At 37.4% G+C, this 72,089-nt stretch overlaps 1 protein-coding gene across 1 annotated transcript; it reads right to left on the reverse strand.

The window, feature by feature from the left end:
- Positions 1-30,828: 30,828 nt before the first annotated feature.
- On the reverse strand, positions 30,829-31,911 carry FUT9 (fucosyltransferase 9). Its single transcript, XM_065679139.1, has one exon. It carries the CDS (start codon positions 31,906-31,908, stop codon positions 30,829-30,831), a length of 1,080 nt encoding a protein of 359 aa, XP_065535211.1. The 5' UTR covers positions 31,909-31,911.
- Positions 31,912-72,089: the final 40,178 nt, after the last annotated feature.

Here is a 72,089-nt window from a genome sequence, read left to right on the forward strand (position 1 = left end):
GGATTTACAGTAGAACAAAGAGCAGAACTGAGGGTAGGCTGGTGCATCTGTATTTGTATGTCTAAGGGAAGGAATTTATGAAATGGTGTACAGTATGAACTAGCATATTCACATACTGATAATGAACTACAGATGTGGAGCTCTTGCTGCTTTTAAATTTTTTGCTGGTTATCACAGAGCAGCTCAGTTGCTTACCTTTGAATACTAGAAAAAATTGTAAGCATATATCCCATCTTCAAATTATCAGATAAAAGAGAAATCAGATTAAATGTATAGGTTAGGATGGCTCAAAAATGAAGACAGACATATTTTGGTCTTCTTGATTGATTAAATCCATACTTGTCAAGGTGAAACAATCTGATATGATCTGTTGTTAGTACATTAAAATAACCATTCTTATATGGAGTTGATGTGAGGTGCTGAAAACACTTGCTGGAACCCAGCCTTATAAAAAAGTGAGCAGCAGAAAGTGATGTTCTTTTTCCAAACTCTTAAACAGGCTTTTGTTTGGCAGTAACACACAACACTTTTTCCCTGCAAGTTTTGTGCCTATAGCCTCTAATACTCACTAAGGATAGCCTCTAATACTCACTAAGGCATCTATGGAAACTGGCAGGACTTCCAGGTAGAGCTGGACTTTAAGGACAATTGCTATTACTATCTTTGAAAACCAAGACACTTAACCAGTTCCACATTTCTCAATGTTAATATTAAAGTTGAAAAACTGGTTACAGTGTTTTTTAATTCTTCAGATCAAGAATGATATTCCCAGTTTTTCTTGGTTTCTATTTTCTCATCTAAGCTTCCTGAACATAGAAACTGCAGGTCATAAAAATACCATCTGCTGGGACAAAGAGACAGCCTACATAATTTCTGGGAAGATGGTTCAGCTACTGCCAGTACTGCAACTTTGCCTTACACTGTGCAATGTGTTGCAATTAAGGGTATGTGCTTGAAAATGCTACATAGCCTTCTGGTGGCTTTTACACAGACAGGATAAGACTCAGCATTTACATAAAATGCAGAGTTTTTTCACTTAAAGTGGTTTTGGAGACTTCGCTTTCTGGAGCTGAAAGATGTTGTAATTACATTCATAATCTGTTCTTGACACCGATTTTGTGCACCCTTATTTTGACACTTAAAAATGTAAACAAATGCACAAAACCAGAATTAAATCCAGAGGAAGGTAATATTCAAACTGGGGAAAATACGTATGCAGTGACACTCAGGATGATATTGTTGCCAAAGATTGTGCTTTCATTTGTAACAGCAGCATCACACATGTATTAACCTAATAATAGTATTAAAGATTTTATTGGCAGAGCACTTTGACCCTCAAAGCTTTGTCCTTGTGGGACATACTGCTCCACAGGAGGAAAATGTAAAACACTTTTATGGCATAGCAGAAGGAGTTATCATGACACTTTACCTTTTGCCTCAAAATACTTCATAAACAGTAACAGACACTGTAAATATCACTACCCTTATTTCTACAGATGAGGAGAATATAATTTTCTTTCACAGTGTCATGAGTCATTCTGAACAATTTCAGGACTGCTCAGTTTCAATTTCTGTGCTCTTAACAAAAGCAACATAGTGATGAACAAACTACTATTATAGCCTCTCAAACATAATTATTCCAAGCTACAGTCTATTTACATTGGGAAATATGAGATATGTGTATACAAAAAACCTGTGAAGGCAGGTTAACACACCTACTATGTGACATCCATCCACGTGTAAAACTGAGAGAGAATGAATTAGAGGTTTAAATTATTTGTTCTTTATCAGAAGCTTAACATTTCATACTCGTGATGTTAGTTATTCAATCCAGATGTTTAGTCAATTATAATTAAAAATAATGAGTCATATGAAGCATATAACATTTTAAATCAAGTGTCAATAACATGATTACTGCCCTAATAAAAATGCACAGTTGATATCACAAATCAGAAAAAACTGATTCTTACAAAAAAGCTTAATAGCTTGCTTTATTATTTATTAACACATATATTCATGATCTTTAACCTCATTAACTTTCCAGAAAATGTCCAATGTATCCTTCACTTCAATACAATCTTTTATTCTATAAAGGTGAAAAAACAGTAACAAGGAATATCTTTACGCAATCGTATTGTACAGAAATTATTTCATGTTTTCTAATAATGAATTGTGCAAGCACTATGAATTGAACAGCAAATATTAGTAAATTTAGTATTAGATGAAATCTCTGAGCTAGCCAAACACATAATTCAAAAAGTCCGATAAGATACAATATCTGTTACTAATTATTATTATTTTTTTCATCTCAGGGCAAATTACAATAATGTAAAGTTAATCTTGGAAATGCTGATGAATTTACTTGCATTATTCCAGGCCACTTTTGTGCTGTTATTCATAGGGTAATTTCCAAAAGTTGACTTAAGGCTGGGTTGGAAGTGGGGATACGCTTCATTATCTGGATTTATTAAGATTAAACTACATTCTTTTTGGAACTGTGGTTTATTTCAGAAGCTTTACTGCAATAACAAGACGAATGTGTATTTTGAGTGGAAATACAAATGGCTGAAAATGCCTGTCATACCAGTTGAGCATAGTTAAATATTTTCCTATGTAGGTGTAGCTCTTCATAAGCAGGAGAGGCTGAGGGTGATTTAATTTAGCCACTGGCATTCATGAAAGGTTCACTTTAAAATGCCAGATCTCTGATGGCAGTTCTGGCTTCATTCTGGGCCTCAATTCTCTTTTAACAAAGTCCCAATACCCATTATGGGTGGGTAAGGAGGCTGTGCTGTAGATAATGAAGTCAAAGTTTTAGCAACATGATTGTTGGGATCCCACATTCAAGTCACTCTGTTTTTTTCATACACCAGACAAAAAAAAAAAAAAAAACCAAACAAAAAAAGGAAACGTTTTTTAGGAGTTCTAAGATTTATGGGTGCTATTTTTATAGTTATCTTCACATTAAAGTCATCCAAAGTAATAATTCAGAAAGAAAAAAAAAAAAAAAAAAGAAAATTATCAAAAATAGTACTTACAGTCCTAGATATCTAATAACCTTGTATGCTTAATCAATGAAGTTTTAATATATATTCTTTTAAAAGTATTCCTACGTGTGTATGTTAGAGAGCGAGGTAAGCAAAAGAGCAAGGAAATATGATACATTCCAACCAGTGAAGGATTCTCTGAATATTTAGATCTAGAAGTTATTTTAAATGTGTTTCTCCTTTCTTCCTGCTAGTCCAATACAGACTCTTTCTTTTGAGTAGAAATCTTTAAAGGTAAAGTTCTATTATAAAATTCCGTTTCAGTTTTGAACCATATCACAAATATATTCATGTGTTTAATACTGCATCAGGTTGTTTTTAAGAGAGGTTTTTGTATCTCTATAGAAGCTTCATAAGAGCCATTATTAATGCATAGCAAGTTACAAGAAAATCTGCAGAAGCTTTTCAGTCTTTAAGTCTGGATATATCATAGTGGAATAGAAATACCTTGTAAGAACACAGGATTTACATGTTAGTCTACAGTAGAATATAGGAGCTGACATAGCTGACCAGTAATCTGTCTACCCAAACCACTTGCCTATGCCAATGGAGTCCAGAGCCATGAGGTCTGTGAAGATGCTAAATAAATCTGTGCCACATTTTGGAAATTCTCCTGTCTCCTGAAATATCTCCTGCAAAACCACTGCAAGAATGCTCCTGTAGGCAAGAAATATGGATGAATGCAAATGTGGACATCAGCCTGGTAATGTAGAGACAGCCATTGTACTCAGATTCAATACATACTAAGTAGACGCCAATTTTGGTTTTGTTTTTGTGGGGAAACTTGTCTGCAATACAAATTCTGCATCTGCATGTGTAAGGCTCCATATGACAGCTATAGCCCTAAACTTGAGCCTCGGGTAGGATTTTAAAATATGAGTAAAACCCTGCAGCCTGACATCCTGGTTTATGGTGTTAGACTATAAATATCTCTATGTACAATTTTACAGACTTACTTTTAGTTTTACAGACACTTGTTCCACCTGTGCTTTAAGCCAACAGGATACTACCTAGGTTTAAACAGAAGGCAGCATATTTGGAGTAATATAGTAAGCCTTGCTCAGAGCAAAGTGCTGCTTAATGAAGCCATGTGGTTTCTGGATGAGACCTCACTTGCATCCAGCCAGTTCTAAGTACAAGGAGAACAGGCTCAAGACTGTCTGCAAAAAATTTGCCTGAAATGAGGCACTGAACATGTGGGTAATGGCTAGCTCCCCAGTTTTGAGAGAAAGGATAAGACCAAACTACTTGAAAAACAGTAACATTAGGCCAGTATCTTCCCATAATTGTGGAGTGCTTGCATGTAGGTCCACTGCTGCATTCTACTGTGTGAATATAGCACAGATTTATTTGAGGTTAATGAACAGGCTTTGGTTCAACACACATAATTTTTTAATTATTTTTAAAGTTTTTAGACATTCCTATTATTTTAATGTGGATGGTCTTTTTGGGCAAAAATATGGAATCAATACATGCCTGTATTGTGTACCTGTGCAATGCATCCCTGTATTTATTTGTACTTCTCTGTGCTTATATTTGTTCTGATTCATAGACGCTCCAGGATTAAAATAATAAATTATTAAAATAACAGTGGGAAAGTTAACATAGACACTGGAGGCAGAAGGCAGAATGCTTTCAAGTGTGTCAGGTGAAGGTAAAGCTAACTCCCTGATGTAAATTCTGATGAATTTACATCCATTGCTTGTTTTCCAGTACTCATACTTGTCCTGGGTTCAGCTGTAACAGTTATTTTTCTCCTTCCTCGTAGCTGGTGCAGTGCTGTGTTTTCAATTTGAGTCTGAGAACAATGCTGATAATATGCCAGTGTTTTAGTTGTTGCTCAGTAGCGCTTACCGTGATCAAAGACTGTCTATCATGCTCTCCCAGTGAGGAGGGGCACAGGAAGCTGGGAGGAAGCAGAGACAGGACACCTGGCCCAAACTAGCCAAAGGGGTATTCCATACCACAGCACGTCATGCCCGGTATATAAACTGGGGGGAGTCACCCAGAAGGGCATATTGCTGCTTGAGTAGGGCTGGGTATTGGTTGGCGGGTGGTGAGTGTATTGTGCCTCACTTGTGTTTATTGTGTTTTTTTCCACTGTTAGTTGTATATTCTCTTCCCTTGTTATTTGCCTTATCAGTTATTATCATTATTAGTAGTAGTACTTTTGTGCTATACTTTAGTAACTGGACTGCTCTTATCTCAACCTGTTTACATTCTATAGATTCTCCTTCCCATCTTGCCTGGAGGGAGTGAATGGCTGTGTGGTGCTGAGTTACCAGCTGAGTTTAAACCACAACAATACTTGCATCATTCATAAGATATTCTCTTACTGCAGGCAGTAATCTTGTGGGAAGAAATCCTGAAATCCTTATGCTTTAGCCAAGCAGAACTGTCAGACAGATCAATTATTCCTGAGTGGATTCACAGCAGGAAAACATGCTTGTTATCTGTTGTTTTCCACAAATTCCATGTGATATTAATATGCAGAATGCAGATTAGGTCTTGCTGTGCAGAGAAGTGCAGCAGAGGGGCATGACTCTGATGCCCAAGGCCTCATCTCGTCATGCCTCTCGCCTCTCCACACTGCGTGAGTGTAGGGCAGCTTATGGAAGGCGAAGGGAAAGTCTCTGTGACTAAAGTGATGATTTGGTTGTTTTCTCGCAAAGCAAGGCAACCACTAAGGATTGAATTCTTATTCTCTGGGTCTCAAGATTCAAGCTGCTGTGCTTCTGGGGTAGTACAGCTACATGCTGCTGGCTATTCAGGGCTCAACATAAATTGACAGTCTCACCCTTAAAAAATGCTGGATTTTCTTAACATGAGAAAAAATACCCTTGGAGTGACACATTTCAAAGTGCTGTAAATAGCTCAGCTCTTTTAAACTTGGTGGAATTTGACTGCTAACATCATTTCAGGATTTTGATAATATTTTGGCAGAAATGAGCCTTGAAGTTCAGCCATAGTGAGTTCATTTTTACTGTTATTTTTGCTCTAGGTTGCACAGCAGGGAGAAATGAAATGAGTGTGAAATCTTGTTAGCTATCTGAAGACCATGTATTTTCTTAACGAATGTTGCAGTCCTCTTGGAACCATGAAATATGCAATATTGTATGTTGATTCTAAAAAAAATTGTGTGGAATTTCAACTTTATATAGACATTGAAGCTTCCTTTATTTAGTAGATTCTCATGTGCAATCTACCAATGTGATATTAATCATTCAGCAGCTGCTACAAGAAAGAGCTCTTATAAGGCCTGGCTTAGTCTTGCATTGAAGAAATTACTTAGTGACTACAGGCACTTGATACTATCCAGTAAGGAATTCTGTATTTTAGCTTATTCCTTTTTATGATGACTATGTTCTTTAGTGTAAACCTGTCATTGCTTGTAAGCAGCCTATCTATACTACAGCTGTAAAACACAAGGATGGGGGAGGAAGAATTATAAGTGCAGCCTACAAGAAATCCTTTGAGAAAACCTCCAAATAGTAGCAAATGTTAATGAAGAATAGCAGTAAAATATTCAGCTGAGTTTCACAAATGAAGATGGGTATTTCATAAGTGTCCCAAAAGACCTACAAAATGTCAAAGCTTATACGCCATTAAGTATCAGGCTGCTTAGATTCTGAATTCAGAATTGGTGTGGTTTAATTTTTGCATTATCATTAACAGAATTACGCAATACATTGAGGTTTCACAGAACCTTTTAAAAAGCAAGATGCCATGAAATGTGGTTGGGGAATAAGAGACAGGCTGTGCCAGAGTATCTCCACTGCTCCCACTTACTAAAATAATTGATACTTCATTATATGGATACTGTGGGATCTGGGACAGGTTTGCAGCTCCTAAGAGCAAATGCACAGCCAAGCCACAGCCTCACCCCCTGTTGGAAAAGAAGGCAGGCAGAAACGACCCCTAGAGCTCCCTGACCCTGGTTTCCATGAAATGAAAGTTTGTACTACTGAGTGGAAGAAGACCCTGGTGTACTTCCCACGTAATCCAGTTTGGACAATGAAGGGTCAAGGCTGAGAAAAGTGCTACAAAATATACCTCAACTGTGAGCTAGGTGGCCAGGGAGACAACTTTTCTGTAAGTCCAATTAAATTCTTTGCTGAATGTACCTAACACTTAACCTAGTCTACTCAGTACTTGAAGAAATAGAAGAGTTTGGCTTTATAATCTATAAATTGCTAGGTTTATAAGAAACCACCAGCTATAAATGATGCATGGGAAAGAAAACTTACATAAAAAGAGGATTAAAATAAAAAGCTGTCAGGGACCATTAAATTTAGGCATTGCTACTGTTGTATGGATATTGCAATTAAGCATCTTATTAACTTTGAAACATTAATTGGTCCCAGATTAAATGAACTAACTACTTTGCATTTGTTGTCATAGTCCCTTGTCTTTGTGGAACTAAGGACTGTTTCTGCAGGTGTTGAGAATTTTATTGCAATGGCAAATAGAAGTTAGATGCATATAAAGATTTTTTTATATGGGTTTGGGGGATTTCTACATTTTGTATTGTTCAAGATAAATCTTTATATGTGCTTGGACAATAAAGGTCTCTTAAATACTGACTAGTGTGATACATGCATCCCACAAAGCAAGCTGGTGTGTTTTGGAAATGCAGGTGAAGAATTTGGATATGTTCAAATAAACTGCTACATTTTTTAATTCTAACTGTTGAACTCTGCTTGGGCTGTGTGAAAGTGAAGAATTGATTTTTCTGCTTCGGTGGCTAAACTGAAGCATTAAATGTTAGGAGGAAAAAAGGCAGAAGAAGGAAAAGAAGATGCATGTGGGTTTAACTGAAATAAGCATATTTTTGTGTTTCTCACTGAAAAAAAGGTCAATGCAAAGTCTGTATTTGATGCCAAATGAGAGATTGAGTTTCCTGGCTGGGTCATATTTGACAAAAAAGAAATCAGTGAAAATGTCAGGTAAGAATTAGGTACCTGGTAGAAGCTCTGCTTGGTGTGGAGGCATTCCTTTTACTGAGTACAGTAATGTTCTGTTGTTCCTATTCTCATGCTGGCTTCCTTCACTGAGTGGGGAGAATGGGGAAAATAAGCATCTCATACTTGAGTAGGCAACTTCCTCACTGCCTGACAGTTCCTCCTCCTTTTCCTTCTCTTTCCCACTGTTTGGTCTTGAAATTCTCCATCACAGAAATCCCTCACAGAGCAAAGTATTGTATGAAAATCAGACAGAAACCCTCAGGTACCCTGATACAGAGGACACACCATTTCAGAAAAAGGACAGAAGAGAGGATTTAAGGACAAAGGGATAAATATTTTTCAGGGAATGGAGGCATTAGCTGACGGGAGGCCTGACTGAGAGAAATCTGCGAATGACTTGGGTTTTGGTAAGCAGAAAGGTTACATGAGAATATGCACTTCAGGGATGGCATCCTGCCTCACTCTTGTGGCCATCGTATCCGGGCACAACCTGAACAGCAGTACATCTGGACCTGTCACTCAGAAGCCAGAAACTTCACACTAACTCTAATTCAGACTCGCCTGCTGATGATTGTACTATCCAATGTGGCTGCAACAGAGAGGAGGTGCCTCAGCGCAGCTTTGGCAGGTGTTTATGTCTCTCTGGTGTCTTTACCTGAAGAGAAAACTGCTGCATTATATAGAAATGATCTTCCCCTGTTGGGCAGCCCATGTATTGTTCCAACACACAGCTTTCCAATTAGCTGTGCTGGTGTTTTCAGAATTGAGTGCTATTTCACTCTATGTCTCCCTGGAATTTCCTACCAGTGTTTGAAAGGAACATGTGCAAAGAAAATCTGAATGCTTTCTGTGGCTTGGATTTTCATCACACACCCCATTGTGCAGGGATTAATCTTTGAAGTGAAATCCTGTGTAGATCTATTTAGACTTAACTACAATGTATTTAACATTATAATATATATAAGCTGGGGAACTATGTTATGCGATGCTGTTTAGACCATACATTCATTTCTTGTAATATGTACATTGTTAAATTCAATAATATTTGGTGCTTGAGGGTAGATAGGATTAGCTGCAGGCTCTGTTTTTGCAAGCAGGAAGCAGCTACTTAGGATGTGTACGTGTGGGTACTGAAAGTGAAATAAGAAGCAGCAACTGGTAATGACAGTTGTTCACACTGAACCAGAAAATAATATTAAATGCGGCCTTGCTGAGTTTTCCGTTTGACTTAGCCTTTTCTTTTCAATACTTGTGTCTTGCCATGGCCTTGTGTGTCTTGCCATAGTGTTGGTGGAGACTTGATGGTCTCTGCATGACCATACCAGGAGCCCCTGTAAAGAGGGGTTTTGTTACTCATAGTGACTCTGTATTCTTTCTGTAGAGCTCAGAATTCCTGAGCCTTCAGTACAGCTTATTGCAAACTGCACCTTTCTCACCCCCACAGGCACTCATGTAGCACAGTGATGGAGAGATTTATTTGCACATGCTAGCAAGGATTCCATCTTGTGAACTGTTGGATATCTATATCTCATTTCAAAGTCAATCAAAGCTGAGGGCCTTCAGGCTTCTCCAAGACCAATAGATAGAAACCACAATGTCTTCCAGGAAAGGAAAAGAAACTCTGTCTTAGACCTAATCCTACTTGTTTCTAGGTTTAGTAATTTTTTTGAAAAACATTGGTGCTGTTTCTGTAATTTCTAACAATCCATTTGTAACTACTCCTATTAACAATATCAAATTTTGAAATTAAATGGGGCCATGAAAAGACACTCCACTTTAAACTGAAAGCTAGGAATAAAGTCAGGCCAATTCAAGACTGTGAATGTCATTGTCAAGGCTACCCTAACTGTTAAGGTGATTCAGATGTTGAACCAGCTTAAACCTAGGAGCATCACGTGAAATTCTAACACACTGACTAATTTGTTACATTTGCTCTTCATTCGCAACACTGCAAAGCCAGGCTGTTTTTAGAACTCCAATGTTTTATTCATAAATCCATTTTTAAAACAATAATAAATTTTAAATGCTGCTAAAGCAAAAAAATATTTAAGTTGGAAGCAGACATAACTACTTCCTTTCAACCAAGAAGTTAAATAGGGTTTGTAGTATTATTTACTTCAACAGTTAGAATTATATTTTCCTGTATACAGACTTTGCCCAATTATTAAGATAAAGAGAAAACACAAAGAAAAAATAAAAGTCAAGTACCCATCAGACAGCATCAGGAATAAGTGCGAAGCTACATGGCTACAGCTAAAGTTAAGTGCGATGAGGCAACTGTGCTAAAAATCTAGTTGGTTCCTAACTACTCATGTACTCATTCCAGCTGGGAGGCCACTCTTCCCTATATGTTTCCAAATTACTTCCTTCTTTTCTTTTTTCCCTAAGCCAAATCACATTTTGTAGTGATATTTTCAGCCAGCTCTGTGGCTGGCTATTGAGGCGAGAGGCAGTCAAATTCACATCAGCTAACATAATTGAGGATGTGCTAGAATAGTTAGCTTCTTACTGAGCAATAGCATAGGAAAGTTATAACAATTTCATAAAATGTGATCTTTTCGGGGTTTCTCAGATCTCTGCAGCTGTTGAATGTTTACGTTCTAGCTTATGAGCTAGATATCTTTTTTTTTTTTAAGATCTTTGATATTCATAATAGTTGATGTTTATCCCTAGAAATTTTGTGTACGGAACAAATGGAGGGAATAGCATAAGAGGTACTGACCCTATATTATTTATGCCCTTAAAAGAAATGGAAATAGCTTAATAAAAATGCAAGCGTTCTATTTGGACAGCACAATACAAAGCAGTAAAAGTTTTGTTGTTTTTTTTTTTCCTCTTTAAGCATTTCTTTCTTTTACTTATTTTTATTTCTCTGACTGAACTGGTAATTTGGAAATAGCAAATTTTGTGGATTGTGAATGTCAGTTTCTAAGAAAAGTCTTGGTTGTTTTACACTTCCCTGCCAGATGCTTCTGTTTGAACCTGTCTGACTTCTGTAACTTTTAATCGTTTTCACTCCTGTCTTTTATCCAATAAATTCCAATTGCCCAGTGTTTGTTCTTCCTTCTTATAGTTCTACACCAGCAATGAAAATAGCATGAACTGTCCCATTCCCTGCTTTGCTGCTATGACACTGCAATTTCTGTGTTCCCAGTCCAAATCTATGACTTTTTTCTGGGTAAAACGCAGGGAGCTGGTGCTGAGCTGTGGTGCTTCAGGAATAGGTGTCTTCTCTCTAACTATAGCTGTTCATCATAACCCTACGAGCTTGAGGGAGGATGTGGTAGGCAGAAGAGTTCCCTTGCCACATGGTGGGACATGAAAGAGAACTCTGTGTTACTTTACACAGTTGCAGACATTCAGTCTTATTCACATTTCTGCTACAAGTACACTTTTGAAAATTACATAGGCTTTGGGTTTAGGCCCATGAGCTTCCTCAGCTGTATTGAATCCTTTCCTGGACCAAATAGACAAGTGATGTGTGACAATTCTTTTTCACCCCTCCAACCACACAGAGTTACTAAATTCATATTTCCATCACCTGGACTGAATCAGGGCCAGAATATTTATCACCTTATAAGACAATAGGATCCTTTGATGAATGTGCATGATGAACACAGCATCCAGTCCAGCTCACCATATTATCAGACAGATAACTTCAAAGAGAAAGTCGATGTAGGTTTCCAATTTTAGCTGCTTTTGAATTTTATCAGTGAAAATCTGCTGAATTTAATAGCATAGCAATAAATAGCAATGTAACCAAAGAGAAACACCAGATTGCATTAAATCTTTTGTCTGTCCTACCTGCTAAATTTTGTGAAGCAGCCTGTTACTCTCACACTGTGATGTAATGCATGTTTACTTGTCAAGTCTTCACCCCATCAAGTGATACAGAAACACAGCATAAAGAATGGGATTTTTAGTCTGTGAGGAGAGTTCAGGTTGGGTCCCTCAGCCTTTTTCTGATGCTGTTAAGATAACTTCGTTAATGATCTGCATAACGGAATACGAATAAGCTTATTAAACTTTTATATAATGCCAAGATGAATGATTTGAAAGCACTTTGGAAGAATCAGAAAGATCAGAATTCAAAAGTTTTTGATGACTTGAAGAAATAATATAAAACTGAGGAGGCAAAATTCACTGAACAAGTGTATGGTTCAACATTTAGGAAGACAAAATCAAAGGTGTAAGTACAAAATGAATAATAACAGTTGTCAGAGATATGGCACTGAAGGCTGTGAGAGTTGTAGGAGATCACAAATGAAACATGAATCCCTGCTGGGATGTTATAACAAAAAGAAAAAAAAAAGTGTATCTCATTCTGTGATGTATTAGCAATGGTGTATAAAGGAACCAATTACTTCCTCTATTAAGTGCTGGTGAAAAACTGGAACTTGGGCAATACATTTAAAGAAGGATCTGTAAAAATAATAGAGAAAACTGAAATGAAAGAAAAAAACACTTCTGAAGGAGTTGATCTTTTTTAATCTAAAGAAGAGAACAGATGGGGCATGGCAGCAGTCTGTGGCTACTAAAATGTCAATGTAAGGATATTCTCCATAGTTATCAGTGGCAAGAGAAAGGTTACTTTGCAGCGAGGAAAATTCAAGGCAACTACTCAAGGGAAAAATGGGTTTATTCCCACTCTGGTGTATAGGAACGTGCTTCTTGGATGGTTTCTAGCATTCTATTTTGCTGAGATGGTGTTGTTCAAATCAGTTTACTTCCAGATACCACATTCAGTTCTTAACTTCCCTCCCTGACAAAAATGCTGTTGATTCTATAACAAAATCTGTGAAACCAGTCAGTCTTTAAGAATAGTGTCTGTTTTATTTAGTTACTGTGAAAAATGTTTTAGAAGAGATGAATATAGATTGTCCTAACTTAAGAGACAATACAAGTACAAAGAGAAATACATGGAAGAATATTTATTCTACTCATAATTTACTATGGGATTTTACCAAAATCTTCCTTCGAAAATATTTAAAGAATAAAACAGATGGGCAGAAATTTATTCTTGCTATGTGTCTACTAAATTATAATTTATGCCTACCAGGTGATGAGCTTTGTCCAACAAGAGACCCATACCTCTGCACATTCATTTTTACTCATAGATTATATGCTTAATAGAGAAATAGGTGGGTATCCTTCGAAAAATCAACACAGAAGGAAAAAATATCAGCCAAAAAATCAATTAAGACCAAAGGATGCTTTGAAATAATTTTAGAACAAAATTTAGTGAAAATAGCTTTGTATCATTTTGGAACCAAAAATCTGTTTTCTTCAGCAGACTTTATTTTTATCCTTTGCCAGATAATCTAGCATGTCATAGCCGTATGCACTGCTAGTGGTGATCCTTAGTGAATAAACCAGCTATTCACCTAAAAAGCTGCTTGGCCACATTAACTTGGATAAAGAATTGTGTCAGAAAGAATTGCCAGTGGGTTCAGAGGCGTAGTACACCTAGAAACTGGACTTCCTGGAATACACAAAAAAGACCAAGTAGCGTATTTTCCTTGATGAATTTGAGAGAAATTTAAAAGTAAGCAAATAGAATTACAATAATTAATTAGCTCCCAGTCTTGCCTGCAGTTGTATAAATCAGGTTTAATATTATAATCATGTGGCAGTCGAGGTTCATTCAGGAGAAAAGGTAAGTGAACACACCACATCCCTACACTCAGCATCACCTCAAAGCTTCTGAGTAGCATGGGCACAATTGAATGTTGCCATGCCAAGAATGAAATAGGAGGGCCTTGTCATGATATTGAGGTATCTGCCAGAAAATGGAATAAGAAAGATGGGATCTGAGTCAGATTTAAAAAAATAGGTTAAATAAAAATCTCAAAATATGTAGCTTTCATTCACTATGCTAGATATCAGACAGCATCATCTTGCTGGCATCAGACTGATTCAGTACCGCTTGGGATACTGGACGCAAACTCAGCATAACCTGACTTTTTCATAGCAGCCGGTGTTCTTCTAGACAGCTGTAACCAAATCTCATATTTATGTGTTGTTGTGTTGAGATGCATATTTCTTTTACCAAGTTTTGATGATGAAACCATAACCCATTACAACTTTATAGAAGAATGTTGTGCCAATGAAGAATTTTGGATGGAGGATCTTATTTTTTTGTACTGTACTGAAAATTAGAACATAAGGAAATAGTAGTGGGGTTCATAAACACAATAGAAATGCATTTTTTTGTGTGGGCAACTTTTAGATGGTAAATTTTAGATCTACTAGGTTTCACATTCTTTACTCAAAATCACACACACACAAAAAAAAGAAAAAAAAAAAACTAGCCGAAACAATGCATTTAAAACTATTACAATACTATTGTATTTTGTATATTTCAGGATTTTTGTCTAAAAGGTACATCTTTACCTAGCGATTGAATTAATTTCCTAACTTCCTTTTTAAAAGTGAAGTGCAATATGTGAAATAATAGGTGAATTTGGAAGGGCTCTGAACTTCCATTCAGTTAATTTGCAAACATTGCAAGTATTAATTTGATTCATTAAAATCCTTTCATGTGGGGCCTCTGACCTGCCACAGTGCATCCTTCTCCTTTGCTTCTATAAATATATTCAGTCCCTACTAGATTAATTAAAAAATGTGCCCCCAGGTTCAAGAAATTTCGACAGATGCTTATCAAAAGAGCAGAATTTCTTCTGCTTGCACTTTTTTTTTTCTCTTGCCTATCAGTTCCAGCTCTATGCAGCTCATAATTTGAAATATGAACAGAATCTTGCCTTCTATTTCAATTATATGGACACTATCCTTTTTAGGGAGGAAAATTTTCTATCCTTGAACAGATACTGTGTGCTGGGATATAATGAATGAATTCTTTAATCAAGATCTGCCTATTCTCCAAATATCTGAACAAGGCTGAATTCATTTTCACATGGTTGAACTCTGCAGGAGGACTTTTATAGTAATCAAGGTAAGGAAGGTCATCAAACCACACAAAATTTAGATACAAATTAGGTTCTCATTTTATGTAATAGCAGTTGTACAATTTTGTTTTCATTATGAGAAATTGCCACAAAATAGGATAAATTCACATTAAATACAGGAGTGTAAATTCTCAGAATGCTGCCAAATTGATCATTCACTGAACTGTAAGAGCAAAAGATTTTTCCTAAATGAGTTTATAGCTCTTTCAGCATAACATGATTACTATCCCCACAGAATATGACAATGCCTTTTGCAGCTGTTGGGATGTGATGCTGTTATAGTTCATGAGAAAACATGGTTCAAGAATTTAATTAAGTACATATCATTTATTAAATCTGTGCTTTAACTGCATTTTACTAGTGAAATAAGTCCATGACCATTCCCTAAGACTAGCCAGTGTCCACGCTAGTCAAGTCTATCCTCCAGAACAGAACAGTCTCAGACTAGCTGCCTATCAGCATGACTCCTGAAATGTGCTAGGGAGGTTACCGGGAGTGCAGCAGCTGCCCTGAGGCATACGTTGTATCAGGGTTCACTCTAACGATGTGATAATATGCTCTAACAATGTAATACATCAGATTACAAAGTCTGGGGCATGACAGTAAAGGTGACCATACGTATCTAATTCTGACTGTATCTACATTTGAAGATTTGGCCCATAGTAAGGCAGATTTCAGAGAGATTTGATAGTGCCCACGTCACCTTAAAGGGCAGGCAAGGAAGGCATATCGGTGGGTCTGAAAGCTGTGGGAAAGCATGCACACAAGCAAATCTTCTGATCATGAGAGGACTGAGGGATTTTTCACTCACCTGTAGCTCCCAGAGGCTAATGCTGGCTCTGGAATTATATTTTACAAAAGAACATGGTAGCAAACAGTCTACTTGTGATTCCACATAGAATGGCCTGATGCTGACAGTGGTAGTGAGACAGCTCTATCCACACACTTCTGCCTCTGAGGTGTGCAGTTGACTTGTGCCTTCCTGGCAGCACGTTTAGCACTTCCGTGAGTTAATGCAGGTACAGTCAGATAAGCTTTCAATTAACTCACACAAGACTTCCTTTGAAAGAAACAATGCCATTAGACAATCTGCCATCTGCTGCCTTATCCAAGGCTGACTGAAAGTTGTGTGCCACTGTGATTGCTGAAGAGTGCACACAGCCTGATAAGTATCTAAGGAATATATCTGAGAAGCTGGCCAGTGAATGTGGTGCTGCCATTGGTCTCCAGGAATTAAAAGCTCTGACACCTGCCGGTCAGTTTTCAAATGCCGTCATGGAAAGCTCACCACGGCACTCCTGTATGAGGACTTAAGAAAGATCAAACTGGGTCATACTTAGGAGTCTGTCTAGCCTGGTGGTCTATCTCCAATAGCAGACACAAGCAGATGTCCAAATGTGCAGTATCGTAGACTGCCTAAGAATCGTTTTTTCATGGCTGTTTTGGTGCATGCTTACTTGTGAGCAGCTTGTGTTTGAATGAACAGTTGGGGGATGGTTGTTCTCAGCAAAAACTCTTAGCTGTCATTCTCATGTTTAAAAAATTTTATCTGGACACTCAGGGAACGTAGTCTTTGTAGATAAGAGAAATATTATATGGAAGGAACTTAATATTATTCTTACAAAATTAAGACAGTGGAAGAAGGAAGAGGCTTGAAATTGGATGAAAAGTGAAGCAGCAGTTGTTTCATCACAAAAGTTGACTTTGTCTTTCATGTTTCTCCAAAGAAGATAGAAGGGTGAACTTGTGTTTCTCTAAGGGTGTGCAAGAGATATTTATACTAATGCATAGTGGAAGGAGATATGTATCTGAATTAGATATTTTAGGCATTTTCTAAGGATATGAGGCTTAAAGGATTACTTTGCCTCTTTCCCTGCCTGTCTTTACATTTGTTCTCTTTTTGTCTCTCTTTCACACTTCATAATTTATCAGCATGAGTAAATTTCATAGTGTTAATGGATGCAAACATAATACGTTTACATAATGTTCATGAAATTGGGTAACTAGATAGTTCAAATAGACCTGTAAAGTCTCCCTTCTGAAAAAAAACCCTGACTTATAAATGCAACCCTTCAGAGACATCTGGGAATCCACAAGATACAGCTATTATGTGTGTCCTGACTGTGGGAAAACAACTAATTATATGCTAGAGAATCCAACTACAAGACCTGGATTCACAAAACTAAGCTTTATTGCTTCATCTACCAGAGAATCTTAAATAAATGCCTTTTAAGAGGATGGGCCTGGTGATGGACTTTGTTGAAAGACTGCTGTGGAGAGGTATTGTTATGTTTAATAAATAGAGTGAGAAAGAGCAGCATGTTGTCTAGGTAAGAATGATGGTGAAGAGGGATATTTTGAGAAACTTTTTAAAACCAGAATGCTTTGCGAAGCAAAACCCATAAAAGTAATTAGCTTCGGAGGAGATAACAAAGCTTATTAAACATGTATTCTTCCGTCTTAGGGGGGTGTAGTATCATACAATGGAGATTTTACTGCACATATTAGAACAATGAAACCAACAATGCCTTGAAATTAATGTTTCTGGGCATCACATGTAATTTCAATTATATTATGTTAATATGTTAAGTTAAGAAAACAAAATTTATGTAAGGTTTTTAGATAACATTTGGGTGCTGAGCTGGTAAATGAATGAAGGGAATTCTCCTATAATGGGAATAAGGGACTGAGAAACAATTAAAGGAAGGTAATTGGAAAATGCCCTGAAACTGAAGCAATCAGCTATTGGGAGAAGAGAACAATAAGAAATCAGTATAAGATCAAAGACATCATCAATAAATGACTCTTTGGGAAGGAAGATGGAAAAAGGGTCAATAATTTTAGAGAATTACTATTGAAGTTGCTTTTACCAAGCAACTTAAATACTGTATAGATGTCTAGTCACTCAGATTCAGAAAGGATAAATTCCTCTTGACAGCTAAGAACATCAGGGCATGGCAAGCCCATGATGTGAAAAGCAAATAGAAGAGCAAACTAAAAATGGAGAAGGGTTGCAACACCATGAAAACACATCATAGATGTAAGCTTAAGGAAAAGTTTCCCGCCTCTTTAGCTGAGGAGCAGTGCTGTCACGAGATGGGCTTCCACAAGAAGGAATAGTTTAACTACTTGAAGCACTGAGATTCCAGTGCAACAAAATTGCTTCGTAAGTAATTTTAAGCTGAATTATGACTAGTATGCTCGGATTTGCTGATAATTGCTAGTTCTGGGTGTTCTGGCGCAAAATGTGTCCTTTCCAGTCTAATCGTAAATCTTAGAATATCAGGTTGGAGGAAGAAAGTTTGTAGAAGAAAGATATAAGGCTGCAGAGTAGAAAAGCAATTCATAGGCAGAAGACAGCTACCTTTTCATAAGGATATTAGCATTAAATGTTTTACAAAGCCTCTAAGTGTTTCACTGAAGACGAGTTGTAGTTGCCTTAAAATGATTGTTTTGAGAGTTTAAGAGAAGAACTTCTGAGATGTCTTTTTTAACTATGTGGTCATCTGTAAAGTCAACTGCTTTATAAAGGTGTGCATTAATATCTACCACAGGGAGATGCTCCAGGGTAATTTTGTCATAGGTTTCATTACAAGATTAAAAAATTTAGAAAACCAATAAAAAAAAAATAGAAAAAAAAATAGAAGGACTATTTTCTGACCAACTTAACTTGCAGGGAAGATTCTAAAGATTTCATGAATGCAAAGGTTTAACAGATCCCTTGCAGAAGTGCAATGGCTCGAAGTGAGCTTGCTCAGGTACTGGGACAGTGCAGGCATGTTATACTGTTGTACAGCTGTGTATGCATTCTGCTTATGAATGTACAGGGCTGTACAGGTGGCCCAGCTAGCAAAAGTGAAGTATGTCATTCATAAACTCTGCCTTGGCTCTTTAATGCAGAAGATGGAAATATGAGTTTTTATTCAAGGCTCCAGTTTGTCTGGGAAGTAAAGGCCTGAATTATTCAAACACTTGTAGTAGATGCTTTACTTAAGTGGGGAAGGAGTCTCAAAACTATTTAAGTCTAGAATTTTCAACGTCAAGGAAAAACATTTTTATAGATGCTGAAGGGTCAGATCTATTTCACTAACTCTTTGATCTCCTTGGTTGAATGGGATTGGTAGCAGTGAGAATTCTTATCATTATGGTGCACATCCCTGCATCTTTTTGCTGATAAGATAGAGCTCATGAACCATGGTTGCACTTGTAAATACATACTTGAGCCTTACAAAAAAGGTAAATGAGCTTTACCTTGCGATACGATATGTTTATCTGTGAAAAGCATTAATCTTGAACACAGACTAAAATGTAATGCATCAGTGACATGTAAAATCACCACAAAGATTAAGGTTTTGGTTCTATAATTTGTGTAAGAGGTTTTGAGTGATAATTTAAGTGCCATTGCTTTCAGAGCTAGTGGGAAAGAGGATGCTTTTCAATATCAAACAAATAGAAGATAAAAGAATTTTTCAGACATTGAACATGAAAGACATGAAAAAGGCTGGAGACAAAGAAAGCTGCACTTTGAACACACTCTTTTGTTGACCTATATCTCATTTAGCCAATGGGTGGCCTACAGGCTCAATCCTGCTCACCAGGGAGTGCTATCCAGCTCTCAGGAATGCCTAGAGATACATCTGTACTGTATTATTGCTGGGCAGCTTGTCCAGGGCACTGGAGAGTTCTTTGGGTCCGTATGGTGCTCTGCACTAACCAGAAGCCAGAATGCTAGGTGCAGACTTCAAGGGCTGTACTGAGACAGAGCTGATAAACCCTGCTGGGCATGAGCTGAGCCTGTGCAGCCAGATATCACTGTAGTAGATTATATGATATCTCTAACCATTTCTGTTTTTTTTCCCCTATTAATCAGGATTAATCAGATAACTCAGTAGATGGTTATCCTGTGCTATTAGTTTGTCTCCTCATTATCACTTGGTGTCTTTTTGCTCAGGACTGGTATAACTGCATGATAGCTTTGAGCTGTATTAGAACAAAAGGTTTCAAGGGTGAAACCACCACTCTGGATGTAATTGACACATCCACTTGGTTGCATTACAATATATTTGGTAGACAAGCAGAACTCATTAAAAAGCACCTGATTGCCCGTGTACCTTATTACATTTAATTTCAGTGCATTAAATCTAATGTGAATTACATCAAATTTAGTGGCAATGAAAGAACAGTAGTGTAAGGGTATGGGGCTCACTAGATTAAGGTTGCAGAGGTTGAATCATTCTAGCTGGAAATGTATTTTTTTCCTACATCAAAATGCTGACAGAGAACATGAAAATATACAGTCAATGTAGAGAGGGGATGGTATGGCTGAGGAAACCAAGTTGACATAAGGTGGAGGCAATGTCAACAAATGCCAGAAACTGTAATGAAGAGCAACAGGACTAAGCAGCTTAAAAAACAAAGTGAACTGCATAACTTAAGAGTATGTGTTTGAAAGAACAATCAGATATTAGATGATTGCTCCTATTGCAGGAATAAAATGACTATAGTATAACAGCAACTCTGTGACTATATAGAAATTATTTTGAAGTCTTTTGCAACAACTCTTCCATTTTGACTAGCCACAACCCATTGAGTATGTGTTCTTCACATGACAGAACTCAGATGAGAGAACCCAAGAAAAGAATGAAAATGCAGTTGATGACATTTTCCTCATTCAAGAATCCTGTCATTGAAAAATAGCCTCCTTTGGGAAAAAGAAACATCTGGTAAGAAGTGTTGAAATTAGTATACAATATCCCAAATTAATATTATTTTAGCTACTACTGAAAACTTAAATATTTGATTAAAGGCAAAAATTTTGAGAGTGATTTTGGTCTTTCATAGAAGTATCAATTCAAATATCTCAAGTAACTAATTTTATCTGAAAAAAAAGAAACCTGGCGAATTTTTGCCTTTCAACACAAGCAGCTTTGTTCTCTTTCATTTTTGTGACTTGTAGATCAAAATCAATTGTAATAACAATTGTCATAGAACTGCTACTTAATATGTTATTTTTTTTTGGTGTGATTTTAGTCAGGATTAAAGATGAAGACACCCTGCATAGGTAAGTTAAGTTTTTCTTGGACTCCATTTACTTTTTTAAACTTGTGACTCCTTTACATGTAGGGGGAACTTAGAAATTCATTATGCCTTTATACACCTACATGTAGAAGTCTGCTCTGAGATATCTCAAACTACAGTCACGTCTTTTGTCTAAAGGCTTGTTATCTGATCCAAAGACTTCACTGGGATTAAAATGTATGTTGAGGCAATATATTCCTTGAAAGGAAGCTGCTGTTTTAGTCAGAGTGAGAATTCACATGGGGTATTTTGAATTGTGGTGAGCCAGGATGCAACCAGCTAATGGGCTGAGAAGCAGTATAATTTTTTGTCTTACCGTCTCTATTAGCCCTGTTGAGAGGTGCAAGCCTGCTCTCAGACTCACACTGACTGCGTGTTTGGTTCAATGAACTGTTTTGTGCTGAAGGATCAACCTGTGTAAAGCTTATGTGGGCTTATTGCTTGTTTCACTGTTCCAGGAAGTTGTGCTACAGTATCCTTATCACCCACAAACGTGGCTTTGGCATTTGTAATAGCCTTCCGTTGCTGGCAGTGTTAAAAACCTGCACACCTTCTAGGCATGACCACAGTTTTCTTTCTGGTTTCACCTCAGTGCTGTGCTTTCAGAAGCAATCATTAGGTTGACTGTTTCTGACCTTCAGGGGCAGAGACCTGGCCTTGCAAACACACAAAGGCTTTGTGTCCAGTAGGTTGGTGTTATTGAGGTGGAGGTTGCAAGACAAAGAAGAAATCGATAATTGAAGAAAAAAGTTCTTTAGACAGAAAGTTGCATGTTCTGTCCTGCATTGGCTTTCTGATGTGGTATTTGAATATAAGGAGAAAATGGAGGGGGATGGTGAAATGGAATAAATGTGGCAATGACTTCTTTCCCATGAACTATTAAAAACAGAAGTCTGTCTCTGTACTTGTCAAGGTAGAGTTCAAGATGACGATAAGTTTGGTTTGAGTAAATGGCATACATTAAATAATTTTTTAAAGAATTTATCAAGTTAGCAAAGTTTTATTAGGAGGAAAGCAAATTTGCCTGTCTGATAGAAAGGAAAAGGATTTTTGAAGTCCCAAATCCATTCATTCTTCAAGCTGCACAGTAGTCAGACATAATGTTCTCTCTTGGATGAACTTTGTGATCACTGGGACCAGATGCTCTGTTCCACTGCATTATTTATTACATTTATTTCAGTGGCAAACCCATTTTCCAGTAGCAAACATCTTGTAAATACAGAAAAACCAAATGATTACTCAGACAGTGCTCCATAATTATGTTGCTAAAAGCAAAGCAAAGTAAGTTGGAGTACCAGAGTAATTCAGCTGTGTTGTTTGCTGTATGCAGCAAATGCATGCAACAGTCCATATGAATTCAGTCTGACCCTAAATGCTTACAAGACTTTCATGTGTAAGACCTTAAAAAGAACTAAATACTGTTTGTGATATCTCAGCCAGAAGCCATGGGAATGAGTAAAATCTTTAGCTCAGGCTCTTGATGAGAACTACCGCGAGAGGAAAAAGGATGACATTAGACCTATGAAATAATAATCAAAGACTATGGTACACTTGGAATGTTCTCTTTTTATTTTAAATATACCTATTACAATAATTTGTTAGGCTTATATAGAGCACTATTATTTACATAATTCAGTGTTTATCCTTTGGGGGGAATTCCAGTGCTGAATAAATAAGAGTCAGTGAGATGCTTGTTAACCATCTTGGAATCAGAGTTCTGAAATATTAGTTTCATCTAGATGATTAAAGTCCTTGAAATGGTTACAGTTTCCTGTAGTTTCATACAGTGAGTATCTTCTGACTGCAGTCAGATTGTGTTGAAAACTCTAAACATAGCTATAGGGAATCAGAAGAAAGTTTAACAACAACATCAAATTAAAAAAAAACAAAACCCTGAAAAACATCAGTGGTTGAAACCCTATACATTTTTCAGATGCATTTCAGGATGATTATATTGTTAAAGGGAACAAAGAATAAATTTGGTAAAATCTTTGCTATAAAATCTCTAGATCATGGGGTGAAATATACAATCATTAATAAATAAAAAATACAGTTTTTTACAAGGTCTTCTTTCAACATGGCATCTTAAAATGTGCTTGAAGGTAAGAATGGTTTTCAGTTTTTTAAAATTAAAATTCAATTTTCCGTGGTTACTGTTCCTTACACATGACTTTATGTATCATATATATACTATATAAAACACACAAAATATTAAATGGTCAGTACAAGGAATATCATTAGCTGAGAACATGAAGCAAGGGTTCACATAAGATCCCACTCAATGCTATGTGTGTAAGCTCAAATAGAAAGGGACTTTGGTCCTGATCTCGCACTAAGAAAGTAAATGTGGTCCCATGTTTCTACATACAGAACTTACTGTCTTTACAGAGATCATACCAGTCCTGTATGTGTCAACCATCCCATTTTCATGTGACCCACCACAGAAAATGGGTTTGAATCAGGACAAGCAGCTGAAAGGTTTTTCTCCTATTTCTCATCAATATATTTCAGAGGTCAAGTCTATGGCACATTATGTGAGTCTCTGAATATCTATGACATTCAGCTATGGCACTCAGTTTCATTTCGCCAACACACAGAAGGACAGAAGGGAAATGCAGCTCATAACTAACAGGCATTTATCTAAAAAATGTAACGTTATTAGCATTATCATGGAATAGAAACTACTGTTAATTGACAACAAGCCTGTGTGTTCAACAAAACATCTTTGATTTCAGTAGCATTACAGTTTGGCAAAGAAGAGTTTCTGAATTATCTTTGTTACAGATTTGAATCTGGCACATTTAAGACACCCACCCACTTATTCAAATAATATTTTAAAGCAAAATTAATGTCTGATATAAAATAACAGTTGTGTTGTAAATGTGGAAAAATAGCCTACAAAAAATAAGTATAAAAGTGATCTCAGATTTATGACTATGTTTCATATAAACAAGTCCAGGTGACTATTCTGTGTGTTAGAAATGGCCCTTGGTAGGCAGTGTCACAACAGTACATCACAGTTTTCACAGTTTACTATAACACAGTTAGATTCACAATGTGATGACACCTAATTTAAGAAAAATAGTATTTTACAAACTATATATTTGGCATCTATTTTTAGGGTTTTTTTGTTTCTTTTTCAGTTCCTTTTTTCATTTACCTTTTTTCTTTTTCTTACAAAATAGTGCAAAATTACAGTGTGTTAATAGGTTTGCAAACCCTAATAAAAAGTAAGTGTATTTAACTGTTTTGCTCATTCACTGGAAACAGTTTGGCACGTTAGGATTTTGTATAGATGGAAAAGCTTCTCATTTTCTTCTCTTCAGTATATACACTGAATCTTTAAAACATTAAATTGCACCAAGGAGTTAATTTTCCGGAGGTTTAAATCTCATCTCTCATAACACGTGTATTACAAAACAAAACAGCAAAGGAATATGTAGATCCAACCCTAACCATTCTATGATTCTATGATTCTATGATTTTGGGTTATTTGCCAAAGAGCATATATCAGGTGGACTTTTCTTATCATATTATGAAAGGATCCATGAGAACATTTTTCATCTGGTGACTGCTGAAGTGTTTAGTTAGTATCTTCAAAGCCCCATAGGAAATTTACGCCAACTTTGTATATAGGTAAGTGTTGGTTTACCATGTATCTTTCAAATTTTGCTATAATGTATGTACCCGTACTTGGCTGTATTAAGCTATGGGGATAATGTTTTATCAAAGCCTGATTTTGACTGGACTAATTCATATAAACAATAGCAATTGTTTTTGCTGCCAATTTGCAATGATTAAATGATTTTCCTACTAATTATTTACTTAGGAATGTTAATGAAGAGTTCCCCTGTGTGAATACTTCATTTTTACAGACTGGCACCATAACTCAGAAAAATACCAATGTTCATTTCTTGGAACAGCAAAGTCTTCTGCATAAACAGGTATGGTACAGACTGCGGGAGTGAGTGTCCTATGTCATCCTCTGAGTGTGCCAAGAATCACAGAAGATGCCTGATGAGTTTTGGTTCAGTTCTGTGCCTCCTTGGCTGAAAGCAGGAGTGAGAAACCTGACTGAGATCACCAAGTCACTTACAAGAAGTTGCCAAGCAGCTGTATGTACCAACCTACTCATAATACAGGCTATTAACCTGGAGGTAAAAGGCTCTCTGCCACATAAGCAAATCTCTGAACTGTTCACTGCACAGGGACTGTTGGTTTCAGTTAATTGAGTAGAGAATATGGTGACATAAAAGATTCCAAATTAATTATCTTTTCAAAGGAGTAATGAAATGACTTTTTTCAATATGAAAACTGCAGGGTGATGTCTCTTGACCTAATAATTTCCCACGAGTTTATGTTTTTATCATCTGTATCAATCTGTGGCATTTGTACCGTCAATTAAAATTACTGCTGCACGGTTTATTTAATAAATTTCTTGGTGTTTCTGTACCTTTTATGAACATATCTAACCAGTATGAATTTTATATTGATTTTCTGAAGGTAGAATTTGTTATAGCACTTGAACTAGTTACTCAAGTATTAGAAAAGAAATATCCACGTATAACAAGGTTGTTTTTTACCCCAGCCATTCCACCCTTGACTCAGTGCATTATTACTAGCATGGAAATTTCCCAAATCACCTGCTGACTTTCATGGAAGATTTGCCTGAGCAAGGAGTGCAAGATGAAGCTGAAATAACTATTTTCTATGAATCATATTGATTTACTTCTAACAATTAAAACTCACACTAAAAACGAACAAAACAGAACTGTCAGTCAATATTAATGAAAAAGCCTACCAACTGGTAGATAAACAAACATTTCCCCTGGACTGTCTTCTCAGTAATGTACTAGTTTTGACCAAGGAAACACTTGAGTATTTGATTAACTTTCACTGTTAGGTTTAAATAGGTGAGAAGCCCCCTTATCAGCCTATACAGACACAATTCTTGTTCCTACTCTTCATGCACAGTTGATCCCTTAGAGTCCCATCTAGGCTGAATCAAATATATCCCTCCAAAATGAAAATGAGGTATAGCTGAGACTGACCCTCTCCAGGGCACACTCAGTCCAGATTAAAAGAATGCACACATGACCAGGTCCTTGAAATACTATCTCAGCAAGCCTCAGCTCCTCTCAGCTCCTTACATGACACGCAAGTTCATTCACCCTGCACAGCACAGGCAGGAGGTCAGGTGGAGTGCCATTCTGAGTGAATGGCGTGAGGCAATGGTAGCACATATAGTATGCTGAAGCAGAAGAGTAGGGCCAAAGCATATAGGATAAACTCTAAGGCAGAACTGGTCCAAACAGTTTTCAGTGTGGAGTAGCCAGTCTACTCATAGAATGGACACACATAATGCAAAAGGCTGTACAAATCAGCCTCTGTTGGCTACAGACTGACTGTGTTCTCTGGCACAGTTCCAAAGGCAGTAAAAACACACTGTTTGAAGCCCCAGTGCATTAAAGCATTTAAGATGCTCTTAAGTTTAAGCCCATGCTTGAGTCTCAGGATCATATGCATATGTGCTGTAGGTCATTCTTGAATCAAGTCCAGAAAGTCTTACTGCATGAGGACAGGGAGATTTACTTCAAAACCAAAAAAGAAAAGAATAGGATTCCTGAAATCAGATACTATATTATAGCTTGCTGACAGACTTCACTCTTCCCTGAATGTTACTTTTCTGTCTAATAAAAGAGATAATACAAGGCAAGCGGGAGTCCCATCCTTGAATAATCAGCAAGAGTTGTTGCTTGTTTAACTGAAGCTTGTTTGATTGGAAAATTACTTTATGTTGTTGGTTCTTTTAAAGCATACATAAGTAGCAAAAAACCTGTAAGTATCTGCTTACTATGCTGAGTAATGCCAGTTTCACATATCTTGCTCAGCCTGCATGAACTCTAGAAATCCCCCCATACATTCTTGCTCAGTCCAACATTCATTTTATTTGATATGTTTCTTAAAAGACAAATATGTTGTTGGATGTGTCTTGCAACTTCTGGGGGCTTCAGTCAGGCTGCTGCTTCATTGTGAGTACAGCCATCTTAGCAAAGAGGTATTCAAAGAAACTGGCAACCAGGATTCACTAAGGAATGGAGATCTGCTGAGCAAGAGCTACTGTGGTCACTGAATGTTTGTGAAATGAAATTAAAACTCTGCTTTAGAAGGATCTGCTGCTAGTTCTGACTGATGTATGTTCACATTCAGCAGGGTACCAATGTATCTGCAGTTAGTATTTTATCTGGTTTGGGTCTTACTTTCCACACTGAGAAAGGCAGTAATGTTGATAGCTCTGTGCATGACAGAGCGCCTAAAAACATCCAAAAGAAGTTGTAAAAGGAAGAATAATGATTACTCTCTGTCTTCAGTGACTGATGAGTTAACTTGTGACAAGTGCATATGGAAGATTATTGTGGACTGGCAAATAAAATAAACTGAATACTTCACATAAATTTGTTGAGAAGATAGTAAGAATTGGTGTGATTTCTCATCTTTCATTTCTCTTTTCTTGTACAGCTACCTTCTTTACCAGTGGTAGCAAGGCGTAAATAATATCGTATCCTTTATTTTAACTAGTTCCATATATTAATTATATATTTTAATCCATACTTAATTGGTTTTGCCCATTCTCCTTCACAATGATTTACTATTTGAATCTATTTATGCTAAGCTGTTCATGTAGGGTAGCTCACTGAGTGAGCACAGACATGACAACACAATGTTATGTATCTAGGCTGGAATCAATCTTCTGTGAGTTAGGTGTATAGGTTTAGGTTAGGTGTATAGGTTTAGGTAGACTGCCTTTATGCACGCAAGGAGTCCAGATATTTTACATCCATCACTTCACGTCATTTACTACGTAGGCTGAACATGCCCTAAAATATTCGTCTTCTGTCATCAAAGCTCTTTATGACCAGAACTGCTTAAGGTTCAATACCTGGAGATGCAGATTACTTTAACATAAATGCCTGGCTTACTTATGTTCCAGCCCACACTCCAAGAATGTCAGTGAGGTCATGTCTCTTCATGTCTCTTGCTTAGAATTTGGTCATGATTCTTGGTCATTTCAATCTGGATTAGATTTCTCTCCTGTTTCATTAATCTCTGAAATGATTTTAGCAATGTGTCCCAAAAGCAAAGCATACTAGCCTTGTGTGGAGTTTCTGTGAAAAGAACAGCTCTCCTTCCTGTTCCATCAGAAGATTTTCAATTACTTAAAATTTCAGATTAGCCACGCTGGCTGGAACCAGTGCTCAGAGAGGTAATGACATTACTTACAGGCTCACAAATCAGCATGTATTTAAAAGCTTTCCTGTGCATATACTGATTGATATTTGTAGTAACAAATCATACATCTTATTATTGGGCTTACTTTTTATTAATATAAGATTTTATTGGCTAAATCTTGATGCCAAGAAACCAATCTGTTTTGATATAAGGCCTTGTGACACACAAAACAACTCCCACTGTCTGAAATGAGGAGTGAATTAAGTGACTGTGCTCACTGACCAAGCAGTGAATGTAATTCCACTGAGATCAATGCAAATAACTTCCAAATTCCAGCATCAGGGGAATTAGATTATTCAGACAAATGAGTGGCATATTCAGTGACTGAGGATTTCACTGCCCTCCTGAAAACAAAAGGTGTGATATCCCATAGGACAGACTGTAGGCAATAGCCACTTGCTTTAAAAATGATGGAAATACTACTCACATCTACTTACATATACATCCATACCAGCACTTTGCTTTTAGAAGTCTGGCTTTCATTATATTGCATTAAGTAATATTAATTAATTAATTAATTAATTAATAACTCTTGCTTTGTATTGGAATGCTGGTGAGTTTAGGAGGTTCACAGTATATATTGCAAACTGGCTTTTAAAGACAGCAATAAGTAGTACAAATAAATATCCGTATCAGAATCCAGCTTTTGAAGGCATAGGGAGAGCACAAGTGTTTCTATAACCTTTCTGTGGACTGTCCTGGTTTAAACATTTGACTACATTACTCTTACAGCCTTCTGTGTTTCTATTCCAACCTGGGGTTAAAAAAAAAAAAATAAAATAAAATAAATGTTTATCATTGTTTATCCCTTATTTCTTACTTCAGCAATGTTCTCTACAAATTTAATCTTAATTAAATATATGACCAACTACTTTGCTTGATCAGGGTCTTATACATCACATAAGCTGGTGCTTTTCCAATTAAACTTTTTTTTTCAATAGATGATGTGATTTGTGACACATTCTGACTTGAAAAAACAAGCTTTCACTTGATACCAAAACACATCTGTACATTTATGTCATGAAACCAACCTTGTACACATGAATATGTATATAGCAGTCACATATTTTAGTTTTAGCTGAAACAGATAAGTAATAAAATCACAGAAAAGCAGACATTTTAAACAATCACGACAATCATCACATTTCTGTATTTGCTATCAAAGAAAACTTGACACTTAAGAACTTATTTATATATTCAAATTTTGATAGCAACTGATGCTCTTGAGTGCATTTTTTATATCTGTCACATAAAATATTTTCAAAACTCAAATTTCATTAGCTTAATAAGTTTAATGGTTGAATGTGTCGTCCTGATAACTTATTTACTGAATTTCAGCATATTTCTTTCAGAAAATAAACTCTTTGGTCTTTTTTTTTTTTTTTCACATTCATTAGTCATAACAGCAAGGTGTCCAGCTACAATTAAAGTTCAACAGATATAATTTTGCAGAATTGGGGACAAATTCACAATTATTTGAGAAATTCTATGAGAGAAATTGATAACAGTCTCAACACTCTATTTCTAAAAATCCATTACTACCAGCTGAATTCAGTGCATTAGGCTAATGTAATAAAACACCTATGTTAAAATCTGTTTATCTCTGTATCATCAGTGTAATACCACTTACAGCCCTGGTTCAGGTAAACAATACTTGAGACACAATCAGACTTAAAGACATGCTGCATTTAAATATACTCAAAACTTGGATGAATCTGAGATTTGGCCACTAAGGTTGTACATCTTCTCTATATCTGACTTTATTCTTCAAAGAGTAAGAACAGACATATTCCTAACATAACGTAATGGAGAGATCTATTAGACCACATCTTATTTTTAGAAACAAAGACTGTCTACTGCTGTCACACCTTTTAGAAATTATATTTCTAGGTTCCTCACCCTTAAAAAGGGGTGAAATTGATTGTATTGGACTAATGGCAGGTATTTAACTTTACTGTGTTCTTAAAATGTAAGATGAACCATAAAAAACTTTACTTTCTTTTGAAATATTACACACATTTCAGACTGGAACAGCAAATTATGTTCTTAAAGTTCTCTCTGGCATTTAAAGTTGTGTCCTCATTTTCCAGATAGGTTAAACAGCAAACGAAATGTTAAAAAAAAAAAAAAAAAAAAAAAAAAGAGCTATTAAAAATGACTACTTTAAGTGTAAGACTGGGACATATTTCACAGAAAATGTGGAAAATCTTGTTTAAAAATCATAGTAAACAATCAAGTATTCTTCAGTGCACATAATTAGTATGTACATTATAATTTAAAACCAAGTATTGATGACTGCTGCTGCTGATCTTTTAAAATCTCTTACAAAATATAAATAGAGGAGCCAAGAGAGGATAGCTGATAAACCGTGACATAATGTTATCTTTTCCTTCCATTTTTTTTTTTTTCTTTTTCTTTCCTCTCAACTTGCACTGAAGTTTCTTCTGGCTTCTTCAAGAAAGTGCACACACATACACACACAAATTAATTCCAAAACCATTTTTCTAAATTTCCAACGGACTTGTATTCCTGGTGTCTTTTCACATGATCGCAAGCAAGACATGCGTGTGATTCCCAGAACCTAGGAAGGTGCACTGAGAAATCCTTTTTCCAGTTGAAATAACTAAGGTACATCTTGTTATTTTTGTCAAGCATCAGAAGATATTCTGCCAGCTCTCTGGGAGAGAGAAAATCTTCCACATGTATGAAAGAGTCTGCTGGAATGTAGTTCTCATAGTTTTCTCTGGAAGGGCCCAGTACAACTGGTACTGATCCAGCCAGAAGAGCATTGTAAAGTTTCTCAGTAATGTAATCTTTGTGGATTGAATTTTCAAAGGAAAGGTAAAATTTGCAAGTGGAAATAGTTGGAATCAAGTTTTTGTCATTGACGTAGTCTCCAAAGGCTTGTCCATAGGTATGGATTTCAATGTATTTGCTAAGCTCATTGTAATACTTGACTCGAGCATGCTCAGGGTTCCAGTTACTTACAACCCAGCAGACCAAGTTTTCCTTACTTGGCACTTCAAATGTAAAGGAACTTGTACCGACCATCATGAAGCCATAAGGCACCTGAATATCTGAATCACGCCGGTATGTCAGGGTCAGGTTAAAGAGGTGTTCAATGCCACTCTTTTGTGGAGTATGAGTTGGAGACTCCAAGTTCATCCAAATCCACTTCTGGAACGGTGGCCTGGCTTGCTGAGGTAAGTTAGTCAGATCCCAGCTAATATCCCTGTGATGAATGAGAACAGCATGGGATTTGTTATATAATGAGCGGTCAATAGTCAGGTGGCATCCGTGGATATTAAACATTGTTTGGCAGGATGTTAAATCAAATGTTTGACCAAATGGCCAAACCCAGATCAAAATAGTAGTTTCATTAAGATTATCAGTTTTGGAAGAAAAAAAGCTCTTCATTTTCAAAACTGAACTGGCTGATTCTATGGGACCAGAGATCCAGCTATTTGTTGGTTTGATATAAATTAGTATCAATGCCATGAAACAACCAAGGACAATGAAGATAATAAAAAATGGCCGGAAAATTCCTTTAGATGTCGCTGTCATAATTTGTTCTGAGAAAAAAAGAGAAGAAGAGAAAGAGAAAATAACATCAGATATTAAATTGCATGTCCTGTTAAGTTATAATGAAATAATTATAATTGAAATATATTTTACTATATAAATTAAATATGATCATAATGGTATAATTATATGTCTGGTTAAAGCAATCAGATATCAGACATCAAAATGGATAGGACTCCAGTATCACCAAGCTGTAACCTCAGAAATTTCCTTTGAGTGGAGAGGGTAGGGGTTCTATTCATAATGAAGTTACAATATTTCTCCTCTTCACATTAAAAGCTAATTGACATTAATTAAAAGCAGAATTTTAATGCATTTCACACTTGGTATAAATCAGTCTGTATCTTGAGAAGTCTTTTTGCTTAGAACCTAGGCCAAGAGTTTTAAGAAACACAGAGAAAGCTGACACAATTACCCTTTGATTCTGTTCTTGTGCCTGTAAGGGATAACATGCTGCAGATTTTGTCCACCCATTACTTGTGTGCATATATGTATGGAGGATATAGGATTAGAGGAATGAAAAAGGAAGGGACTGGAACTTAATTCTGGAGTCAGTAATACTGTTAGAAAACTAGTTCATGCCTAAAGGCTACATAGGGATGAACATTTGTGCCTTCTCCAGAGGACTCCTGAATTAGCAAGGGAAGGAAAGCAGCAACTGAGCAGCAATAGAGCAGCTCCTCTGTTCCCTTATACAGCCTCACATAGTTCCCACGTAAAGAAAAATTAGTTAAAAAAAAAGTCCTAGGTATTTACGTCTTTATGCCACGGCTCTGTGTTAAGAATTAGAAAAAGTAGAGATAAGGCTGCATCTTTGTGAGCTACCATTTTTTCCATGTTAAAAAAGTGGTGAGGAGTTCACATAGCTTCCTTTGTCCTCTCGCTGGTTGTCTCTTTCAAAGGGAAGTGATAAAGTTCTTTCCAGAACTTCTCTTCCACATGGTTCTTGTGAAATCTAGCAAAGTTAGGGGTTGCTTATTGCTAACCTTTGCTTCTGAATGTAGTCCTATAACTTGGAGGTGTTCTAAAATTGAAAACATTTAACCATGTAAAGAGCGTGAGTGTGAAAACTAATGTGTGAGTGTAGCACTACAGTTACATCAAAATGTTTTCAAATTTGCTGTTGAGGAAATGAAAAAGGACGGAATATCAAGTTTAGCTTTACTCTAACATTATATCTTGAGGAAAAAGGAATTTGCCACAGTGTGTTATCTGTTTTGGGACGGCAAATGGTCTTAATTCTGATTTTTGTTATTGTGGTGGGTTAACCTTGGCTGGCTGTCAGACACACCCCAGCATCTCCTCAGCAGGACAAGGGGGAGAAAATAAGATGGAAATCTTGTGGGTTGAGGTCAGGACAGGGAGATTACTCGCCAATTACTGTCACAGGCAGAACAGACTCACCTTGGGAAAATTAATATAATTTATTGCCAATTAAAATAGGTTTCGATAGTGAGAAACAAAGGCAAAAGTTAAAATAATACCTCCTTCAACTTCTTCCCAGACTCAACTTCCTTCTTCATTCCCAACTCTACCTCCTCCCTGGCCCTGAACAGTGCAGAGGGATGGGGATGGAGGTTTGCAGTCAGTCCACAGCATTCCTCTGGGCCTCTTCTTCCTGCTCACATTTTTCCCCTGCTCCAACATGAGTCCTTCCCATGTGATACAATCCCTACAGGAAAAAACCCCTCTCTTCCTGCATGGGCTGTCCGTGGACTGCAGTTCCTTCAGGGCATATCCCCCTGCTCTGGTGCGGGGCCCTTCCTGGGCTGCAGTGTGGGTAGTGCTCCACTGTGGTACTGCTTGGGCTGCAGGGAAATCCCTGCTCTAGTTCCTGGAGTACCTCCTTCTTCCCCGACCTTGGTGCTCACAGGGTTGCTTCTCACATTTTTTTCCCTTCACTCCTCACCGCCTATCCCTGCCTTTAAATACACCTCCCCAGAGGCGCCACCATCTTGGCCGCAGGGCCCAGCCATGACCTGTGGTGGGTCAGTTGGAACTGGTTGTGTCCTGCACAGGGCAGACCTGGCCTCTCCTCACAAGGGCCCCGGCAGCCCCCACTGGGCATGGACATGCAACACAGTCATATAAAATGTACTGGTATGCCGAGTCTCTTTTGTCTGGGCCCTTCTTTTTAGGACATAATTTATCAGGTCCTCTCTGCTCTCAGCAAAATGATCCTGAAGGGATTAAAAGGGAAGAACTTTCCATGGCTTTTGCACTTATCCTCATCAGTTTAAATACCTCTGAAAGAAAGACGTAGGTTTACAGCAACATCACATAGGCTTTCTTTAGCCTATTTTGGTTTTTGCTCGAAAATATGTCTAGAAGGGAGGTTTTGACCTACAAGAGCAAGAGGCTGCTTCCCTGCCTTACTATAATGGAAGTCAGAACAGGGCCTCTGAGGAAGAAGGGATTTAGGTTGAGCAGCTCTAAGAGATGAAGCTCAAGGGAAAAAAAAAAAAGAGGCTAAGCCAATCTTCATGTAACTTCGTTCTTCAGTTCTGCGCTATTGAAACCAACACACAGAATAAGTATAGCTTTCAACTGAACATATAGCATGAGCTGAATTTGAACAATAGATTTGGAAAGGTTTCTATTCACAGAGACTGATCATTTTCTGGGGATTTAAATGGATGAAAAATCAGCAAAGGGCCTTAACGTTGTGCCTTGTAACTTAGTCACCCTCCAGCTAATAGCCCTTTGACACAAGCATCTCTGATAGGGATTATTTTACACTAAGCTCTTCTCCTAACTAATAAAAAGCCCTGCATCATCGCATAGCAATTCTTGCTACATCAGAAATAACCAGATATTATGTAGTCTGTTCTCTACTTTAAATTCCAGGAAGCTTTTGAATTACAATGCCAATGTGAGGATAAACACTTGCTGTTTGCACTACCCAGAGTACAAGTATTAACATCTCACAACATGGAACAGGTGAATATCTTTATTTTATCCCTTCCAGATCTGTTTTCTCACATTGCTTTGTTGTCCTGTGAACTCATGTCCCCCCTCCTGATCAGGGATCGTGTTTCTTATATTTTGCCTTTCACCAAAACACTGGCCTACAGCCAGGGTAGTCCTTTATAGTTTTTCAGCCTTTGGATTCAGAGAACTAATCATTTATTATGCAGACTCATGCACCCACTAGATGTATAGGCATCACTGGCATGCTTCACTTTGAAGCTACTGCTAATGGGATGGTGGAAAATGTTACAAAAGCAAGACCCGTTAAAACCTGGAACGAGAGGTTTACAAAGGAAGCAGAAGACCTGAGCAGACTCAGAAACCCCAAGGAGGTGGACAGAATTTTGTCATGAAATTCTATTTCTCTATTCCATTTTGTGCTAACTCCAGTAATAACTATGAAGATGTAGACTGAGAATAGCAATAGCTTTCAGGATGAAGTGCTAACCTCAGATACAATAACTTTTGTGCTTCATAAAGCAGATTGAGGAACCTATGGAATGGATCAGCAAACTCTGCCTTCAAGGCTTTTGAGACTGAGTCCTGTACACAATCAGGCAGCAATACAGGGAAGGCATGAGGTAAGCACCTGTTGACAAATACTATTATCTTGAGAAGTAACTTGTACTGTTAGGAAGTATAGTTGCAGTTTTTTGTTTGTCCACTGGAATTCATGCAATATCTTTTTCCCAATATTCTCCAGAATGTGGAGTCTTTTCCATATTTCTTTCTTTCCTTCTTCTTTCATGCCCAAGATCTCCTGCAGTAATTCTCACTATAAAGGTGTCTCTAAGGAAACACTTGTTAGAAGACATCCAGCCAAGTAACCTTAGCTCACCCGCCCTCTTCCATGGTTTTCCTTCTACCACAGAATCACAAATTTCCTTCTTGTGGATCCCCTCCCCCATCAATTTCTGACATGCCAGACTCACTCTGAAAAGAAAACTTTGTAAAAAAAAAATAAGTGTTTACTGAGACTTTTGCCAACTGGAAGAATTTGGTATTTTTGATAGTTTTGTTTTAAAGTGCATTTTGGAGGGTTATGGCATAACAAGTGTTTTCTAGATGCTTTTTTCCCAAGTTGAAAGTATACTATTTCATCAGTACAAGGCTATTTTTCTCAGTACAAAACCTAGCAAGGCTCCTTTTTAAGTGCAAAACTTGGCGTTCCATCAGCAAGCAACTCAATTTACTAGCAACATAGACGGGGAGGTAGTAATGGGGTACCAACAGTGTTAACCCCAAGTACACCAGCCAAGGCTTGCAAAAATATGTCTATTTTGTGAAAACATCATGTTCACTAAGAAATATAAATGGAATTTTATGGAAACTGTTTTATCTTGGCTTCATTACAATAGTGACTTCTCATTCATTCCAGCAGGGACAGACAGGAGGGTTTTTTTATGGTTAACACTGTGTAGGGGAGAAAATGTAACATTTTTGATCAGTAAAATAAATACCTGCTTCCCTGGTATATATTTTCATCACTTTCTCTGGCATACCTTCAAGGTTTTGCCAGTAGTCCAAAATATATCACTACTTGCAGAGGTATAGACTAGTCTAGAACAGATTTTCCAAAGGTAAAGGCACTATTTTAAAATTAAGCTGAAGCAAAGATTTTTTAAATCATGGATACTGTATAATGAATAAAAAAAAAAAATAAATCACTTGTTACTTTTCTCATCTTAGAATTCTTAAATGATCTTTATCATCACTGTGTTTCAGGATAACTCAAGAAGAAATACTTAATAACCTCAAGATAGTCTCTGAAGATCACTCCTGGCATCAAACAGGGCATTTCTGGCACAGAGGACTTACGAAGATTTTGGAGCAGAAGAACACAGAGGCAAACAGAGGTCTAGGCCAATTTAGAAGCAGACAGGTAGCTAGCTAGATACTCTTAAGTATTAAAAGGACAGTCAAATGCAGTGGGAACTGATAAGAATCACAAGTAAACAATTGTTAGAAAGAAGGCTTATTTGAAATTGCTCTACCTGTCCTCTGGCACGTTTCATCAGCTTTGGTCAAGGCATATCTGCATTTATGCTAAGAACTGTGTTTTCTTAGACCACACTTCCAATTAACTGGAGATTTTTCACCTGCAGTACTAAAAGAAAACTGATTGCCTCAGGATAGACTTAGTGGGACTACTTTGCTTTAGCTCTCTGAGACTGAAGAATGCTTCTTTTTATTGGAATTAACTCTCACTGCTCCTGGTTATTGCTCATCTGTTGCAACTGGAATGGTGGATTTTCACCCCACTACCCAAACATGGGCTTGCTTCCAGTTCTTTCCACTCCTGTCCCACAGATTTCTGAAAGCAGCCCAGTATGAAAAGGTTTGACAGAACTGCATACAGCTAAAGGCTGAAAGATGAATGAGCTGCTAACCTCAGATAGCATGTTTTTATTCTATTGTTTGCAAGATTCTTTTTCTTCCCCTTTCCTCCTCCTTTGTTTTTGGGTTATTTGTTCAGTTCCACAGACTCCAGTTTTATGTATTTGCACTTTGAGAACAGCGCAGAATTATTTTATTCAATAATGGTAATTTTTATTTTCAACAGTTTTAGAAAAATTATCTAAGAGCACCCTGAGGACAGGTAGCTGTTAAGATAGATTGCTTAGGGATAGAGCTGAACCTGTCACTGGGGACTGTTACGAACAGGATACACAAGCACCAATAAACAATAAGACATCAGACTCTGCCCCCAGGTCCAGAGGCTGGGCTAGATGACCTCACTTTTCAGAAAATCATAGAATCGTAGAATCATACATGGAATAAACTAAGTTGGAAAATAATTTTAAGATCAAGTCCAACTTTTACCTAAGACTGCCAAGTCCACCACTAAACCATGTCACTTGATTCCTTCCAGCCTTGTGTTCAGTGGTAATATTAAACCACAGATTATTGTAAAATTCACCTAATAATAGCATAAATTGGCAGTCTAAAACTGCAAAGAATTGCTGAAAAAATGAGTAAAAAAATTCTCTCATCTTGAAACTTGTATTGCAATCTATGAAACAGCTATACTGTGCACAGTGAAAATGTGAAGGAAGCTGAAAATTGCATGGACAACAACAAAAAAGCCCTTATTTTCAAAGGCTAAATGTAAAGCTTCCCGGCAACTGTGAGCTGGGATACTGCTGATTTTAGAGAATTTCTGAATCTTGTCCCCTCAGGCTTTGCTGAGGAAAACCCTATTCTCAGCAACCTTCTCCCAGTTGCTGTTCAGCACACAGCATGCTGCTATGGCTCAGCAGTCCCAAGCCTTCCCCTGTGATTGTCATCTATCCTCTCCTCCCCACGGCAGTGACACACTGTCACTCTCCAGCTGCTTAGGCAACAGCTCAGTGGTTCCTTTCTGCAATCCAACTGTACAGCAAAAGGCATTAGCCAGGAATACAGAGTGTCTCAGAATAACAGACGAAATGGCTACAGCACTGCTGTCTATACTGGAGTGACCATGTATCCACTCCCACTGCCACATATGAAAGTAAATAAAAAAAAAAAATTGAAATCCTATCAGTAAGGAACTAATCCGGCATTAGTGTCAGGACACCCCACTTCACCCTGTAGTTGTGTCTCTTTGTAATTATGACCTTTTAGGTTTGTCTCAGAAGAAACATGAATACTCTCCATTACCTCCCTGGCACAACTGGAAAATACGTGCATAGCACAAAGCTATCGGAAACCTCAGCAGCATTTCAGCCTTGGTAACATGCAGATATAGGATCTCTTTTATCCTAACTTCCACATTGGCTTGTTCACATCACAGCTAATTTATGACTGAGCATTCTGTGAAAGGAATGGTGGTTTTTCCATACTTGGTTAGCTAAAGAAAAGGGAGTTTTTCACCACAGTAGCTTAGTAGCTAACTTTATCTGCTTTGCCAGATTTTTATCTTCGTGAAGACAAAGCTAATCCTAGTGCTGCAGAGTAAGACAATCCACACTTTTTTCAAAAACCCTGAAAGGGATCTGCAAAAACTGAAGCTGAACAAAGAAAAGCTGCTCCAGAAGCAAATGGTCTCTTTCTCTCTTTTTCCCATGTGGCTTGAGGACAGCAAACTGCTGCTCTGATTCTGGCAGAACTGCAGAAAGAGCTCTTCCGTAGCTTTGTGGCTGGCTTGTAAAACTGCAACCAAGCAGCTGAAATGAGTAACATACCTGCAGAAGCTGTGTATCTGTGATCGTCACCAGCCCACCAGAAAGTCCTGGTTAACTCACAGTAGCTGTGAAAATGGTGTGAGCTAAGCCAAACAGAGGCAGCATGAAGTGGCAGAAGAAGAATCATAGGCTTTTGTGTATGCGTGCTAAAGTCCACATCCTAGAATCATAGCTACTTCTGGCTGATTTCCTGGTACATAGTTCCCTTGTACAATGGAAAACACCTCCCCATGCAAATCAGACAAATCAGAATCAGGAAAGAGCAGAAGGATGCCTGCTTATAATAGTGAACACTTACAGTAGGGGACACGACTTCTGTGGCAAAGCAAGACTTTTGGAGCTATAAGCAGCAGCTGTTTGTGTAGATATGATTAGAGGCTGAGTGCGGTAGTTACACTGCTGAATCTTGCTGCATAGGCAAGCTCAAAAATTTTAATTGGGATTTAATGCTGGGTTTTTTGCAGATACAATTGCATAGATCTGGAGGATTCTGCCAGTGGCAGCATAACTCCTGAGACAGCCCTGTAGCTTACAAAGAAAGCCTGAGAGGCCGCTAAAAAAAATACCATAAAATCCTCATAATTTTATCTCTACTTAACATTTCACTTCTCTGCCTGCCTAGCACCTTCTCCTTAAGAAACTCATTATAGCTCTAGGTTTAGAATCCCTACTGATGTAACTGGTTTTTTTTAGGATGCAGGTCAACGTTCTTGCTGTAATTTGCGAAGTTGTAAGTGCTATGGATACTAGTTGCCCTAGAGAGAAAAGAAAGCAACTAATATACTTGAACCGATTGCAATATGCTCTATGGCTGAAAGGGATAATGGCATTTACTAATACAGTCAGAAGAAATGTGGTGAACAGAGGTGATGTTTCATAAGCCTATTTTATTTTTTTTTAAATATGTCCATAATCTTTGCAAATAAGACTTTTTTTAATTTTTTTTTTCCTCCTCCCTTCACAGGGTGGAAGGATGGACATTTGGTTTAGAAATCCAGCCAACTGAATTGAATCTCTTGTCTATTCTGAACAAAGAAGTAACCAAGTATTGGTCAACAGAACTCATGATAGCCAAGAGACCTTAGCCAGGTGCTACTACTTGTTGTCTAAATGACTCAAGCAGACATCCTCACTGCTCTTTCAGTATAAGCGCATTAGTTACTCAAGGTTAGAGCCTGTGTACAGAGAATAAAAATCCTTTATATCACACAGTGCAAAAAATGATGGTTCCTTATTTTCCATCTGGGAAAAGTGCATTTCAACTAAGTGATGTAATGTAGAGCACATGTGTGTGCAAGTATAGCAGCACTAAATTCATGGACTATTGGAAAAATAATTTTCCCATTGTGAACCAACAGCTATGTTTTTAAGGTGCCTCATGTTGGTAGTCCTAAGCATTTTAAAGAAAGAAGCTGGTGATTCTAAAACAAGACTCTTAAATGAAGTGCTTTGTCTTGCTGGAGCAAACAAATTAGTAATTCACTACAAAGAATAGCCAAGTTTAGACACTGAAAACAAGAACAGAACACTTTTAAGAGTCCAGTCCAAGTGGCTTCGTCCTCATGCATACAAAGAAAGAACCCATACAAAGTAAATTCAGAATCATTCCTAATAATATTATGAGAAGTTTCAATAAATGCACACGCACAACACAAATAAAAACTAAATCCTCCAAAAACTGAAACATTAAATACAAAGATTGAAAGCATAGTTTAAACAGAATATATATTTTAGATAGTTTATATTGTAGCACCAGCAAGAATAACAACCCCTAAACCTTTCAAACTGCACACTCCTGTGAGAAAGCAAAATCACAGTTGAGAGAAAACAATGGTCAATTTCTTCGTGTGTCTTTTTGTATGCATAACAAAAAGAAGAGCAGAGTGCTGGAACTACTAGCATGAGAAGCTGAGAAATACAAAGCTTAACAAAAAGTCATTGAAGACTTTTTGTGTAGAAAAAGATATCCTTCAGAAATAGCACATACATAAGAGGAATGGGTTGAAGGAGCAACAGTCTGAAAAAATCCACTGGAAGTTACAAACACCTACATGTTCTAAGGTGATGTCTTCTTGTTATCACTTACTGTCTGGTTTGCACTGATGCCTCTGAGAGCAACTCTCAAGGTTAGAATACAGGAATGAAGAATATTCTGCACAGGCTGTTGACAGTACATTGTACAAAGCAAAACAGTAGCTAGTGCAGAAATCATACTTAATTTGAAAAAACTCAAGCTATTTGCTATTTCTTAGCTTAAATATTTGTGGTGTAATTTTGGTGTAAGTTAAAGCAGTTAATTCTGATGTTCAGTTACTGGGTTTTACTGTCATACATTATTCTACTCTTAATAGAGCAAAAATTCCACAATGAATTAATAAATTTTTTACCACTATATTAACAGTTTAATGTAAAATTACTTTCTGTATCTTGGAAATACAATTTGCCAAGCAGCCTTTTTCCCATCTTAAGGTTTGCACGCCATAGTCTTTCTGATACAACCCTACTGCACAAAAGAAAACCAAGTGTTTAAAAACGGGGCAAAGAAAGAGTTTTCCTTTTTTCCTACATGAGGAAGACTTTATATAGCCATCTTAAGCAGAAAGTAACTTTCTAAGGAAAGTCAGCTGAGATAGCTAGGAGGAAATGCAAGGAAAAAAAGAGAGAGCAAGAGAAATAAATTGGAAAAGGGTAAAAAAGCTAGATAAGAAGTCAGCAGCACCTATTTCATTCCATATTCTGCTTTAAGGACAGCGGTGTAAAGAAAAATCATGTCAGGCAGTCGTTTTTGCAAACAGTTTGTGAATCCCTGCAGTTAATACAGCTTAGCAAATGTGGGTAGGAATGATTTGATGACAAGAATAGTAAGAGGGACCTAAACCTCTGGTTGATTAGTCTACCCCAAGCCCCAAACCAGAAACAGGCACTACTAGTAGGGATCAGCAGAAATGCTGGCATCTGGCTCTGAAATTGCAGCCCTGAAAACCTCTGTTTTTTTGTCTTTTAGTGTGGTCATGCTTAAACTCTCCCTGGCCCTCTGCCTTTCAGGCTCCTGTGCACTTAGCAGCCTGCTGCTGGCACATCCCCAGAAAGGGTTCATTCTTCACAGAGAAGGGCCACTCAGAATCAGTGAATCAAACTATTAACTCAGCTCTGAGACCTAAAGATGTAGATGTGCTTACAAGAGCAGACTTCCTCTTATATGTGGTGGTAACAACTTTATTTTGTTTGTCTGATTTTTAAATAAAAAGACATAGGATGAAGTCCCTTTAAGCAGCAGTTAAAGCTATGACAGATAGGGAATCCTACTTTAGCCTATAGTAGTTCAGACCTAGTTATTTCACTTTCCTTAAAGATTTGCTAGCTCCTAGGCGAAAATGGTTGTCGATTTTAAAATGTGTGAAGAGCTTTAGGATTAGAGATGAATCCTTCCTCCTTACTGAAGCCCTAGCTGCTAATCAAGAAGCTGATGTTTTTCCTTGGCATCTTTCTGTCTACTGCTTGTTGACTCCTTAATGATTTATTTCCAGGGGCACAACTGCATTAGTAGAGAGTGGAATCAAGTTATTTCCCTGTGCAGTTTACAACCCTCTAAAGGTGGCAGAGGTGATTTGAATTTCCTTTTTTTTTGGAAAGCTCACTAAAACTGGGTTGGGGTTTTTTTTTGTGAATCCTCCTCTGGCTGTGTTCCAAAAGGTGTAATTCCCTAATTTCTTTATAAAATAAAGGGGATGGGGCTACCTTGTCTCAGGGGAGGATTCCCAGCTCTGAATCCCACTCCTTCAGAGCACTGGATGTGCCTTGGTGAGGGACCATCCCATCCCCATTCCAGGCAGTCTCACAAGCACATTGCTTGTGCTGCTGCAAGTCTCCATCCTTCAGTGCCTAAATAATTTCCTGTTTTAGGTAGGTGGTCTAATCAGCCTAAGGAGGCTTTTGGGCTAACAGCCAGACATGCTAATGTTTGGCACACAAGCTAGTTTTTGAGTGCAGCCTTTGGTCACCATGATTCCATGTGGTCAGGTGTCTCACAGAACAAAGATTAAAATACCACAACGTCTCCCTCCCAGACAAGATACATGGAATTTCTGCTGGAATATATATACTGTAAGTTTTACCAGGGCAGTTATAGAGCCTGTTAATGCCCTGAGAAGTCCGGCAGAGGACAAAGTGGTACGAGGACTTCCTGGCTCTTCTGTCAGTTTAACCTGAGTTTAGCTGAGTGGGATTTAATTTATGTTAATTTAAGTGTTAATCATTTTCTATCTCATAGACATATAACATGATACTAATGTAATTTTTCTTCCTTTGAAATCTACAAATTATAAGCAAAATAAAATCGTGCTCTATTAATAACAATAGTTCCATTTCTGAAATGCCTTCCATTAAAGAATCTTTTGGACTTTTACAAGCAGTAAAGAGGTTTTAATCACAGCACAGTTAGAAAATTATTACTGAAACTGCTTTATGTGTAGTAAAGGAGGCATGGAAACCAAGTCCCAGAAAGACAAGTGATTTTCACAATATCTCTAAGATTTTAACAGATATTTGACAGTGATGACTTCAGTTTACATCAAAACATTTGAGTCTGTGGAATAGAATATTTTCCCTCAAACAAATGTCACCAAAACCTAGTCATATCTCATTTATTCAAATCTGGCATGTATTTTTTTTTCAAATCTCTGAAAACACATCCTAATCTTCTTGTTTGTAGTAAATTAGTAAAGGGAAATGGAAGATTTAATCAGATTAAAGTCAATGACACCTTGATCTGTACAATCACAGAAACCACAACTCTTTTTCAGAGCTATAGTTGAAACTGTCAGCAAAGCTGGATTTGCTGAAAGACAAGAAGTATCAAAGATGCAATCTTTCTCACAGAAACTCTGGAAAACCTATTAATTTCGGTATGCTTAAGGTTCTGCTCTTTCAATTGATTGTAGCAACATGTATGAAGTGAGAAAAATAGCTCAACAGATATTCTTTTGTGATTAAAGTTAACTTAGAAATGAAAAACCTAAGGCAACTTAGGAGACAGCAAGACAGATGTAAGTCAGAGATCAGGGAATCTAAACACTGGAATAAGTTACAAATAATAAACACTCCCATATACAGACATATACACAGGCACACACAATCTGTAATCTTAGTAAAGATTTAATCACCCATTAAATGTGTTTCACAGTTTTCACACCTACAACATTCTATAAATACTATAAATATAAATTTAAATATAAATAAAATATAAATAAAAATATATATACACCATTTATGTGGTATTTATAGCACACTTAAGTCCTTAGATTCCCTGAAATGTGTCCTACCAATTCTGCTTTATATTTCTTCGTATGCATACCCTTGCAATTCATCTGTATGTATGTAGTATACACACATGAACATGTATACTTATGAATACCTAGGGAAGTACTGCCCAACCTGCTGCATGTGGACAGAGGCAGTGAGATGTGCTACTGCTTTGCAATGTGACAGCCAGCAGGCGCAGAAGGCAATGGGGCGACTACTACTGCTATACTGGCAAATAGGAGGGAGAGAATCAGAGCACTGAAGTCACTGAAGTACTGAGATGGGGAAGGAAGAAGTGGTGGAAAGTGGGGACTAGGATTATTATTATTATTATATGAGAAATAATATCTTTTTCTTCCTTATGAACCTTAACCCTTTTATCAGAAAGGCCATGACAGAAGGCAGTGCTCTCAAGTACTTCAGCTAGAAGCACAGCAGCAGGCTGACTCCTGCAATCCTGAAGATTTTTTACAGCATGAGATGCATGAGACCCCTGTATAAATACCTGGAGATGGGAAATCTGCCTTTAGACTTTTGGAAAAACTCTAGGAAGGAGCAGAAGGCAGCTGCTGATGAAATATGACATGAGGGAATGTGGTGGATTTACTCAAGAATCTTTCCTAATAAACAAACAAGCATGTTTATTGACACAGTTGACATGGATAGAAAGCTTCAAAGAGAAAGGATTCTTAAAATCCAATTTAGTTTCCATTTGTACTATGCCCCTGTTTGTATTTTCAGTATCAGCAATTATAATCAGCTCCATTTTTATTACCAGTCAGTTTCTTTAAAGTTTTCTATGCTTCTAGGTTTTGAGTCGTGAATATAACAAATATGATAACTATTTTCAACCAGCTATTTCTAGTGGCTTAATATTAACTGCAATACAAAGGTCTAAGATTTATGTGCATGTTTAGTTTGTTTTTATTTTTTTAAATAAAAAAATTCTAAGGACATTGTAGAATAAACTTTTTCAAAGTTTGTTTTTTTTTTTTTTTTTTGGTTTGGTTTGGGTTTTTTTCAACATACTGCCTTCTTTCATGTAATCTTAGTATCTTCTGTCCATTTTCTGAATTATTCTGTTCAGGTTCCTATGTCATGCTCAACACCTTAGCATCTGGGTTTGTAATTTACTGTTCTGTATAATCATGCTGTACAATGCCGAAAGGGAAGATTAAAATGTAAATAGAATACATGGGAATTCATTCTATTTAAACAATTCTGTACTTACAGAGGTGGTTTTTTTGCTCTGTCCTGCGTGCAAGAAGAGGATGACCTGAGAGCACACATAGTTTTCTTTCTTAACAGTTAAGACTAGCTGCCTGTCTGGGAAATGTACCTTCGGCAGAACTCAGCTTCTGTGTAGGATCAGTCTCTTTCTTACAGACCACAACCTTCAGCAACAGAGAGGGTTTCTTTCATGGAGCTTTTTTCATCCTGCAGACTGATTTACCACCAGAGAAAGTTTGGCTGAGTTGGAACAAAGAAGGCATTGTGCGAATATAGATGACAGCAGGAAGAGTTTTCGTTAACTCAGTCGATGTCCATTATGGAATAGCAGGTGGCGGCTAATATGTGCTTGCATAATAGGTAAATACACCATATGTAATATGCATGTTAACTGAATGCATTTTGCTTCCTTTAAACAAGTACAACAAAACATGCATTTCAAACTTAGAAACTAGGCATATTCATTAGAAACCTGAGGTTGAAAACCTAGCTGTGAGTCATTTTTATCTTATGTCAATCTGTTTGAGCACATAATTAAAGTGAATTCATGATTTTATTTCTTGGATGTTGAAGAAGTGGCAAAGAGCCTGAAGATGCAGTTGCTGGTGGCAGTGAAGAGGAAAACATTCATAGCATGTTAGAAAGTGGATGGTCCTTTATAAAGCGTGAGAATCAGTTCAGGCTCCTGGAGGAGCTCTGCCTGGTTTTGAAGCAACATTGTTGAATGCAGGAAAGGTTCATGCTGCAGGACCCCAGGGTGGTCCAGCACTCACCTTCCTTAGGAGCTGAATATCACTGTGAAGCTATAGAGAAAATCTGAAACAAAGCCTATAAGGATGCTGGGGAGGGACTCTTCATTAGGGACTGTGGTAATAGGACAAGGGGTAACAGCTTAAAACTCAAACAGGGGAAGTTTAGATTGGATATAAGGAAGAAATTCTTTCCTGTTAGGGTGGTGAGGCACTGGAATGGGTTGTCCAGGGAGATTCTGAATGCTCCATCCCTGGCGGTGTTCAAGGCCAGGTTGGACAGAGCCTTGGGTGGGATGGTTTAGTGTGAGGTGTCCCTGCCCATGGCAAGGGGGTTGGAACTAGATGATCTTAAGGTCCTTTCTAACCCTAACTATTCTATGATTCTATGATTCTAAAATAGTCTGTGCACACATAAATGTCTAAGAACTGAACCAACAGACAGTGAGGGAAAGCAGCTAGAGTATCCTTTTCAGAATTGCAATATGGCTTCAAAGCAGACCACTTATGCAAAGGACAATCACAGCAACAGTCACAAGAATAATCAACCATGCTTGATTATTTTTTTACAATCTCAACAGTAAAATATGCCAAGACCTAGTATGTTTGCCAAAGGAACAAAAAAACCCTAACATACTGGATGTATGAGTAATGATATATTTGCATAGTGTATCTACAAGTTATTTCTGAACTTGTTTGCAGTTCCTAGTGAGCTCCCAGTGACACCTATTATTAGCAATTGATTAACAGAGGAGGAGAAAGACTACGTTTAAAAATCAGAGTAGTACTTTTAAAAAGTGAGTTACTTCAGATTCTTAGGTGTAACTACATGCGCATAATACTTTTTCTAGTTTCCAAATACTGTAAAATTAACTGCAAGACACAGATTTTCAGGTACTAATGAAATATTTAGAAAATTCCTGAAAGCTCAAAGGAAGTCTTCCTGCTTTAAGCTGTTTGTCTGAAGGCCAAGCAAGCATTTATTCGGTGTCCATGGGGTAAGCATTTAAACAGAAAGTAAAAGATTACTTAACAGAAATTGTGTGCAATTGACAGATATTGGAATTTGACTGCATTTCTGAGTTATTTAAGATGATAACAAAGGAAATGCGTGCATCCGGAAAAGCTGGTTTTGGATGGCTGGCCTTTACTTGCTGATGAAAGTAAAATGAAATAAATTACATTTCATCTTCTCTGAAACTGTCATATAATGCTGAGCTGAATTGTAAATATTTCACTAGGAGACTTCTAATAGGTTCTCAAGGATTTTATTTTTCTTTTCTAAATAGAGAAAAAAATACGATAATCTCCCAGGAGACTTCTGGAAAGATATTTTAAATTGTCATTTTGTGCAAGGAAGCAAGACAGAGTTTTGCAGAGCTGATGTGTTGATAGTATGATTGCTCTAGCTAGATTTATTTTTCCATTGGGATTTTACATCACTGTTTTATTTAACTGCCACATATAAGGGAAACTACATAAAAGGGATAGTGTTCAGGCAAATGTGGCACAGAATTTAGCTTTGGAATAACTTGATTTACAAAAGCTAAAAACAGTAGCAATGTTTCCACTGCTATTATTGTTTGAAATACAGAGGAAAGATTTTTATTGCTTTTACAAATTTCTGCAGTGTATAAGCTGGTTTTCTCTGCTAGTGGAGGACAAGCTCAAGTTTCCTGGACAGCTTCTATATGTTGGAAATTACTTTCTTGTTTTCATTGGACAAGGTGAACTAAGTGCCCTTTGATTCCTATTTTCTCTCCATACATTGGTTCTCAAATGATTTTGGATTCTGATGCACTGGGCATAAAACTAGATTTTGATCTATGAAAATTCAAGGAAACTTGACCACAAAATGTTGGGTTTTTTTATTTTGTCCATTAGCAGTTTGTCATAACTAAAATTTATTTTGAGAAAGTCATGTTTGTTAATATTTTCTTGAGGGTATTTTTTGTAAGATTTTGAATAAATTTTCAGGGAAACCCATAGCTGCTTTAATACCTGCTCATCTCATTAGGGAGGAAATGTTTTGAAAGGTTTCAATTTAACTCTGATAAAAATTAGAACATTTTCAATATCACAAAAATTTTCAGAAGAAAATAAATCATTCCACCTATCAATTTATGATACGCTTAATGGCTGGAAGATTTCTCACCCACAATCAAGCCTAGAGGTCAGGAACACAGTGTCACAGGCTGTCAGGATCGATATGACACCACCACCATGTCTTTCTCCTTGAGCTGTACAACTGGATCACCCTCTAAAGCAAATCAAGGGTAGAAGAAATATAGCTCTCCTTGATACAGATGTAGCCTGAGTAGTTTCCATCAGGAGATAATCCAGCAACTGTTGCTCTAGCAGCAAGCACCCAGAGGAGTACCATGCTTCCCAGTGTCCCCATAGCTTTTAGATAAGGGTACCTCAAAGGATGTGCCTTAAAGAGTTTGTACCTGTAACATGCACATGTACATAACCTCTGAGATAGATACCTGGTGAAAATTTCAGTCTCCTCACTGGCCCTATACTGATCACCTCTAAACCAGGATGATTATAATGATAGCTTCATGGTCTCAGTCTCAGACATCGTGATTCTTATTAAGAACATCTTCAACCCACTCTCTTACTTACATACCTCTTTCTTTTTTCATTCTACTGCTGCTGAAAAAAGATCTTTTCTTTATCCTCTGACCCTGTCTTCATTTTTACTTCATTCCTCTTTGGGGCAATATCACACCTTTACTCAGAATTAGGGAAATCCGGCAGTTCCAGAAACATCCTAATAACTTACCAAACTAGTCAAATACTACGGCCAGTGTCACTTTTTGTATCCTTTGTCCTGATTTAGAGTTTGCTGTTTCCTGTATATTTGCCCATTTTAAGGCATATCAACAGAACTTTGAGTGTTCTTGATAGGGCGCAGCATGTTAAGCCAACAATTATTACACACATGGAAATCCTGGTATAAGGTCCTGTGAGAAGGCTGGGAGAACAGCACTTGGAAGCAGTGCATTATTTTTTCTTCTGGTATTACTCCTCAGAGAAGGGAAAGATTACCAGTGCCCAGATAACTAGAGCTAGATAAAGAACTGGAAACCTTAAGACTTCAAGAGGTTCAGGAAAAACAGGATCTCTAGACTCGCCCAGAGTAAAGATTGAAGAATAGAGGCAGTTTCTTGATAGCATTATTTGTTTGTTAAACATATTTTGTATTATATAGATTTCCTACTGTGTCATTTATTCCGTATTATCAATTCAGTTTTGAAGATCTATGGGTTTATTATTTGCCATGCAGAATTAATTTCCATGCCTACAACTGTATACTTGACTAGCAGTGTTAGTTTCTTTCATGGGGACATGGTACAGCATGTATTACATCCCTGACATTTCCTGCAAACTTATTTCTTAATCTTACATGCATTTCATACCGGCCTTGCTCTGCTTATTATTCATTACTAGAGTTATTCCTCATTCCCCCAGCAGCAGACACTTCAAGTTAAAAATGTCTGCAGGATCCAGATCACTGATGTTTTCAGGTGAAATCTTTGCCCGATTAATGAGCATGTATTAAAATCCATTTGATTTAGTTATAACACCGGTGTTTTGCATAGGTTTTCCAGACCTAAGGTTGCAGGCTTCATGTAGATTACTATGCAAATGTCTCATTGGAAATAAGAGGCATTATGTTCTTCCACCTGTGTTCAGCTCTGTCTGCTTCTAACCCCAGTTCTCTCCCTGCCCTGCTTCTCAGGTCTTCTGGGAGATTCTAGGTGCAGGTGACAGTGCTGCCACCACATAATGCTGCTCTGAACCACCAAGTCACTTCTTTCTATGCTCCTCAGTAAGACCATACCAGAGAGCCCTGCTCTGTCCTGACAGCCTGCTGACACAGGTCCTGCCCTGATGTTTAGTGGGGCTTCGTGCTGTTTCACTTTTAACATGTTTTTACCTTATCAATTGGGAATTGCTGTTCTTAAAGTTACCCTAATGGTTGGCACAGTACAAATATGACCATTAAGCTATCAAGATATTTATAGTCCAAACCAGTCAGGCTATGACACCACAAAAAGCAGCATAGTAAACAAAGACACAAAATGATATAGAGAACAATTAATACCAAATTGAAAACAGCACGCTAAAGTAATTCTTGCTGTAGCTGTTAAGGAGAAAAATCACTTAGATACAGCAAAGAAAGGGAGGCTTTGAAAATAAATCGTAGAATCAATGAGGTTTCACATCATCAAGTCCAACCGTTACCCCAGGATTGCCACGTCCACCACTAAACCATGTCGCTAAGGGCCTCATCTACACAGTCTTTGAACACTTCTAGGGATGGTGATTCCACCACTTCCCTGGGCATCCTGTTCCAGTTCCTGATCTCCCTCTCTGTGAAGACATTTTTCCTAATATCCAATTTAAACCCCCCCTGATGCAGCTTGAGGTCATTTCCTCTTGTCCTATCACTTGTTACTTGGGGAGAAGAGATCAACCCCCACCTCACTGCAACCTCCTTTTAGGTAGTTGTAGAGAGCAATAAGGTTCTCCCTGAGCCTTCTCTTCTCTAGACTAAACAAACCCAGTTCACTCAGCCATTCATAAGACTGCTTCTCCAGACCCTTCACCAGCTTCAATGCCCTCTTCTAGACACATTCCAGCATATCAGTATCTCTCGTGTAGTGAGGGGCCCAAAACTGAACACAGGATTTGAGGTGCAGCCTCACCAGTGCCCAGTATAAGCGAATGATCACTGCCCTGGCCCTGCTGACTACCCCATTTCTGACACAAGCCGGGATGCCATTGGCACTCTTGGCTGCCTGAGCACAAGCTGGATCCTGTTCTGCCGGCATCAATCAACACCCCCAGGTCCTTTTCCACTGAACAGCTTTCTAGCCACTCTTTGCCAGGTCTGTAGCACTGCATGGGGTTGTTGTGGCCCAAATGCAGGGACAGGCACTTGCACTCAACATAGTGTCACCTGCAAATTTACTGAGGCTGCACTCAATCCAATCATCCAGATCATCAGTGAAGATATGGGATGAGACTGGCCCTAATACCAAGCCCTGAGGGACAACATTAGTGACTGGTTGCCAACTAGGTGTGCCACCATTTGCCACCACTCTTTGAGCACTGCCATCCAGCCAGTTTTCTATACAGTGAAGACAATTCTTAGCCCTGTGCCTTTGGACTTTAGTGGAAAAGTCTCCTAAACAGAACAATTTCAAATGGTGGGATGAAGAGGGGTACCAGAAGGACTTTCTTGTAAGTGCAAAAAGGTACGGGCACATCTCCCGCAAATGTGGGCTTCTGGGGTCCTCAATCAGCACTTTAACTTTTGCTTGGCAGCTTTGAAAGCTGTTGCTATGTCCTGAATAATAAGGCCCACTTTCTCTGTATTAATGGTGGCAGATGTTTGCTACCATGCATCATAAGTCTGAAGGTGTATTTCCATTATAAATACAGAGGATGAAACCTACTATTTGAATGTCATTCCCACAGCTCAACTAACACTGTCACTGTCATTTTAGCATCCTAATTACATCAACATTGTCCTTTGTGACTCATACTGCAGATTTCCAATCAAAATGTCTCTGATGAGGCAAGTAGTATTATGGCAATCAGGCAGCTGAGCAACATCTCTAAATAATCCTAGCCAGTTCAACATCCCAACTGCACTGTAGAACATCGATCTGAACAGCTAACTGTAGCAGGAAGGTACACGTCACTCTGAACTGCTTTAGCTTAGATAGCTATTGAGGAACAATTAAATATGCATGAGAATTGCCAGACTTCAGTGCGTCTCACCCTTGGAACCTGATAACATTGAATGATGGTAAAGAAACAGCAAGAAAATATAATTTATGTCGGTTGGTACCTTCCCTGTGTGCTTGCATACATGCAAATGAATTCCCACAAAAAATTCCCACACCATAGACTTATTAAAAATGTTTTCCCCAGGAAGCCTTATATTCCTGGGTACTGCAGCACTGTGAATGCACAGAACTCCATTTTCCCAAAGAAATAAATTTCTAGGAATCACAGCTGTAGAACAAAGCTTCAAAAATTAACCTGGTGCACTCCAAAAACTAGAGAAGAAAAAAACACAGTACTGACTAAAAGAAATCCTGTTATGGGACTGTGGGAAAGCGGCTCTGGAGTTTCACTGTTTGGTACTTTCAATACAGTTTAAGTAACTTGCTTCTTGTTCTCTCAAGGCAGAGGATTTTTAATGTGAAGGTCTGAAATAGTCCCAAACAAATGCTCTTTTTTTTACTCTTTTTTTTTTTTTTTCTCTTTTCCTTAGGTGTCGCACAGATCCGAACCATGACTGCAGAATACTTTGTGTCTTGAGCAAAATTAGGCTGAATACACCTGGCTGCAAGGCTTCATTAGGAACTGGTTTAGCAATTGAGTAAACCCAGAGAAGGAAAATGCTTGAGTGAAATTCTCTGTATTTTGGAACTCATCAGAGATATGGCATGGATATGGTTTGAACTGCTCTAACACTATTACTAGCACAGGATGACTGCTATAATTTAGAGAAATTTGCCATTGATTAGATGATCCCGTGCTGTTTTACTGCATGTTAGGGCTATGCTAGTTGGGATGTGCTGTGATGTACTTTCTGGACAAGTTTGGGTGGTTGTTTTTTTTGTATTTTTTTTTTCCTCCTAAAATGATCCATGAAGTTTTGTAGCTCAGAGTCCCATTTTCTGTTTAGTACTCCAGGACTAGGACACTCGTAAAGCAAAGATTCTTGCTACTTAAGCTTTTCTCCTTCCTGAGAATGGTATGTCACTACTGTCTGCACAGGACTGCCAGTTAGTAAAGAAAACAATGCCTGTGGCTTGCCAGCAATTCTAAAATCATTGCCCTCACTTCTAAAACATTAAGTGAAATGAAGAATGTGTTTAGTTTGTGATAGTGCAAAAATACATAGAACTTTTATTCTGCTGGGGAAAGATATCCTGAAATGAAAAACCCCAAACAATTCAGAGCTGCTTATGCTATAAGTTGCTAAAAGGGATCTGGGATCTGTTCTTGGGCAAGAATCCATCAGAACTCCCTGTTCTGAATAGGACATTGATCTGCAGCAAGTTTTCCCAAATGTGTGTGTTCTCCATTCACATTCTACTCTTTTCCACAGATTTTCCTCTGATTTTCAATCTTAATACTCAATCAAGGTATCATCAGTTTTTAAAATTGCTTCCAAAGGATTGCTGACTGTTACAGCACAGGTTTGGAAGTGCTGCTATCTCTAAGGCATAGCTAGCCTGCAAACAAGCCTCCTTTTCCAAGTAACAGTGGAAATCGTAACGACTGGGCTGGTATTAAAGTTTGCTATGAATGAAAAGATTTATCTTATATAAATAAAATCTCCCTCTATACTACCAGGAAGAGGTTTATCTCAGTGTAACTAAGTCTGGTTCCTTTGTACTGATCGAATTCTCTATTGAGTAATTGGGATCTGTGACAGCTTTGGGCTTGCAAATCAGCACAGATGAGACCCAGCAGACTGGAAAAATAAAAACGGAAAAGTAAATCAATCAAATTAGTTTCTAATATCGGTGTCAAGTGCATGAAATGGGTTGTACTGATCACTGAAGAAACTGAGCTGCACCTCGGTAGGTCCGTATCATTGGATTGTAGTCTTGGCATGTGTGCCCTCCAAATAAGCCCAAAGTAAGCTATTTAGGTTCAGATATCATGTGAGTACAAGCTGTAATCTGTGTCCTCCGGGAGGACTGTCTACACTGATGGCCTTAAACACAACCCGAAGCAGAGCTGGCTTGCTTCTTGAGTATGGCCAGAACAGTTATACAAGATAAATCTTATACAGCACAAACACTGTGACAGTCCTTAGAAATTATAGTTTGTTAGCACTTCTATTAATTTGTGCAAGAGGGCAAGGAGGTCAGAAGTTTGCTCACGGAAGGTATGTCTTGGTAATAATACACTACATAGCACCTAAGTGTAAAGGCTTTGCCATCAAAAAGATTGCCATGCACTTTTTTTGATGAACACCAAGCTTTTTCATTTGGTAGAATATAACCTCTATTCTAATATGACTTGAATGCTCGAAAGAAGCCATTCTTATTCTCAAGGTGATACTAAGAAAGGATAGATGGATACAGAGGAGAGCAGAGTAGGTAAATCCACTCCAAGCTGATATGCAGTACAGCTATTATTTTTATGTTTCCCCTTGTAGATTGTATATTTAGAGACTTTGTGAAGAGACAAACAATATGCTATAAAAAAGCAAATGTTAAGTAAAGATATATTCATCACAGGAAAATGACTGAATCTATCATTCCATTTTCTGAAACATAGGAGTAGATAGTATCAGTAGTCTCTATTCATCTGTTCATTACTTTCAGAGATGTTTCAACTGCTTTTTAGTTTGCATGGATCTAAAAATAGAACAAGGGAGGGGGAGGGAGGGAGGGAGAAAGGAAGGAAGGAAGGAAGAAAGGAAGGAAGGAAGGAAGGAAGGAAGGAAGGAGGGAGGGAGAGAGGGAGGGAAGGAAGGAAGGAGGGAGGGAGGGAGGGAAGGAAGGAAGGAAGGAGGGAGGGAGGGAAGGAAGGAAGGATGTAAGAAATGGAGGAAGGGAGGAAGAGAGCAAGGGAGGAAGGAGGGAAGGAAGAAAGGGAGGGAGGGAGGGAGGGATGGAGGAAAGAAGGAAGGAAAAGAAAGAGAGAAAGAGATAAAAAGAAAAGAAAAGAAAAACAGAAAAGAAAAGAGAAAGAAAAAGAAAGAAAGAAAGGAAAGAAAGGAAAGAAAGAAAGAAAGAAAGAGAAAAGAGAAAGATAAAAGAAAGAAAGAAAGAAAGAAAGAAAGAAAGAAAGAAAGAAAGAAAGAAAAAGAAAGAGAGAAAGAAAGAAAGAAAGAAAGAAAAAGAAAGAAAGAAAGAAAGAAAGAAAGAAAGAAAGAAAGAAAGAAAGAAAGAAAGAAAGAAAGAAAGAAAGAAAGAAAGAAAGAAGAAAAAGAAAGAAAAAGAAAGAAAGAGAAAAGAAAAAAAGAAAATGAAAGAAAGAAAGAAAAGGAAGAAAAGAAAAGAAAAGAAAAAAGAAAAGAAAAGAAAGAAAAAAGAAAAGAAAAGAAAAGAAAAGAAAAGAAAAGAAAAGAAAAGAAAAGAAAAGAAAAGAAAAGAAAAGAAAAGAAAAGAAAAGAAAAGAAAAGAAAAGAAAAGAAAAGAAAAGAAAAGAAAAGAAAGAGAAAGAAAAAGCAGTAGACTGTGGCAGATATGCAGTAGTAAAAAAAAAAAAGTATTTATGGACATCTGTCTTATTTTAACTCTTTACTGCATGTTACTGTTGTGTTACGCCATTGTGGCCTGTTGCTATTAAGACACAGTAACAAAGGAATAATTTGAAAAAGATTATAAAGTTTTTGGTTGTGATGGACTCTACTATCCATGAGGCAAAAGTTAGCCCTACTTCCTTCCTTAGTTCTCTTCTCTCAGCTACTTCAGATTATTTCCCCAGATCATGATTTCCAGTTCAGAGCAATTACAGATGTGATCAAAGGGAGCTCCTTGCAATGAAACGGTCCATTGCAAATCTGTAAGAATATGCTGTTTGTAAACTCATAATATAGTTCTATGAACTTAGTCATCTTGTCATCCATGTAGTTTAGAAATCCACCACTATTTTCAAAACCTAGGCATTTTAATTAACCTAGAGACTTCAATTTCCTAAAAGTTAGATATCTGTTCAAAGCTGGTTTTATAGTCTACTTCTTATATTAAAGGAGAGAGCTAGACATCTCAGTAAGTAATTCAACTCATCATAAAATAACTGTCTGGGAGGGAGAGTAGATACTTATTTTTTATTTCCCCTTGGGCTGTAGAGTCATCAGTCCTCTTGGAGTTAAGTGTATGAAGCAAGGTCAGTCCTTTCTGGGTTGGCAGGTAGGGCATGTAAGGAGCATCTGTCTGTAACAGTGTTCTGGAAAACAGGAGAATCAAATCCAAATCCCTTCTATGTTTGATTTGGCTTCCTATCTTCTAGTAAAGAAGCTTAACATCCTAGAAGACATATAGAAATAAAGGCCTCCATGCATTCCAGGTGAAACTTAAATGTTTCACTACTGCAGCAAAACATGAACCTGACCAAAGTACTGTGGCTGTGGCAACAAACGTCCTCCGTCTGTGATGTATCCCAGAATATAGCAGCTTTGTGTGAGAACCTGCAGAAGGTGTAAATCTCTGCTTCAAAACTTCAAATAAAACAGATTTTAAGCATCATGGCATTGTAGGCGAGTACTTTGAGCTACATGTCAAACAGATATCCTTCCCTTCTCTCCATGCTGACTTGTGAAGCTCAGGCATGCTCCTAAAATGGCAACAGAGTCTGATGATGCAGGTAGCACAGGGAGAACTCATTCTGATTTGAGAATCCTAGCAGGGCAATTTTATAACCTTGGGCTTTCAACTGTTCAATAATGGTAAAAGGGTGCTTTGTTTCCTCAGAGCTCAGGAGCCAATATATGGACTTCTAAGGTGAAGACTTCACTGACAAAATCTTGGATGCAGAGATATTCAGACAGGGAAAATCTATGTGGCAGCTGAGAGGGTGTAATGTCTCACAGGTGCCTAAATGTTTGAATTTAGCAACATGAAGTGGCTATAAGTCAAATGTTTTCCTTTTATGTCAGAACTTAAAAATTCAACTAACGTGCCTGGGTGAATTTTGTAGTTTCTGGGTATTATTGTATTCAATGATTAACATTCATGCCTTCAAATACTGCCTTTTCCAACCCTTGTACTTACTTTTGAAAATGAGAAGTTAGAAATTGTTGTATAACATGCTTTTAAAAACTACCCTCCCATTTCTTCAGAAAAATATAGAGCTTTTGATGTTTCCAGCAATGCTTTAATTTTCATAACAACAGGTTTGCATAGAATGTTATGGAGAAGAATAAAAAAGGAGAATGTAAATGCTAGTCTTTTAGGGCTTTGATATGTTTGAAAATGGAATCTAATTAAAATATCAGAATAAAATAATTAGAAAGTAGGAAAAAATATTGTTTACTTAATTAAAATTATTATTTAATTTTTGTCATTTAAAATGGTTTTAGTAACATGTAAACCTATAAATAAGTTTTACTGTGATGAAGAAAAACAGTGTCTTTTCAGGACAGAATCATAATCTTTTATATCAAGCTCAAACAGAATTAAACATATGTCATTGTAAACATTATGAAATTCACAAAAAAGGAGGAAGAAAGTACAATTTCATATTTTTGAATGACAGTTATGGACATCAGAGCCACTGGCCATGACAACTGAAAATGACAGATCTGAACCATATAATAAATAAAGCCCAAATGTGTTCTGTAAACTAAGAATGCAAAGGAAAAACCTCCACTATTTCCAACTTACAGCTCAGAAAATTAGGGATGCCCTTAGGAGGACAAGTTGCCAATACGTCAAATGAATATGATTATATTTTAACACGTCAATTACATTTGCAGCCTTGGATACGCATTTGCAATCTATCAGATTAATCTAACTGTCAGATATGATTTGAAGTAACAGAAGAAAGCAGTGCAATTAGAATACCAAAAAGGCACAATATGTTTATCCCTTTTTCTTCAGGTTGTTCTGTCAAAGTTTCCCATATGTTTGTCACACCTCTTCAGTACAACCTCCAGGAAATACAACCAAACAAACATGCAAAAAATCAGGTATCTTATTTTGCAGACTCATAGCTTCTTTTTCCAATTGTTTTTTACCCTTTCCTAGGCATTTTGAACCCATTAAGTACTTCAGTTGTAGTTTAGTTCTTTTCAAACTTAATTACATTTGTAAAGGTTACAAATATGAAAAATGTTGATTTTTGTATGCTTCGTACATACTAAAAGATTTCACTTAGTTCACTGCTGCTGACTACCTCAGTAAATGCCTCAGTTTTGCTCTTGATTAGTCTTTGTTTTTCTCTGGATTACGCCACGTTCTCTTTCAAAACTGAGGTCAAAGTCTTTTGAATATTCCCAGCTTGCTGCTGTGTAGGGCAAGGATTTCAAGTGAGTGTTGAAGCTTGCGTATTTTTGGTCTTCTAAGGATGTATCTAGGCTTGTGCCAAATGCACAGGATGCTTTGGAGCACAGCTCCAGGAAATAACAATTATTCTGCCCACCCTTACTTTCAAGCAGTTGATAAATCTTGGGTTAGAGCATATATTAGATACGTGCTTATGAGGCAAAAATTGTACTGCAGGTAAACATGCTAACTTAAAATGGAATTAACAGCTACTCGCTACAGTAAGATTTACCAGTGACAAGTCTCCTGGGTACCCTGAGCAGTTTCTAACACAAAATATTGAAAAATAACAGCACAAAACCTCTCAATTCTCTACATTTACAGAAGGTATGTTTTTTCACTCCCTCCGCTCCAACAGACTTTTATCTCAGTGTCTCTGTTTACCCCACCAGTGAAGTAAAATGTGAGTGTGTCTTTGTTCTCTTTTGCTTCATCTCATATCGTATTATCTCTCAGTCACCTGCATTCTCATGAACTTTCAGTCTGATCTCATCTAGGAATCATAATTGTTAGCTCAGCTGAAACAGCAGTTTACAAAGACATCACTAGTATAATGTACTCAGTACAGAGTCAAGGTCAGGTTGCTTAACATACGCATTTGTTCAGGTATTTTTGACTTTGTGCAAATGTGATCTTGGGAACTGAGTTAGCAAGCTCAATTTTCTCAGAGATCATAAATGGAATAATTAAAGGTAAGTTTCTTCAGTGGTATCTGCAAAATTGGGGTTTCAGACTGAGCTTTTAAGATTTTTTGTGGTGCTGTTTTAAAGATTTCTTTTGTTTTAAATGTTAGCTAGTATGTATAGAACAGACATAAAGTTAGAGGGCATTACATTATCTGAGAAATACCAAAATGCATGGAAATTGTGACTGTACTATAAAACGTATGTGGAAAAGAATAAGGTTAAGACTGCAAACGTAACTTGTCATTTCCTGATGGCTCTAATCTGTGCTACTATATATTACTAGAAAAATTGTCATTTCTCTCCCCATCCGCCCCATACCACACAGAGATGATTTAGATCATCTGGAAACCTGAAATACTTTTTTTGTATGCAGTATATTTTACTATGAATGTTATTAGTTCAGTGAAATTTGCCCTGCACATTTCTATTAAGAGTGCCGTCTACCTTATGTAAGGGATGATAGACAGAGTCTGCTCCATAACTGAGCTGATCTGGGTCATGAGGTGGCTCAAACTTCCTTAATATTTCGTGAAAAAACGCATGAGCACAGAATCCTCTCCTTTATAAAGGTGTATGAGTTTGGCCAGCTGATGTGCTACTTACAGTTTCTAAAATACCGTAGAAATATCTTTTGGCAGGTTCCTGGAGGACCCCATCAGAACAGAAATTTGATTGTATTAGCATTAAGAAGGTTCACATGCAGGCAGAAAGCTTGCCACAAGGAAAGTTTTGCCTGAGCCAAGTATAATAAAGGACTGCAGCAAAAGATAAGACAGAGATAACAGAAGTAAGATTGGTGTATCAAGCATACTGGGTGGAGAAGAGATTCAGAGCAGCCCTGTGGAGATGGACTTGAGGGTGTTGGTCGAGGAGAAAATGAACATAAGCCGGCTTCAGTGTGAGCTCGCAGCCCAGAAAGCCAACTGTATCCTGGGCTTCATCAAAAGGAGTGTGACCAGCAGGTCGAAAGAGGTGATCCTGCCCCCTCTGCTCTGCTCTCATGAGACCTCCCCTGGAGTATTGTGTGCAGTTCTGGTGTCCTCAACATAAAAAGGACATGGAACTGCTGGAACAAGTCCAGAGGAGGGCCACGAGGATGATCGGGGTACTGGAGCACCTCCCGTATGAAGACAGGCTGAGAAAGTTGGGGCTATTCAGCCTGGAGAAGAGAAGGCTGCGTGGAGACCTCATAGCAGCCTTCCAGTACCTGAAGGGGGTCTACAAGGATGCTGGGGAGGGACTCTTCATTAGGGACTGTACTGATAGGAGAAGGAGTAATGAGTTAAAACTTAAACAGGAGAAGTTTAGATTGGATATAAGGGGGAAGTTTTTTCCTGTTAGGGTGGTGAGGCACTGGAACGGGTTGTCCAGGGAAGCTGTGAATGCTCCGTCCCTGGAGGTGTTCAAGGCCAGGTTGGACAGAGCCTTGGGTGAGATAGTTTAGTGTGAGGTGTCCCTGCCCGTGGCAGGGGTGTTTGAGCTAGATGATCTTAAGGTTCTTTTCCAACCCTAACTATTCTATGGTTCTATGATTGTTTAGTATATTGTGCACCTGCAATTGGTAGCCATAGTGACATGGTTACTGCATCTTGTGCTTGGGACAAAATGAACCTCTTGAAACAATAAGGAATTCATGGGCAAAACCAGATCCTGGTGTTGTTTGAAAGAACAAAGGAGAAAATTCGGGATCAGTAGTACTAAAGGATGAGTTATTTGACAGTTTGGCAAAGTGGCCATTTGATTATTTGACTTGGCAATGAAACTAACTTTTCAGGTGTCCTGAAGTGAACTGCTTTCATTATAATACTAAAAATGACACCCACAGGTCTAAAAGACCCCTCCTCTGAATATGCATGGTGATTAGAAGGAATGACAGAGCAAATGTTATAATTATATGTAGATAATGGATTTAGACCATTGTAACTGGGAGTGTACTACTTTGTACCTCCTGTGTATATATGCAACGAGAAAGGTGGCATTGGTGTGCTTGATTTGTAGAAAGATCCATCTAGCATGCAGGCCTGAATAAACAGATTATCTCTCCTGAGTGTGTGAATTGGGTTACTGCACACTGGGCACTAATCCTCTTTTCAGTCAACAAGATCATGTGTTTAATTATGCATGTCTAAATTGCTTTAGAAAGCTTAAAATAGATCTATATCAACTATTCTGATTGCTCTGATTGCTGGTAAATTCACATCAGACTACTCTTTTTTTTTACCTTTTTTTTTTTTTTTGTGGGTTTTTTTTTTTTTCCTGGTACTTATTTTGTTTGCTTTAAAAAAAAAAAAAAAAGAAAAAAAGTTGTCTTTCCACACAGTGTGTCCTTAGATGTTAATAGGAAGATCAACTTTAGGAATCTATTGTAGCATTAAGAGGCTTAGAAGGAATCTGAAAGATGTTTGCCACCAGCCATAACAGCAAAGTGAGTAAGGATGGACATGTTCCAAGGTGATGTGCAATGGCAAAAGCACAAAGGCTGACACTGACGTGGTAGGAAACAGGGCAAGAAGGTAGAGCTTCCATACAAAGGTGAGCCTGCCATAATGACTGACATGACTATTTTGGCAGCTCTACTTTTCATGAGCAGGAATGTGCAGTGAGAAGACTAGTTAAAAATCCAAGGTAAGAGCTTTAGCAGCAATCACAGGAAAACACAATGTAAATTCCTTTGGAGGAACAAGTGGCCATGGATGGCCTTATCATGGCAACAAAGGCAATTGAAAAGGAGGAACTGAATATTTTCTCTAGCAAGTTGAGGGGTCACTGTTGTTTATACCATTTGGGTTGCCCAAACACTTTGCAAATAATGCCTTGTGTCACTCCAGATTAACGGTGAAAAGAGATAGGACATCTGGGTAAAAGAAACACAAAGTGTCCTTATGTCCATGCACTAAGTCAATGCGCTCACTACTGCTCCTTAGTTTACTCCCTTTCTCTCCTGTGTAATTTATAATTGTTCTATGTAGCAAATATTCCCAAGTATGGTCTTAAGTCTCTCCACGCTGATTTCTATTTGCTCAGTGCTTGCTGAATCCCTGAAATGATCCAAATTCTGTAGTCCTAATTGCATTATTTATTAGCTTAGTGCTTTTTGAGCAGTCAACTAACTTTGCACATAGCTTCCGCGATGTTAGAACTTGTGAGGATACTGTCTTGGCTGCCTCAAAAGCCAGCATCATCTCTTTTGGGTTCAGCAGTGTGGTCATAATAGTGAAGTTGCTCTCACCTTGATGTTTTCAATGAAGAGGCTTTCCCTGCAGAATATGTTGTCTTTGTGTACGGATAAGGAAGGAGTTTTATGAGAGGCATTTATACTCAACAAGTAGAGTTTAAAAGACACATATAACTAATCCCATGGGTGTTATTTCTATGAATTATGTCTCAATAATTGCATTGCTCCTGATTTAAATAATTTCCTTACTCATTTTCCCATCAGTTTTCTCTGTCGAATCACAGGTACATTGTCTAAATGCAAAATTGCCCTAAAAATTACCCCAGCATACTAGAATCTTCTCCAAACTGAAAGTTTCCATCCCAGATTACATTTCACAAATCAGCTTTCCATCTTACAACTACTCCCTTCTCTTCACTTTAAATACTTGTCTCCTAGGTGATATCATCTTAAACACTTTTTGAAACAAATTCTGCACAGGAGTTAAGTGTATTTTCCTCTGCTCTGAACTCTTATACATCTTCTATGAATTGCTGCAGGCAGTGGAGTGACCACTTTTTTCTGTTTTTTCTCATCAGAATAATGATTTTTCTTTCTGCAATAGGTTGATTATAATCCAACTCTCATGTCAATTTTTGTAATTTTTTTTTTTTAGTGAAAAGGAAAACTAGAGAATGGAAGAATACAGTGCTCAGTGTCACTTGTCTTAAGAACTAGAAAAGGGTTCAGGCAACTACAGCTTAATGCTGCAATACCTAAAAGTTACACACTCGGAACCAAGAGTAATGTTTGCAGTGAAAATTGCACTGTGTTACTAACAAGTGGAGAATCTGGAGCAGGGTTTGCAATAGAAAGTCAGGTGTCCCTGCTCCCTTGAATGAATAAGATGTCTGGAAGCCTTCAAGAGGGATTTGCACTTGTCAGAAGGTGAAACACTTTTATGCGTAAACCCGTCCAGAGCAGGGTGAATTTACAATTCTGTTTGTTACAAGTAGGCATCTTAAGGTGGCAGGTAGTCATGTTTCTTAAAGTAGAATAAGAACCCTGAAGCCCAGTACCTGAACTTAGCTACCAACGGGGGTGTTGACTGGACTTTGCTTCCTGTGATGTAAAGGACACACGACTTGAGTACAGTTCTAAGTTGGAACAAGTAGTCGCAGAAGATTGTCCAAGTCTAAAAGCAGTGACTCATTGTGGAAAGAAGTTGGTGAGGTAACTTTTCCTTTTTTTTTTCTTCTCTGTTTTGCAGCTTGTCAGCCAAGAATATAAAAGACATGATGTTTGTTCAAAAACAAAGCTTGAAAGGCTTGTGTCTTGCATATCTTGGGAACACAGAGCTTTGTGTTTATAACATTCACCTGAGAAAGAGCATGCTAGAGGTCTTCTGCCACTGTGCTCAATTGTAACTACTCAGTAAATGTATTGTTTGACCTGGAGATAATTGAAGAGATAAGAAGTAAATTTGCCCTGTGTTGAGGAGGAGGCATCACAGTTACATTGCCTTAAAACACTCATCTTTAAAATAGAAGAAGCTGCCTGTGAAGCTTGGTTGCTACCTGGAATTTATACTTGGAGGTGTTTATTTTTTTCTATTTGAACCTTCTGAATGTTTACACTTAAACTCAGCAAAATTACTCATGAACTTAGCACTGAGCACAGACAAAGTATTTGGATGTCCATGGACACAAAATCAGGTACACAATGATTAGTAGCAGAGATAGATAGGAATTTCAGGATACATCTATCTAGGTTAGTATAGACTTATCTCCCTTACTTTCTAACTCATATATACAACTGGCATGGCTGCTTTGGCTTCAAATGACGAGGTTCCCATTTGCTTCTGGTCTGCTGGGAAAGCCTCTCTTCAGGAAAGATCTTTGTGAGTCTTGGAAGCCTTTTTACACTTTCTCCAGCTTCATCCAAGAAAACCTATTTGGTTTTGATCTTGACATTATGTAAATTCTTTTGATGGAAATGAGGCTGCATGATACTTTCTAGAATGGGACTAGTCTCTTGAGGCCTGAAAAGCCTTCTATAATAAAGTGGTAGTCATTGATGATTTCTTGCTTGGTTCACACAGGCATATAAATACAAATAAATGTCTCTGTAAAGTCCAGTAATGGTCTAAATATCATTGAAAAACTGAATAAGACTTCCTAGTGTTCTATTACAAAAAGGTAAGCTATACTACAGAATTGTCTTTGTTAAGAACAAATGCTTTACAACTGTATAACATTTTCTCTCTTTTTGCTGCCTATGTGTTCAGCTGGCATATAAAAGCAATTAATTATAAAAAAAAAATAAATTTGTGACTAAAGTGAACGTCTAGTCTTTTTATAAAACAAATCTGCTGCTTCAACCTCAGGTAGTTTCTTTTTCAGCATTGTTAAGCTGATTGACAGTCAGTCCACATTGTTCATCAGAAAAGTTGAGAAAGCCATTTCTACCATAAGTTCTTCTCTGTTACTTTAAAAAGACCAAATAACTGCCTGTATCATTCTAGTTGAAAAGGCATTCACCATATCTAAGATTTTTTTTTCAGTTTTATGATTCTTTTCTATTGTCTCAATTTAGTCTGATCCTGCTGTTGTTATATTTTTTTCCTAGAACTGATCTTTTTGCTATTTCTCCTAGTCCATAATATTTTTTCTTATGCTATTTCATATGCTTTTGTTTAACTGGTTGTGATATATATCTATTCAGCTCACAAAAAAGATGGTTTAACAATACTTTCTTAACTAAGATACTTCAAGACACAGAATAGATTTTAATATAGTTTGCAATAGCAGGCAAACAATTTCTATAAATTAATAACTAGAATCACTTTGTATTTCTCCACAATTCAAAATGCTATAAAGTTGTTACTGTTCCTTTAGTAAGTTTCTAAAGGAACTATCATTTACATTAACGTATTCTTGTAATTCTACTGAACTGCTGTGTAGAGTTAAGTACATGCAAAAGCATTTCATAGGAATAATTTTAAGTCAACAATAATCTTTGTGTACATATTTAGAGAACACTGCTCTGGAACAATTTGAATTCAAGCACCAGATTTTTGGTTTGCAAAAAACAAAACTAAGACACATACACATTTTTCTTCACACCTGCATATAAGTGCTAATATTCTTGGCACCTCCATCTAAAAAAAATTGAATATTGCTTAGGTAGCTGTAACGTGAACAATATGGTTGTAGCTTGTCTATATAATATATTAAAAAAATGACATGATATCCTGCTGGAAGTTCTGCATGAATGAAAAGTTTATGATAGATTCCTAAATCAATTCCCAAATCAAGGTTTAGATGAATATTTGCTCCAGCATACATGTTTGTGTCCTGTGTCCTCTGAAGACACTGCAGCTACTTGTAGGCAAATACAATAGATAGCAGAACAGGCTTAATAAAAATCAACAAGAGATTTGTTTGAATAAGGACTGCATGATCAAGTTATTTACCAAGAGGCTGTCAACTATCCAACACTATATGACCTTAGAGGGAAAAAATACTCTACACAAACAGTGAAGACAGGCTGACATTTATGGAAAATATTAGTTTAGAATTTGAGAACTACTGTCTTGGGATACACAGCAACATTATATTTCTGCTATATTTCAGCAGTCCTAGAATTTTAATCTGTATGTATTAGGGCAAACTATATACCTCACAACTATATTCTGCTCACTGTTTCCTGTTATTTTTCCTTAAACAGGGACACGTGACACACATGAGTTGGCAGTATTAGAAGTAGCACAAGTTAAGTGAATTTTTGATGTATATCTTATCTACCTAAAAAGATTAAGTGATGTAACATAGGTAGCATGTAACAGGTTTTATATGCAGAAGATTTTACTTGTAGAGAATTATAATATGTTTAAATCTACTCCTATGAAACTTATCTTTAACAAATAAAAAAAGCTGAGAACAACATGGAGTTAGTAAGTCATTTCCATTGTTTTCTCTCAAAACTGTCAAACAGTGGCACTGTGTCCTTTCTCATTAAGTTTTAATTGTAGGCACATTTATGCTACAGTACTAGAAAGGTTTATGCACCTTCTTGTCACTTTGCATTGTAGAGATGTTAGTTAAGCTAAAACTCTGAGCATGCCTTTGCAGGATCAAAGCTTAGCTGCTTCAAATTTCAAACAATAATGACATGATATGCCTGGGTCAACTTCTCTGCTGCTTCGACAATCTGTTTCGGTAGTTGTTTTTGTTAAATACTCTGTCCTAACACACATAATTAAAGTTGTAGTTCAAATTCATACTTACTCAGTGACTTATTCAAATAAAACTGAAGCTACCTCTGCATGGTAACTGGTTTTGAAAGAAAACCACAAAATGAATAATGCAGGTCAAAATTTTTGAAGGCAAAATAAAACCAAACCAACAGGTTAGGTAGCAATACAGGAAACTTGAGACTCATTTAAAGACGTGCACAGAAGAAATCTTTCTTACAATGAAACTGGGAAGACAAACAAAATTGTTTGCTTACAGATTAAATGCCTGTGAATAGCATAATGCAAAGATTGCACAGGTATTTCAACTGAAAGCATAACTATTTTTCAAAGCATGAAACAGCTCCACAGCTGAACATAAAATAAGTAATGGAGTAATGCACAGTGTAAAAGTTTCTTTGTTTCACTCTAACAGATACTGGAAGTGCAGGCAATCAGATGAGACTTACATGCCTTGTGTTTTAAATCATTTGCAGGAGCCTTACCACATGACTGTCTTACCTCAGAAGATTTTTATTCCTTTCATTTAGAAGTAGTTTGTGCATTCATAACATAATGGTTTGCTTGCTGGAAAACTCAATGTCTTTAAAACAGACTTCCTGATCTGGGAGCTTTGCTCTGTAGATTAAAAGCAGAGTAGTCAGACTTTATGTCAGGCACTCACGAATTAATCTGACTAGGCCTGTCTATGGTGGATGTGAAACTGCTGATTAGTAACAGATAGAAATGAGCTTTATTGGCTGGGTATAGCACCTAATAGCTTAGAAATGTCCAAGAAACCTCCAGTTTACGAAACGTGTATAATAATAATCTAAGGTGCATTAATTATGTCTCTTCCTGCGATCAGCCTTCAACTTCATTATAAACTTGGAGAATATGCACAAGAGACAAGATTAGTACTCTTGGTCCCCAGTGTCGCAGGACTGAGTGACCTGTGGAATCTGGGAGAAAAAGGGAAAGTCTTTTTCAGTCTGCACAGGTCTGTCATGTCACATATCAGTTTAACTAGGGTTTGGGTGGGGGATTTTTTGGTTTTGGTGTTTTGGTTTTTTTGGGTGGTTTTGTGGTTGGTTTTTTTGGGGGGGTTGCTTGTTTTTGTTTTCATTTTGTTTTTTGTTGTTGGGGTTTTTTTGCTTGTTTGTTTTTCAGCTACATTAATAGCTATGCTATTGAGCATATATGAACTGAAACAGCTCAACCAGAAAAATCTAGTTCAAATGATTGAAATTTCATGAATTGGCAAGGTACTGCAAAAAAAAAAAAAACAAAACAAACAAACAAACAAAAAAACCCCAAAGATTAATATATGAAGTATTAGCTCTGACTATTAGAAATGACATGACCTTGTCTGTCAAGGTCTATCAAGCTGACTCTTAGGCCACTGCTTCACCTCTTCTTTTTGCCTTCAGAAGGTGTTGTCAAAAGTCCTGGGTGGTGGTACTGATTGCTTTTGATTCATCAAGGTTTATTCTGGACTAAGTGACCAAAGTGTTTGTTTGGCATTATTTCTCAGATCCTGTTTCCTGAGTTTCGTGATCTATGGACTTTTCCAGATGGTGAATAATCTTCATAAGGTAGTAAGACAGTAAATCATGATCAGAGAAAAATACTGTCATCTGAGGCTGAATAGGAGCGGGGTACTTTCCTGTGTCTAATGATCTTCCAGTTATGCTCCATATAATGAACTACCTGATCATCCACAATCTACTAATCCCAGTTTTGCCATGCTCTATGTTCCTAGCACTAAAATTAGCAGCACGTTTCTCCAGCTGCCTTACTGAGTATCAGTTAAATAAAACTAGACAATTACTTCATAATTTGCCTGTGTAACTGGGCTGTCTTATGATTTATTTCAAATGGTGCATGACATTCCCCATTATCAAATACAATATGGAGGAATATTTGTGGTGGTGCAGAGGCATGTAGTTGTGCAACTATTATTGACATTAAGAGAAGTCACACCTCTTGATCCTTTTAAAACTTTCTATAAGTACACAAATATTCAAAATCTTGTTTAAGAAAACATAATTCCAATCAACTTCCATGTCAAATATTTATCAGTATTTAGACACCTTGATACCACTTCTTAATATTCTCCCACTTCACCTCTGTCAAATGAAAATCAGTTTCTCTTGGATCACTTTTGTGTTGTTGGCTAAAAAGACTTCAGCTTTCTTTCAGGACAATAAAGCCTTTTGAACAGCTGATCCTTTATTTCTTCAATCACTTTACAACTTTTGTGCAGAGTGAGTCAGAGGTCATTTGGGAAAAATAGGATGTAATCATTTAATTCAAGTTTTAATAAATGCTTTCATATGAGGGTAGATTGAAGACTGACAAACAGCCTTGATTCTGGCCTTTTCTTCCTGGCAGTGTTTTGGCTTTCGAACCCAAGTAACATTCTTTGACCTATTTTCTGTTGATTAAGAACTGATTTGTGTGAGTGAACATTTGTAGGAAGTGTGATACATACAAAGGAATAGTTGAACTAAATTCAAATGTTGCAAAATTCCCAGAGAAGGTGATTTCATTGTGCATCATGTAGACTAAACTTTTCCTATTTCGCTCTCAAAATGCATTGACTTGACATCATCATGTTTCTCTATATTTTTATGTGCCTTTGAGGAAACACCTCTGCTCTTCATCATAGCTTGTAATTATTTACCTTCCTTCCAGGTATGTTTATCTGTGGCTATCTGTATATTCAGCTTGCAGGTTACAGAAGTAGCTTGACTGAATTTCCAAGTTAGTCTGCAAGAGATCAGTATTTGAGCTTTGAAGTTTAAAGGCAGAGCAGTAGCAACTTTGGAGGGATTTTCATATGCTGTTACTCTGCTACGCTAGTTTTTGGTAGAAGAGAGCCTGTTTGGTGTAATTGTCTGCATTCTGAAGTAAAAAATATACTCCTAAAAATCTATGTAAGCTAAATCCTAAGAACCATATAATCACCCATATCTTTTTGGATCTATCCTGCCTTGAGGGAACTGAGACCTCTCTCTGATAAGGAACCCTTGCTCAGTTCTCATCACTCACCACAACAGCTTGATGGATATTAACTGACTATGAGTTTGCTAGCTGTAAACAGACACCACCAGGATGGGGTTTTTTTAATGCTACTATTCTGAGATTACATTTGAGTCTGCAATTGTCTTATTAAAATTAAGTGAGAAAATAAAAGCAGACAGGCAATTGCACATATAAACCCAAGCTACTGGGCCATAAAGAGATGACATATTTACCATAATTTTAACACAGTGTGAGACAAGTAGTAGATATTGGTCTCAGTGAACAAAGCTCCATCGTTTCCTTAGTGTGTGGACCTATAGATTTCTAGAGCAGCAATGACATAATAAAGACAAAGGTGCATGCCATCTGTTCTGTTTTATGAAGATTATTTGTTGCCCTTGTAATGCTGGAAAGTTTGCAGCAAATCTGAACAGAAAAATAATCAGGTATGAGGCATATGACCATTATTGTGTTTGATGTACTATAAAACATGAATCAGCAATAGAACACAAAGGAGAAGATAAAAATAGAGCACCAAGAAAGCAAATGTTAATAAAGGATATTTGGCATTTTTACCATTTCCACTGAAAATTAATAATTCCATGCATAAAAAAAAGGCAACACTAAGGTTGTGATTTCAGACAAAAGTATGTTGTTGGTGAATTCCTGATCAATTTCATAGAGGTCCCTGGTGCACAGAGGTGGGTGCAGAGAAACTGCACTGCCTGAGAGGAGCTCAGGCAACTGTAAGGTTTGGAGCTTGTGACAAAGATGGCAGGGTACTGACGTCGGGTAAAATGGATGACAGCAAACAACTCTAAAAGAGAAGCTCTAAAAAAATACACAGATGACACTTTAATTAGGAAGAAATTATTATGACATCATTAGGTTTGGAAGAAGAATTGATAAGAGGTTAACACATAACATTTCTCTCATTTTTGAGACACTGCTCTTTTAGTTTGATTGCCTCAAAAATTTAATTGGAAATCTCTGAAGGCACAAGAAAAATATTGTAAAATACCACCTACTCCTCAAAACCTGAATGGAAAAAATCTCAGGTTTCATTTTCAGTTTGAGTTTTGTGAGCTGGTATTAGATGTTCAGTTAGTGCCTCTAGAATCTGGAATAGAGCTAATGCAAGATCTAGAATCGTCCTGCAAAATGAAAACTGCTGTCTCAGTTCTCCATCAGTATAACTATGCTTAGTCTCACAAAATTCTCCAAAATTGCCATTAGTGTATTTGACCAGCTAACAAACAAAGTGTTTATTTTGAAAAGAGCCAGGCTGTCATCCATGGTGAAGAGAATAGAGGCTGCCAGAATTTTCAGGCTTATCAGACAATAAAAATATACTCTAGTTCAGGACTACTTTCTATGTTTTGGTAGGTAAAGTCTGTTTTCATGTTGGGGTAAATAGAATGTAACAAATGCCTTGTTTTGAAGATGCATTATAAGAAATAAAGAATAAAACAAGGAAAAAAAACAATTAAAAAAAGAGAATAATTCTCTGTAGTACTTCAGGGGAGGACACAGTTCTGGACATGAAGGCTTCAGGAGGTGTTGTTGAAAACAGGGCAAGACCATGAAGTCGAAGCAAATTAATAAAGAGTTCTGGAGGAATTGACTTACGAGAAAGATCAGAAAGGTAAAACAAATATATAGCTAAACAGTGAGTAAGGATAAAAGACAACAATGGAATTTGGCATGCTTTATAGCCATACAGAGACAACAGGACTAGATTTTTAATTTCAGATTTGTTAGCAGATTAATGTTAAACTGAAGCTGGGAGAAAGAATTGATGGTGCTGTCTGCTATAGTGGCTGGCCTTAGCCTGCAGCAGTTGCCTTTATCCAGTGATCATCTCTTGCACTGGGCAAGGAAAACATGTGGATCACGTACACCTACGATGATAAGTTGCTTGTGAGACAGGAAAAACTCTGCTTAAATTCAGTGCATGGGACTGTGGAAAGAACTGAACCTTGCTCACTGTAATTAGTGTTTAACTCTCCCAATTCATCTGCTGTAATCAGCCATTGTATGGGGACAAATGAAGGACCTCTCACTCTAGTTACCACAGGAACACTGCCATCCACTGGAAAAAAAACCCTTTTGTTTGCCTGAAATGAAATACTGAAGGACTTCTCTGGTGTCTGAGTTGATGGGAAGGTCTTTTAATGCACTGTAAAAAAGGACACTCCTAGGTTTATCATACAAATTGCAGAGTTTGGCAGGCGCATCTGCAGGAGGAAAAAGCCAGGGGGAAGGTGTTCACCTTTTCTCTTTCAGATGAGATGAGACTCCTTGAATACTCTAGTGAGGGAAAAGCACTGCATGTATATGAATGGCGCTGTCTGCCAATGGCAAACATGACTCCAGGATTTCTGGCACTGAAAAACCAATGAGTGCGATTTAGCATATCAGGAAAGAGGATTCAAACAAACTCAATACTGCTCTCAATATAGTACAGATCATGCATCCTTCTGAAGCAGCCCTATTCAGAAGAAAAGCAAACCCCAAAGGTGTGCTAACTCAGCAGTGAAGGTCATTTGGGGGCACCCAAAATAGACCTTTCAATAAAAATTCGTGTTACTGTGGATTAAGAATGCCT

The sequence above is a fragment of the Lathamus discolor genome, chromosome 5 (genome assembly GCF_037157495.1).
Source record: "Lathamus discolor isolate bLatDis1 chromosome 5, bLatDis1.hap1, whole genome shotgun sequence".
NCBI lineage: Eukaryota > Metazoa > Chordata > Aves > Psittaciformes > Psittacidae > Lathamus > Lathamus discolor.

Coding starts and splice junctions, on each gene's coding strand:
- FUT9 (XM_065679139.1), bottom strand. CDS start 31,908: ATGACAGCGACATCTAAAGGAATTTTCCGGCCATTTTTTATTATCTTC.